General features: G+C 32.9%; 6 protein-coding genes across 7 annotated transcripts; 2 read left to right on the plus strand and 4 right to left on the minus strand.

Annotated features, from left to right (window-relative positions):
• Positions 1-9,862: 9,862 nt before the first annotated feature.
• On the minus strand, positions 9,863-11,335 carry LOC133314065 (probable glutathione S-transferase). Of its 2 annotated transcripts, XM_061515502.1 has the most exons (3): positions 11,084-11,335; positions 10,945-11,002; positions 9,863-10,421 (listed from the first exon to the last, which is right to left on the minus strand). In XM_061515502.1, the coding sequence occupies exons 1-3, from the start codon at positions 11,257-11,259 to the stop codon at positions 10,077-10,079; spliced, it is 579 nt and encodes a 192-aa protein (XP_061371486.1). In that variant the 5' UTR covers positions 11,260-11,335; the 3' UTR covers positions 9,863-10,076. The 2 variants fall into 2 exon arrangements, with proteins under 2 accessions (XP_061371486.1, XP_061371485.1); XM_061515501.1 differs by having other exon boundaries at positions 10,945-11,327.
• Positions 11,336-18,667: 7,332 nt separating this feature from the next.
• Positions 18,668-22,153, minus strand: LOC133314095 (uncharacterized). The gene is made up of 4 exons (XM_061515536.1): positions 19,620-22,153; positions 19,443-19,548; positions 19,151-19,349; positions 18,668-19,059 (listed from the first exon to the last, which is right to left on the minus strand). The coding sequence occupies exons 1-4, from the start codon at positions 22,151-22,153 to the stop codon at positions 18,668-18,670; spliced, it is 3,231 nt and encodes a 1,076-aa protein (XP_061371520.1).
• Positions 22,154-32,389: 10,236 nt separating this feature from the next.
• Positions 32,390-33,388, plus strand: LOC133314096 (peroxidase 31). The gene has a single exon (XM_061515537.1). The coding sequence runs from the start codon at positions 32,390-32,392 to the stop codon at positions 33,386-33,388; it is 999 nt and encodes a 332-aa protein (XP_061371521.1).
• Positions 33,389-45,686: 12,298 nt separating this feature from the next.
• On the minus strand, positions 45,687-48,343 carry LOC133314074 (U-box domain-containing protein 40-like). The gene has a single exon (XM_061515514.1). The coding sequence runs from the start codon at positions 47,868-47,870 to the stop codon at positions 46,137-46,139; it is 1,734 nt and encodes a 577-aa protein (XP_061371498.1). The 5' UTR covers positions 47,871-48,343; the 3' UTR covers positions 45,687-46,136.
• A 10,269-nt stretch (positions 48,344-58,612) lies between these two features.
• LOC133314099 (zinc finger AN1 domain-containing stress-associated protein 12) lies at positions 58,613-61,003 on the plus strand. The gene is made up of 2 exons (XM_061515540.1): positions 58,613-58,798; positions 60,439-61,003. The coding sequence occupies exons 1-2, from the start codon at positions 58,691-58,693 to the stop codon at positions 60,910-60,912; spliced, it is 582 nt and encodes a 193-aa protein (XP_061371524.1). The 5' UTR covers positions 58,613-58,690; the 3' UTR covers positions 60,913-61,003.
• Positions 61,004-62,095: 1,092 nt separating this feature from the next.
• On the minus strand, positions 62,096-67,344 carry LOC133314067 (ferredoxin-thioredoxin reductase catalytic chain, chloroplastic). The gene is made up of 6 exons (XM_061515505.1): positions 67,119-67,344; positions 66,435-66,547; positions 63,549-63,598; positions 63,339-63,410; positions 62,537-62,597; positions 62,096-62,351 (listed from the first exon to the last, which is right to left on the minus strand). The coding sequence occupies exons 1-6, from the start codon at positions 67,210-67,212 to the stop codon at positions 62,307-62,309; spliced, it is 435 nt and encodes a 144-aa protein (XP_061371489.1). The 5' UTR covers positions 67,213-67,344; the 3' UTR covers positions 62,096-62,306.
• Between the last annotated feature and the right edge of the window lie 4,745 nt (positions 67,345-72,089).

Here is a 72,089-nt window from a genome sequence, read left to right on the forward strand (position 1 = left end):
GCTATAGTTCGACCTTAACACCTTCAACAAAATCAACCCATTTCTTTATTTCTTCTGTTAATCTCTCCACACGCTCATACATTGAGTAGTACCGGTCAAATTAATGAGAAAAATTTCATTCTATGAAGAACGATGACCATAAATGCATAAATGGATTAAGATAATTCTCTTTTTCTTTTCCTCTTCATGTTTGATGACTCAGAAAAATGAAGTTATCGACCAAAAAATCTACGCTTAGAACTGAAGGTCCGAAGTTATCGACCAAAAAGTCTACATTTATGCACTACATTATGTAATATCCTTGTTTTTAAGTGTAGACCATATCACTGAGAAGTCATTTTCATTTATAATCATTCCTTTTTTATCATACTTTTAAGGGGCATGTCCGCCCTGGATTCTTTAAAATGAGATACTATGTATGATAAGTTATTTAATTGTTTTATTTATCTTGATTTTTGTAACACGCCGTGTATACTCGAATTGTTATCATGATACGATATTAAGCGCAACTCAATTAAATGTGGAAGCTAACTTTTTACTTTCAATTATGACGTCATTATTATTAACCAAGTTGATTACTTAATTCTTTTTCAAAACATTGCATGTACGTAAATTGCAATAAAAGCTAACTACACTGAATAACCTCATAATATAATTAAGTGTGTATCTAGTCACAGAACTACAACACGTAGATCGAATAATATCCTGATACAATTATACAACTCAAATCTAATTAACATAGTCAAGTCAACGTGGCATGAACAACTCCCATGCTCACCAAATAAATAGCATAATCATCAAGTCTCAAATACCATAGTCATAGCAGAAGAATCAAACATGATCATATAAGGTAACTAAATCATCAAACATATATCAGGCAGCTCGGCTCCGGCTTCCTGCCGCCCGAGGTCTCAACTCCCGAGGTACCTGAACCTGAAAATGTGCCCCAAATGTGGGGTGAGATCTCTAAAAAGAAATCTCAGTAAGACAAGGGGTCTTCAAGGATCTCTCCACCCCAAGCTCACTTACATGTGCAATATAAGTTCAAAAGCAGTATAATAATATAAGTTCCAAAATCTGTGCAATGCAGCATATAATCATGTCTTGTGTGTTAGAATCCTACTGGCCAGAGAACTTGTAGGAATTACATACGTCTACAACCTACAATAGTACAAGACGCTACTTGTACCCACCCACAGAATCACCATCTTGTATGACGCCACATACTCAGGCTTACCGTCTAGGTGAAACAACACATACATATCATAAGACATTTGCACACTACAAGAAAACTGGTATTTGGAGGCTGTTTATTCGAGGCGGTTTCACTTAAACCGCCTCTAATTGATGCATAGAGGCGGTGCTGACAACAGTTTAATTGATTTGAGGCGGTTAACGTGAAACCGCCTCCAAATGTATATTAGAGGCGGTTAAAATAACCGCCTCCATTTACCATTCAGAGACGGTTACATTGAAACCGCTTTTAATTGCTCCCTTTAGAGGCAGTTAAACCATAACCACCTCCAAATGTATATTAAACTCTGTTAAAATAACCGCCCCCATTGTCCATTTAGAGGCGGTTGAGATATAATCGCCTATAAATGTAGCAATTAGAGGCGATTTCAATGTAACCGCCTCTGAATGGTAAATGGAGGCGGTTATTTTAGCCGCCTCTAATATACATTTGGAGGCGGTTGTACGTCAACCGCCTCAAAATATACATTAAAGGTTGTTAAAATAACCACCTCCAAAGCATATTTAGAGGTGGTTCATGATCTATCGGACAGTGATATCCAAAGAGAAAAATCTATTTGTTCAGTCGTTGGATCGTCCTCAAATTTGGTTAGTGTGTTCTTCTCTTGTAATACTTTAATCTAATAGTTCAGATTTTTAAGTTGAATTATCTGGTGTTATATATAAATTTCTAAAGATGACTGTTGCACATTGAAAAAAACCATCTCACCTTCACTTTGAAGTCCCACATTGGATGTCACTTGTTTCTCTTTCTCCATTCCCTTCTATATAACAACCCACACTAACACACACATATACAAAATTTAATAAGTTATTTATATTCAACTAATAACAATTATATTAATTTTTAAGAATAATTTTTTTTAAAAAAAAATTATTTTAACTAATCACTATCGAAAGTTATATTAAAAATAAAAATTTAAAATAAAAATTATATTAACTTTTAAAAGTAACAATTTTAATATTTAAAATTTATATAATTTTAACCATTTGGAGGCGGTTACACGTTATTTGGAGGCAGCTATATAACCGCATCAGATTGTCTTTTGGAGGCGGATTTTGAGGCGAATAAAATAACCCCCTCAGATTATCTTTTGGAGGCGGTTAAAATAACCGCCTCAAAATATGTTTTGAAGGCGGTTAGAATAACCGCCTCAGATTGTCATATAGAGGCGGTTATTCCAACTATTTCTGAAAACTGCCATATTTTGCCTTGCAACGGTGGTAAACGAGGCAGTTTATGAACTGTCGATTTAAGCATTTAGAGGCGGTTTGAACCGTCTCAAAATGCCAATATAACCGCCTCTAAAAACCAATTTTCTTGTAGTGGAACTTAACAATTTAATAATCAATCATCATTTCATAAAAGCACACCATGTATATAAACCATCCTTCCATGAGGTATGGTGAAACCAACAATAGCAAAACCGAGGACACGAAAGCTTACCTCGCAAGCTAACAATCCAAGCCAAAGTTCACACTAGCCCAAGGTCCACAAACAACACTCTCACAGTATGTTTATAACAGAAATAATCATTATTATTCATAGCCTAACGTTTTACTAAGTGTTTAAGGCTTTCCAACTTGTTTTAAGTGATTTTAGACTAATTCTGCAGGAGGTATTCGAATACTCCTTGATGAGTATTCGAATACTCCATTTTTCCATAAAGTATTCGAATACTTTCACTAAGGTATTCGAATACCACATGGTATTCGAATACTTTCACTACAGTATTCGAATACTACTCAGTATACGAATACTACACTGTGCTATCCGAATACTTTTCTTCCCAGAAAGTATCCTGCTACTCCTTCAATGAGTATTGACTACCTGCTGATGAGTATTCGAATACTCCACGAAAATTATTCGAATACTTAGCAGACAAAATGCAGAAACTCGTGCAGCCTCTGCATAATCCCATTTTTAAGGGTCCAAATGCGATTGGGAGCCCAATAACTCCACAAATAGAAGTCCATTGATGTATTTTAAACATAGTTAATCAACCTTTAACTCATATAATCAAAGTTTCCTCATTTAGTGGCTTAACCAAGCTAAAATCATGAATATACAAGGGAGGTGATCATGGTATACCTCAAGCTTCAAAAACTCCGAAAATGGGACAGATTTGGAGCCTCCAACACAGCTCCAAGATTCTGACTTTGTAAAGCTACGAATTTGACACACAAGCTTGGCCCTTTATACTAAAAGGTGACTTCTTGACACCACCAAAGACATGAACATGGCTTCCACAATGAGAACTCACATACACAGCCACAAAACCCCTCAACTCAGAAGCCTAAACTCAGTAATGAGTGGCCTCACACCCTCACAAGGCTTGGTCCTACACACCTAAGCTATTTTGGTGAAGGAAGTATAAAGATGATCACTTTGGAGGGTTCAAGGAAGAAAAAAGTCATGAAATTGTGGAGAAGGAGGGTAGCAGTAGCTGAGTATTCAGAATAACTCACGTAGGCAGCCACAATATGGCCTAGGGTTATGTGCCGTTAAGCATTTATAGTCGTTTAAGTTTTAAACACACTGTATTAGCACTAATAACTACACTTATCATTTTAAACCCAAACCTTAGATTTTGAACCTAGCCATTTTTTTTAGGATTTTTCATATTTTTATTTTATTTTTCGCAGCACTTTGCCAGTATGCATTTTTACATAGCCTGTATCAGTCCTGACGTCAATTCTCATTATTTCGACTCCAAATTTGTTATGCTACTCCTAGATATTATTCTAGTGATATATACATACTTTTCATAATTTTCTGGGATACTTCATCGGTACACACTTATACCGTGAGGCAGAACCGGTATCTACACTTTTCGTCAGAAAAGCAACTTTCAGCATTATTAAGCCCTTATATTAATTATTAAAGTCTTCTCATAATTATTCTAGCTCAATTATGGAATTATTTCCTAATATCCTAATTATATCATTGAAATTCCTAAATTAACGGTGCAGGTTCTTACAATATTCACATTGGTCATGTGTTATTTGGATTGTTTAATGTTTGCTGTTATCACGACTAATTGGTTTTATTTTTGACAATTTTTTTAAAGTTGATGGGCCCATATAATTTATGTTCTAAATTCAATTTGCTTAATTTATATTGGATCTAGATTTCTAATTTTGAATTTGATGCATTTGTGTATTATTGTATATGGTGTGATACCACGAGATTCTAGTCTTTAACAATCCTAAATTAGTACCATGGAAATTAAATGAATATTTGAAAAATTATATATCCTCCTACTCTACAAGTAGGAGTGAGTGCCTTCTACTGCAAGTAGTAGTGAGTGCTTGAAAATCTTTATTGGGAATTTGAAAAATTATATCATCCTACCCTTGAAGTAGTAGTGGTAAAATAATATTAAGCATTTAACAATGCATATTCACCTACTCCTATAGTAGTAGTGAGTGTTTAAAAAATAATCTTATATGGTATTTGACCGCCTATATACTCATGCTCCTGAAATAGCGATGAGTGTTTTGGTAATCCTTATTATTAATTTAAGAATCTTTATTATGTTAGGGAAAATATTGAAAAATCAAAATTTCACATTCTTGATGTGAGTGGAAATAATTATAATTTTAGATTCGTTGGTTTAAAAGTATTGAATGAAGCAAATGTCAAATCTATGAAAAATTATAGTTACTTGAGAGTTTGAGGGCTATGAGCACAAGTAATGATATAACCCTTGAAGGGATGATATAAAATCTAAACATTGGGATTAATCATGAAAAAGAAAGAAGCCAAATGAAAGCGTCTAATGAAATAAATATGGCTAATTAAAATAAGGGCAAGCATGGTGAATATCACACTATTGAAATTAATCCATCCGTTGAAGCTAACAATATATTTGTTGACTATTGCTCTTGAAGTAGCACACACATATTTAAGTTAATGTTTCTTATTATTTTATTTTATAGTGATTTAATTCATTTCTTAATTTTTAATTTTATTTAGGATGATTTAATTGTTGAATATTATTGCGAAACATAATTTATCTTACATTGAGCTTGTTAATTTTGCTAACTTCTTAAAGAAGTTATATTTTATATATCCCATAATGATTGCACATAGGCAATAATTTTTCTAGTCATCATTTTTATATACATATGATATACTTCCTGAAGAACTGTAACTCCTGACCATCATAGACAAGATCTGACCAAATTAAGAATAATTTGAAATAAAATAACAAGAGAAAATATTTTGTCAATTTCCTATATTCAAAATGATTTTGATGCCTCCATATGAAATTACACATATTGATATGGACAAAACCAATGTTAATACAAATTTGGTAGTACGAAATTGATTGAAAGCTCTAGAAGAGCCAATCTATAATTTCCATGGAGGACCAAATTGGCTATAAATAATATCACATTAAGACCACAAATGGTGATAAAATTAACTATTACTACTACAAATGTTGAAGGTAAAGAAATGTGTATCAGAAAGAAAAATTATCTGTTTTTCTTCCGACTTGTTCTACACTAATATTCGCATGATTGAAAAACATGCCTTGGTAAATCAAAAGGATATTAATTATAATAGCTTTATCATTTGGCATAATCGGTTGGACCATCTTGGATCAAATATGATGCGAAAAATTATTCAAAATTCATATGATTATACATTGAAGAACCATAAAATTCTTCAATTTATTGAATTTTCTTGTGTTGCTTGTTCTCAATGAAAATTATACCAGCTAAAGTTGAGATTCAATCTCCTGCATTTTAAAATACATATAAGGTGAAATATACGGGCTCATTTACCCATCATGTGGATATTTCAAATATTATGAATTTAATAGATGCATCCACAAAATGGCACATATATGTTTATTATCATTTCACATCTTGACACTTGTAAGATTGTTTGCTCAAATGATAATATTAAAAATATAATTCCTAGATTATGTAATAAAGACAAATCGTCTTGACAATGCTGGTAAATTTATATATCAGGCTTTTAATAATTATTATATGTCAATAGGAATCACAGTTGAATAGCTTGTTGCTAATGATCATTCCTGAAATGGTTTAACGGGTTAATTATCAAACATCTCCAATTAATAGCTAGATCATTGCTTATGAGAACAAAGCTCTCATTTCAAAATGGAGATATGTTATTTTATATGGTGCATTACTTGTACGCATCATGCCAACAAGTTTTCGTAAAATCTCCCCATTACATTGGCTTTTGTTCAGGAGCCAAATATTTGTGATCCTATAATTTTTAGATGTGCGATTTATGTTTTAATTACTCTACCACAACGCACAAAGATGAATCTCCAAATATATTTGGGAATATATGTTGATATGAATATCCTTATATAATATCTTGAAATATTGACCGGAGATTTGGTTAAATCAATATTTGATTACTATTATCAGTCTTTCCATCACGAGGGGGAGAGAACACAAATTTGGAGAATATAAAACACATTATCATTATCTCATATAGATTCTCGCACAAAACAAATAAATATGAGAAAAAGATATTATACATAACTGCAAGATGATTTAACTGACCAATAAGTCTAATATTCTAACTGTACATTCTCCAATTAACATTGATTAACTACATTTAAAACATGAAAAAATAATTGGGTCCAAGGATAAAAATTCTCATAATGAGGAATGAAGCGAATGATCAAGATAGTCATAATATGCAGACAATTGTTAATCCTAAGGACATAACTTTCATTAAACCTCGAGGGACGTTCAGATACCTAAAAAAATAAAAATGAAGAGATCTCTATTAGTTATGTCATTACATGAAAAAGTTGGAACCATAAAAATATAGTTATCGACAATATTTTCGCAAATAATGAAACAAGATGAAGATCTTGAAGCTAAATTTGTTGATGAATATAAATAAAAAAATAATTGCAGACAATTGTTAATCCTAAGGACATAACTTTCATTAAACCTCAAGGGAGGTTCAAATACCTAAAAATAACAAAAATGAGGAGATCTCTATTAGTTATGTCATTACATGAAAAAGTTGAAACCGTAAAGATATAGTTATCGATAATATTTTCGCAAATAATGAAATAATGAAACAAGATGAAGATCTTGAAGCTAAATTTGTTGATGAATATAAATAGAAAAATAATTGGCCAAAATATAACGCAGTTTAGATTTAAAATTTTTGGACCAATAATTCAAACAGATTAAGGTGTAAAGCAAATGGGTTACAAATGTGCGAAAATGTAATGACAAAAATGAAGTCGTAAGATATAAACACGATTTGTAACACAATAATTTTCGCAAAAGTATGGAGTTTATTATATGAAATATATTCTCTTATAGTGAATACGATTACCTTCAGATATCTTTTTAGTCTGGCAGTACATAAAAAATTGACATGTGTCTAATGTATGTTATTATAGCCTATTTATATGACTCAAAAATATGGAGTTTATTATATGAAATATATTCTCTTATAGTGAATACGATTACCTTCAGATATCTTTTTAGTCTGGAAGTACATAAAAAATTGACATGTGCCTAATATATGTTATTATAGCCTATTTATATCACTCATTCAATCGATAGTAAAATTTATATGAAAATTCCAAAAGTATTCAAAATGGTTGAAGTATATAAAAATTCACGGGAAATTTGTTGAAAAAAGTTTCAAATATCATTATTGAATTAAAGAAATAAATGCGTATGTGGTACAATCGCCTTAGTAGAATATTTATCTATCAATTGATTTATATAGAGAAGATTTTAAAGATATTTTATATGGATAAATAACATCCATTGAGTACCCCAATGGTTGTCAGCTCAATTGACGTAAATAAAATATTCATTTAAACCCCATAAAAAATAATAAAATTTTTCTTAGTGCCATATCATAGTCAATTGAGACAATCTTATTAGCGTATAATAAAGGGTGAATATACAAGGGAGAGTGATGAAATTATTATAGTAAATGTTTGACTTTTGAACCTCATATATTCTTCCTGTTATTCTTACATTTTATCTTTCTTATTTGTAAGTCAATTAGACGGATTTAATTCTTCTTCGATACGAAGATACTTAAATGATGCAGGATATTTATCTGAACCACACAGACAGATTCCAAACAAGATTTTGATCACAATTGGAAGCACAATTATTTCATGGTATTCAACAAATTTGTTCATGAGATAATTTGGCAGACATTGCTTAATTCAAGTTTTAAGAAGTTGATATATAAGACTGAGATTCGTATACTCAAGAGACGTAAAATGATGTTATTATTAGAGAAAATGAAATATGTGTTGCACTCTTTTTTCCTTCATCAATATTTTGTCCCGTTGAATTTTTCTGGTAAGGTTTTTAATGAGGCAGTTTGTGATACATATTATTAAAAATGTGTACTCTTTTTCCTTCACTAGAATTATTTTTCTATAGGATTTTTTTAGTAAAATTTTAAAGAGGTACATTACTTTAAGGTCATCCAAGATGGAGAATTATAAATAATATACTTATCTCGATGTCCGTATCCCAAAGACATTTTCCCAATTGTAACTCAATTATTAATTCCTTTCCATTGTAACTTACAATATATTGAGAGACATGTACAAAAGACAGACATCTACAATGAAAAGTTATCCTTTTTCTTCTTGTCCTAATTTTCTCTCTTTTGTTTCTTCTTATTATCCTTTAGTTTCATACCAAAAAAATTTTTATTGACGATAAATTTAACGTTTTTTAATTTGTAGGAATTCTTAAAAATCACGTCAAGTATTAATGAGGCAGTTTGTAAGGGAACAATTCTTAGGAATTCTTATTATCCTTTAATTTCTAATTTTCTTTTTCTATAAACTAAAAGAAACTAATTCAAAAGAACACATCAAGTATTACATAAGGGAACAAAATCTAACTCCTAGAGGCTCACGAAACAAACAAAAATCTTCCTACTTTGCATGCTCTGTATGAAAAAAAAATAACAATTGGCACAAGATAATATTTAACAACATCAATAAACAATACAATATTCTGAAAAGATATTATTAAAAAATAATATTTTTCCGAAAATAAAGAAATAAAATAATTAATTAATTACTATTTTATATAATAAATTTGATATTTTTAAATTAATAAGTATTACAAAAAATTAATGGACAATAATTATTTATTATTATTATTTATATTTACCCAAATAATTGATTTTTAATTTTTAATTTAATAATAAAATGAGAAAATAAAGATGGAAGGAGAAATAAAATTTAAGATGGAATACGATTCAGGCACCTGACAAAATCGCTCAGCAAGACTTAAAAAGGCCAGATTGAAAACAAATAATAATAATAATAATAATAATAATAATAATAATAATGTGTGGGATAGATTGAAAAGAGGTTTAGAAAAATGGTATATTTTGGTTTGGTGAATTGAAATTGAGGTTAACTTGTTCAATGATGAGGATTCTAAGCCTGCATGCTTAAAGAAACAAAGAGGAAGCATGAGAAATCATCACTTAGGAGAGTAGAATATGTCAAACACAACGGCCAAAGGAAGGTTTATAAATTATTTTTCATTACATGATGTCAAGCATAACATCAGGTCTAGTTTTGGTGATTAGACCAACTGATAATAAAACTACATAATAATGCAGAAAAGACTCGATTACAAGACCAACACACATATCCAAGATACATCTTAATTATTTCAAAACCTACATATTCATGCAACAAAGCATGAAGTTTGGCACATTTAAGTGACCTCGATTACTAAATACCTTATATGAAAGGGGAAGCACACAAATAACGAAAGACAAGTACTTACACTATTATGCCTCCAATCTACTCAATGCCCATCCTCTTTCTTAAGTCCACAATGAAATCATAGACTTTTTCCTGTTCAGGAAGAGACTTGGAAACACTCTCTTTCTGCATGCACCTCTTGGCCCAAGCAATAAACTTGGGGCACTCACTCTCTGTGTTAATGTTGCCAAAGATTTTATAGACTTTGAACCAACTGTAGAATGGAATAACTGCTACATCTACAAAACCAAATTTGTCTCCTCCAAAATAAGCCTTGTCTCCAAGCTGTTCCTCCAAAAATTTAATGGCATCCATGAAGCCCTTCTTGGCACCTTCTAGTTGTTCTCCTTTTGTTGTCCAAAGCTTCCTTCGTACATCATATATCTATTTGACATTTGAGAATAAACACACTCAATTAGACCATAAAATGCAAGAATGAAAAAGGGGAAGGATCACTAACAACTAATACTGACTACTATATATCACAGCTATACTAAAAGAGTTGTTAAAGATAATCCAAATGCTTTTTTTTGTTTGACATAAAAGGCACTTCCAGTCTAATCTCTATCAAACAGGAAATTTTGCTACATATATATAAAGGAGGCAGAGGAATATTATAAGAACAAAAGAACAAAACTTTCAAACAGGAAAAGTAGTTCAACTAATAGTAATGACCAAAGATTGGTTGTGGAGAATCTTGAAAGGAAAAGGTTCTAATAAAAGTAGCTATTCCTATTTCCACTGTACGCATCTCACATTTCCCAATGATATCTAAAGGGTCAGAAATAATATTAGACGGCAACATGGTAGTAACCCAATTACATTATTGTATACTCAAAGCATATCAATAAGAGCAAAGGCAAAGAAATTACAAGTAACAATCACAAAAATTAACACAAAAGGGTACCTTCTTGTCGACCAAATCAGCCCAGAATCTAGCCTGTGCTCTCTGGTAAGGATCAGAAGGCAACAAAGGAGATCTATCATTCCAGACCTCATCAATGTACTGAACAGCAATGAGAGACTCAGAAATGGGCTTGCCATTGTGAATGAGAACCGGGATTTTCTTGTGAACCGGGTTCATTTGTAGGAGCAGAGGACTCTTGTTCATCAAGTCCTCTTCTTTGTTCTCATACTTGATACCCTTTTCAGCAAGTGCAATCCTAACCCTCATCCCAAAAGCACTTGGCCAGAAATCTAGCAGAACCACCTCATCCGCCATTCTTATAGTACAAAAGTATCAAGAAATCACCAGAGCTTGAAGAAATGATTTTCTGTGAGAAGAAAAGGTATAGGCCTGTTCATTTATAGTGGCTTTGGAGTGAATAGTTTTAGAGATCTATTTTTACATTAGATAATTAATATTTCATATAAGACAGTGGAATTCATTATTCAAAAAAAAATATATATTAGATCCTATTATTTTGTTAACGTTACATTAGATAAATATCTTATTAAAAAAATAATTATTTTCCATAATTTTATGGACTTTAGTATGAAATTGTAACTGAATCAATGCAAAAGAAGCGCAATTTTTTTTTGGATACAAAATAAGCGCAACTTTTGTTTAGATGACTATTGTACGTTTTATGTGTACTGGAATGTCGTGGAAACCAAAGAGAATTTATTCGAGTGGTAGTTGATTCCGTTTAAGTAAAATTTTGTTTTCTAATCTTTGTGAATATAAAAAAATTCTTTGGAGCTGTTAGCCGCGGCATCTTCTCGGATTTTTTATTTTTTTTTATTTTTTATTTTTATGGACAGAAAGCTACTGGCCAAGTTCTAGGGCCTTCTAAGTTGAAACGTGATGTCATGGCTTAAGTCAGCCAAGCATTGTTTTCTCTTATTCTTTTGGATTCTAATCTATTATTCAATTCCATGTAGAAATGTGATGTAAGCAATTACATTATGGTACCAACTTCATCTTAATTCATTACCAAATTGAAAACTTTTTTTGGAAAATATTTTATAAATAATTTGGCCAGTTGAAAACATCATACTTCAATTAGTTATGCTTTAAAATCACAAATGATGTTGAGATATATAGTCTTATATTAGTTGTATGTGTAACTAATGTGGAGTTTATAAGGCTTTGGCACTGCCACCCTTTGAGAACCCTTTGAGCTAGCTTTTGGGGTGGTGTATCCCAAGGTTCTTTACATGGTATCAGAGCCTCGCCGCCCCCCCACTTTCTCTTGTGACTTTTCTTAGCACAGGTAGGCTGGGCCTGTTGCATTGTCCACTCTTCAAGCTCAATGAGCTCTCGTCTCGTGTGAGGGGGCGTGTTGAGATACATAATCTCACATTGGTTGTATGTGCAACTAATGTGGAGTTTATAAGGCCTCGGGCACTCCCACCGCACTCCCCCTTTGAGCTAGCTTTTGGAGTGATGTATCCTAAGGTTCTTTACAAATGATTTCAATTCGTCTGGCACAACCGATATAAATTCAAAAATATTAAATCTATTATAAAAAAATTCATTTGAAAATTCGAAATATTTTCGTGATAATCATATTATTTTTTTATGAATAACTATAATATTCAAGTAATTATAGACTGTCATTAACGAAACATAATCATATTAAATATTTGAATTTTTTCTGCAAAAATTTTAAAAAATTATTATAACTGTTATAAATAATAAAATTATTTGGATATCCATAACCCACAAAAATATTATTTCAAATTATAATTCCTCAAAATTATTAATTCCTTTCCATTAAGGTAATGTACAAGACTGTGAGACAGACATACAATAAAAAGTTATATTTTTTTCTTCTTGTCCTAACTTCCTTTCTTTTCTTTCGATTATCTTTCCTTTCTTCTTATTATCTCTTCGTTTGATAAAAAGTTATATTTTTTTTCTTCTTGTCCTAATTTCCTTTCTTTTCTTTCGATTATCTTTCCTTTCGTCTTATTATCTTTTAGTTCATAACGCAGTTTAAATTTAAAATTTTTGGACCAATAATTCAAACAGATGAAGGTGTAAAGCTATTGGGTTACAAATGTGCGAAAATATTATAAGAAAAATAAAGTCGTAAGATATAAAACACAACTTATAACACAATAAATTTTGCAAAAGTCTGGAGTTTATTGTATGAAATATATTTTCTTGTAGTGGATACAATTACTTTTAGATATCTTATTAGTTTGGCAGTACATGAAAAATTGACATGTGTCTAATATATGTTTTTATAGTCTATTTATATGGCTCATTCGATCGACAGTGAAATTTATATGAAAATTTCAAAAGTATTTAAAATGATTGAAGCATATAAAAATTTACGGTAAAATTTGTTGAAAAAAGTTTCAAATATCATTAAATGAATTAAAGAAATAAATACGTATGTGGTACAATCGCCTCAATAGAATATTTATCTATCAATTGATTTATATAGAGAAAATTTTAAAGATATTTTATATGGATAAAGAACATCCATTGAGTATCCAAATAGTTGTGAGCTTAATTGACATAAATAAAATATTCATTTAAACCCCATGAAAAATAATAGAATTTTTCTTAGTGCCATATTTTAGTTCAATCGAGACAATTTTTTTAGGGTATAATAAAGGGTGAATATCCAAGGGAGAGTCATAAAATTATTAAAGTAAATATTTGGATTATCAAAAAAAAAAAAAAATGACTTTTGTACCTCATATCTTCTCCTCTTTATTCTTACATTTTATCTTTCTTATTTGTAAATCAATTAGCATGATTTAATTCTTCTATGATATGAAGATACTTAAATGATGCAAGATATTTGTCTAAATTAACCACACACAAAGGCAGATCCCAAACAAGATTTTGATCACAAGTGGAAGTACAACTATTTGATGACATTCAACAAATTTGTTCAAGAGATAATTTGGCAAACATTGCTTAATTCAAGTTTTGAGAAGTTGATATATAAGACTGAAATTCGTATACTCAGAGATATAAAATGATGTTATTATTAGGGTGAGTAAAATATGTGCTGCGCTATTTTTTCCTTTATCAAGGTTTTGTTCCATTGAGTTTTTCTGGTAAGGCTTTTAACAAGGCAACTTGTGATATATATTATCAAACATGTGTACTCCTTTTCCTTCACTAGGATTTTTTTTTCTATAGGACTTTTTCCTAGTAAGGTTTAACAAGGTACATTACTTTAATGGATATCCAAGAAGGAGAGTTATAAATAATATATATAATTATGTGGATGTTCGTAACCCAAGAGATATTATTCCAAATTGTAACTCCTCAAAATTATTAATTCCTTTCCATTGTAACTTACAATATATTGAGAGATGTACATGTACAAAAGACAGACATATACAATGAAAAGTTATTCTTTTTCTTCTTGTCCTAATTTCCTCTTTTTTCTTTCTTCTTCTTATCCTTTAGTTTCATACCAAAAATTTATTATTGACAATAAATTTAACGCTTTTTAATTTTTAGGAATTCTTAAAAATCACATCACACAAGTGATAAGGTTTTTTTTATAAACTAAAAGAAACTAATTCAAAAGAACACATCAGATATTATATAAGGGAACAAAATCTAATTCCTAGAGGCTCATGAAACAAACAAAAATCTTCCTACTTTGCATGCTCTGTATGAAAAAAAAATTAACAATTGGCACAAGAAAATATTTAACACCATAAATAAAAAATACAATATTCTGAAAAGATATTATTAAAAATTAATATTTTTCTGAAAATAAAGAATTAAAATAATTAATTAATTTCTATTTTATATAATAAATTTGATATTTTTAAATTAATAAGTATTATAAAAAATTAATGGACAATAATTATTTATTATTATTATTATTAGTTATTATTTAACTAAATAATTAATTTTTAATTTAATAATAAAATGAGAAAATAAAGATGGAAGGAAAAATAAAATTTATGTAATAGAAGAAATGAAAAATATTTCTGCACTTACTGCAGATAAGTTATCTGCATCTATTCTCAAAATGACGTTTTTTTGGTATTGAATCTTAAAAAATTATAAAAATAAAGACTATTATAACTCTGAAATAAATTAAAATTATAAAAATATCATTATTTTCGCCCAAAACGACGTCGTATTGAGCTTACTGCAGATAAGTTATCTGCAGTGCAGAAAAAACGAACCCTGTAAGAAAATAAAGATGGAAGGAAAAATAAAATTTAAGATGGAATACGATTCAGGCATGTGACAAAATCGCTCAGCAAGACAGAAAAGGGGAGATTGAAAACAAATAATAATAATAATAATAATAATAATAATAATGTGTGGGATAGATTGAAAAGAGGTTTAGAAAAATGGTATATTTTGGTTTGGTGCATTGAAATTATGGTTAACTTGGCCAATGACGAGGATTCTAAGCCTGCATCACTACAAGAAAAGGAGTAATTTGCGGCGGTGCAATTACCATTTTGACGCGGTTCAAATCGTCGCTAAAAACGTAGGGCGACGATTAACCAACCGTCGCGAAATCAATCGTCGCGAAGGAATCAACGACGGTTGAAACTAACCGCTGGAACAACCGACGCGATCAACATAACGACGGTTAGAAAGGCGGTGTGGCCGCCACATAATGATAGCTGAATTCACTGTGTAATACTATTAGAGGCGGTTTCTAACCGCCTCTAAATAAGTCACGTGTCATTTAGAGTCGGTTATAAACTGCCTCTGTATTTACTTTTGGAGTCGGTTGAACACAGCCCCTAAATAAAGAACCTGTCATTTGGCGTCGGTTTTAAACCGCCTCTATATTTCATTTTGGAGGCGGTTGAACACAGCCCCTAAATAAAGAACCTGTCATTTGGCGTCGGTTTTAAACCGCCTCTATATTTCATTTAAAAATTAATAAATTTTTTGCATATGAAATATTTCAAAAATGCAATTTTTTTAAATTTGAATAATAGTGATTTGTTATTATTTTATTATTGAAATACTTTTTATTTTATAAATTTATTCAAATATTTATTTTGCCATACACAATTTATTAAAATATATCCTAAGTTTTATTACTAGCAATGAAACCATGATGACATGTCGTCCAAATATAATTAAAATTATTAACTCAAAAGGATCATTCATAAAATATAAAATGTTATTTATCATAATGTTCAAAAACATCAAACCTGATGTTTTGCACTATCATCTAAATAAAAAATATAGATTACAAAAAAGTCTAACAAAATATCATCAGATAGTATTGTAGTCTAAACCAAAAGTAAAGATCACAAAAAAGTTCAACAAAATGTATTCCCAATAGAACTATAATCTACACACAAAATAGTAATCCCAAAGTACTGTTGTAGTCTAAACAAAAATTAAAGATCACAAAAATATCCAATAAAAAGTCATTCCAAAGTTTTCAAAATATGTAGAATTTAAATGTCATCCATGAAAAAGTCATTGGGAAGAGTTGCTAATCCTTCATTTTGACCTTGTTGTGCGGATGATATGTTAATATTTGGTGAAGACCTTCTAATACCATTTGAGGATTCCAAACATGAAACCTACAAATTATAAATAAAGACAATATTTTAATGAGAAATAAAAAATTCTTAATCGATAATATTCAAATTGGAACAAATTACAACTGCCATAAATTACAAGTACTGCAAAGGCATTTCAATCAACATAAATGTACATCTTGCAAGCTACATTCATTAAGTATACTTGTATATTACAACTAATAATCACAGAGTAGAGAAGGGCATGAATCTAAAACACTGGCGATAATGTATGCCCTTCTAATAAATTATATAAAGTCATAATACAAGCAGATGGAGCACCAATGCTATAAATGAGTCAGCATGTGTATGTGAGAAATTTAATCCCTTCACTTTGCATTTGAACTACTCCATTCCATGAAAAAATAATTAAAAACTAACTTGAAAATAATTGTAGTAGTAAAGCAAATTAACCACGAGTAACTAGTTAATAATTTAATTATAATATGTGATAATTGTCAATCTTTATGAATTTATAATTACGGTTTTTTTTGTTTGCCTACAGATACATTTATGACAAAATAGTATAAGCAATGTATTATATGATAGAAAGATATAAGACATAAAACATAGCCAATATGAGACAATCTAAGAATGAAATTATAAAACAAAGTTATCTCTATAAAATAGACACAGAAACATCCAAGGAACAAGTCAGTTGGGATGGCGCTAGCAATGATGATGAATAGGTGACAAAAGCAAAGCAACAATAATTGCAAAGAAACAGAACAAAAAATACCACCTTTAGGCATATTCACTAAAAGGGATCCCTCTCTCAAACATTTTCCTTTAATTCGAGTTATGCAAGTCACATTCCTAAGGCCTATTGAGACTTAATGGCTTAAACCAATTTTTTCACCTATATTCACTTAATGAATTTACATAAATAAATTAGGTTCTCATATAAACATATAACTTTGGTGTGTACTAAGAGTTTCACAAAAAAAATTTACAGCTAGAAAATATGCCTATTTAATAATCTTCATCTAGAAAGAGACTATTTTGGGTCTCTTAAATGACAATAGATCGAGTACTGAATGTTTTACCTAAATATAGTGTCTTCCACTACCTAAGTAAATTGCCTTAGAGAAATATTAACATGCTTGATGTCCTTATCGTTAGTTTTAGAAACTTCAAGGAAAAGAAATGTAAAATATGGATTTGAATACTTGAAATAAAATAAAATAATTTACATAACTATAACCAAGCCACCAAATCTGATTGCCAATTATCCTCTTACCAAAATTGCTAGCAAAATCCAATAAGAAATGCTAGCAATATTTTATGCAAAGTATGATAATAAGTTGCAAATGAAATTTTTACTTTAAAAGGGTAAAATTTGCATGAAAACATGAAAAAAATGATATAAGAGAATCTCTTACATGAGACTAAGGAATAATTTCATTCACCATACAGGAAGGTGAGTGTAATCGTCTCCTTGTCTACATTCGATGTCTAAAGTTAGATCAACCCGCCAAACCTGCAAATATTCATACAAAAAAAAAGGCATTCTTAGATAATATAAATGGAATTCAAAATGCAACCAACAGATCCTTAACAAGAATAAAGGATAGGTAAGAGAAACTAAATCAGTTAAAATTATATAAACGTGCATCTGAATCCCAAAAAAAATACTAGAAGCTGCTAAAAGATGTTAAACATGGTTTAAAAATTTGTGATGGTCTGACATCTTGCATCGAAGGACCTGTTGGTTGCAGAAACACATATATATGCTGAATTGGATGGACTTGGTGTCAAAATATGAGCACTGTGCGCTGCTCCACTTTCAAGTATTAGTCCCTGCAGAAATAATAAGGATATTGCCTAGGCCTCATACTGAATCGTGGTTTCCGAGGCATTCCTATAAATCCAAATACTCAATGACAATAAGTAAAAATAGTAAGAACAACTAATCAATTGAATCACATAATGAATTCATAAAACATTGTTGATAACTTACAAAAAGATAGCAATATTATGCATGAATTATCCATAAATAAAATATGAAAAACAAAAATAGCATCAATGAACAATTTATCAAATGTGAGACGAAATTGTATAATACTATTATTACATTGGTTTCAAAATACACATTATCCAATTTAGCCTTCACTAGTCATGTCGTTCAGTATAACACTTTAATCATTGTCATGTTCATTAACGGTCAAAGTGGGATTTTCATCATCTACATCAGGTCTTGCTAACTGAATATGCAAAGCATCATCTGACAAAATTTGTTCCAAGTTTTGGGATGGATATGGCTCAATGGATGGCATAATGTCTTCTTCATCTTCACCCATGTCGTACAAATCTCTTGGTTTCAAATGAATAGGTATACTCCAACCCTTTTCTTTCTCATCATCCACAAAATAAACCATTTGAGCTTCAGATGCTTTAATGTATGGCTCATCATCTTCATTTTCACCTGTATGTATTAGTCTGGTAAAATTAATTGAAGTAAATCCAAGATTATCTTTCTTGATGCCTCTAGGATTAGTGGTATTAGCCCATTGACATTTGAACAAAGTAACTGAAAAAGCAATTGTAATTGATCTCTATAATGTCCATCAGTTTCCCATAGTATAGGACATCTCCAAACCTCATTTGACTATCACTATTACTTGAATAACTTATAGTTCCAAATGTACCAAATACCCCACTATTTTGTGTTTTCAAGCCTCGATCTCGTGTCAAGGTTCGAAATTTGTACCCGTTCACGTTGTATGCACTGAACCTTCTAGCTTGACTGATTGGACCTTGACCAAGAAAAAGCATAATATCTTTATCTGATTCACTCAGTATGTCAACATCTCTAACAATCTACATATGAAAATAGTTAATTAAGATGTTATCACAACATAGACTTTAGTTAATATATGCATTATTCACGGATATAGTGAGAAATGTACTCACTCGTTTAGAGAACCATTCAACAAACTCTCTATGAACCTTCTTATCAATATGAGTAGGATTCCGTGTACGGGGTCTGAGCTGCCTCCGCACCTCAGTTCGAAATTCCCTGCACAAGATTATGAAATTAACCCATAGCTTCGAAGTAATTGCAATGATTGAAGTGTGATAATTACTTACTGGAGATATGGATCAACTGCCGGACAATTAATTAGGACATGTCTATGTGCTTGCAATATTTCTGTTGGTGTGAGGTTGAAATATGAAGAACCCCCAACCGGCTTCCCTACTTGGGGAAACAATTCATGTACTCGTGTTTTTGGCAATTCTTGATTTGGGGCATCATCAACACGACTTGGACGATTAAATCTAGTCTCAATATCATCTAGGTACCGTGAACAAAATGTCAGAATCTCTTGCATTAAGTAACCTTCTGCTATAGACCCTTCCGGTCTCGCCTTGTTCTTTACATAGGACTTCAATTGTCCTAAGTATCGCTCTATTGGATACATCCACCGATAATGGACAGGGCCTCCAAGCTTAGCTTCATCAACAAGGTGAACGGTTAAGTGAACCATGACTGTGAAGAATGAAGGGGGAAATAACATCTCCATATGGCATAAAGTGAGAACAATTTCATTTTGGAGTCTTTCTAAAGTTGTGACACTCAACACCTTACTACATATTTGTTTATAGAATGAGCACAATTCAATTAAAATCCTTGACACTTGTTCAGGCAATGCAGTGCGCATGGCCAATGGTAGCAGTTGATGCATCAATATATGACAATCATGACTTTTTAGCATCCCATTGAATCGAAGAGGCTCCACATCAATGCAACGAGAAATGTTGCTTGCAAAACCATCTGGCACGCTAATATTCTTTAACGTACATAAAAATGCCTTCTTGCCTTGATTGGTCATTGTGTACATTGCTGGAGGATATCTGCCATTTGCATCTGGCCAAAGGTCAGGCTTACAATCCCATTCTTTAAGGTCTTTTCGAGCATTCATGTGATCTTTGGACTTTGCACTATCATTTAGCAAGGTATATATAATGTTGTCACACACATTCTTTTCAATATGCATGACGTCAAGATTGTGACGCAACAAGTTGTGCTCCCAATATGGAAGCTCAAAAAATATGCTTTTCTTTCTCCATTGTTGAGTCCCGACCTGAGCAACACGTCCACTACCACGTCTTTTCCTTTTTCCTCCAATCTTTGGTTTCCGACCGAAAGTCACATGAACATTTTGAACTTGTTGAAGAATATCAGTACCAGATAATATTTTAGGTGACTCACGGAGCTCTTGCTTCCCATTAAAGTAAAGCCTATTCAACCTAAACTTGTTTCTTCGATCAAGAAAACGCCGATGACCCATAAAACACCATTTTTGACTATAAGGAAGTCGACAAGGTATAAAATCAAAGTTGCATACTGGACAAGCTAATCCAGTGTAGGTGTTCCACCCAGACAAAGTTCCAAGGCCAGGAAAGTCACTAATAGTCCACATTAATGCCGCATGTAGTTTGAACATCTCTCGGGTAAATGAATCATATGCATCCACACCATCGTGCCATAATTCCTTCAACTCTTTGATTAAAGGTTGTAGGTAAACATCAATGTCATTTCCAGGCATTCGCTTACCAGGTATGATTGTTGACATAATAAAAGAAGTTGACTTCATACACACCCAAGGAGGGGTGTTGTATGGAACCAATACAATTGGCCAGATGCTATAATTAGAACTCATGTTACCAAATGGATTAAAACCATCAGTAGCTAATCCAAGACGTACATTGCGTGGGTCTGATGCAAATTCAGTATTGATTGAATCAAACCTCTTCCATGCTTTAGAATCCCTTGGATGCCTCATAATTTCGTCATTGTTATCATCCATGGTGTGCCATCTCATATCTTCAGCAGTCTTGGATGATAAAAACAACCTCTGTAATCGTGGCTTCAATGGAAAGTAACGAACAACTTTTGCAGGCACCTTATTCTTACTCTTCCCACCATCAGATTGTAAAACTTGACCACCCACATCCGTTGATTTCCATCTGGACATCTTGCAAACTTTGCAACTTTGCATATTTTCATCATCCATACCCCAATAAAGCATACAGTTATTTGGACAAGCATGTATCTTTTCATAATCCAAACCCAACTTTGAAATAGTTTTCTTTGCCTCGTAGAATGAAGTTGGCAACTTTGCATTTTCAAATGCATCTTGTAGTAGCTCCAATATCATTGTAACAGCCTTGTTAGTCATCCCACAATAGCATTTGATGTGATACAACTTCAGCATAAAAGAAAGTTTTGAATATTTCTTACATCCTTCGTACAAAGGTTGTTCTCCATCTTTTGCTAATTCAAAGAAATCTTTATCTTCATTTGATGTGGTTCCACCATCTTGGGCAATGTCTTCATTTGTGTGAAAGTTGTGCTCATTCTCATGGTGAATATCAACTCCAAATGCATCATTTATCATGTTTTGTATCGGATCTTCATCAACCAAGTTGTCTTGTTCCACATTTGCAAAATGTGTGGCATTGACATTACTATTTTCCTCCATCCTTGACTCACCATGGTAGAACCAAAAAGTGTATCCTTCAGGGAATTGTTTGCAATCACCATACCCACCAATAAAAACACAGCTTTTTCCAACTTTAACGTTTGATTCTGAGCTGAGCTCGTGTAATTGATTAGCCATAACCAAAACAATAAAAATAAAAAATCGAACTTTACTTTTTTGTAACTCAGCATGTCAAAGTTGTTTGTGCTCAAAGTTTCTGTCTTTGTTGAAGTGCCGCGTGTATATCATTTTTTTGTTCGTGGTTTGTTTTTTGGGTCACTGGGTTGGGTGAAGTTTTTTGTTTTTGTTTTGCTGTATCTAATGGTAAGTGATAGTTACCCGAAGATGATGTCAGATGTGGCGATTCGATCGATGTTGAAGAAGCCTGATTACAACAAGGATTTGGGGGTTCTGGGGCAGCAGCAAGAGGCGAGTGAGAGGGAGAGAGAACTCGCGAGGTTGCGAAGTGGGTCGGCGCCTCCCACCGTTGAAGGGTCATTGGCGGCGGTTGGAACTTTGTTCGATGGCGGCGATCTGGTTGCCGGTTTTGGTTGCGGGAGGGGTTTTGGGAGTGAGGAGGAATCATAAAACCATCTACAAGAGGCAACGTGGAAGATGAGATAAGTTTGTTAAGACTCCCGTCGGCTTTCTCTGCGCCCTACCAAGAAGAGTCGTCATTTGAATGCTAGGTATGAACTATACCCAACGCGCGCACACATATACACCCATGTTCACACACACACACACACACACACACAAACACACACACACTTATGCCTACACATGCACACACATCTGCACACCCACGTGTGTGCGCACTCTAGCACACATACACGGATCAGTGGGTAATCCAGAAAAATTAGTTATGTCTGCACATTTATTTGTGCCTACACTTGCAGACACATGCACAAGTGTGGGTTCGCCATACGCGCAAACATACACACACCCCTACTCACACACAACTATAAATGCCCAAGTGCACATCCACACACACATGGGCAATGCACACCCACACTTACAACACAATTTTAGTAATGACCATTATTTTGGGGTGAGATTGCATAAGTTAGGGATGGATTATGAAAAGTATAGTAAATATTTTTTTTATATTACACATGACTTTGAAACTTGCCACATATTATATCATTTTGTGTTAATTTTTATGAATTTAAATTCATTGTAATTATAATGATTTTATTAAAATTACGTTTTATCCCTTTTTTTGTAAACACATTTTATCCTTTTTTATCTATTAATTAAAATCTTTTTTTAAGACTTATTTTTTCAAAAGAAAGCATTTCAAAGTTTTTATATTTCTTTATAAAATACAAATTTTTATTAGTTGAAAAAAAATAAAAAAGATATAATATCAAAAGATATATAATTCAAATACAAAAATTATTTAAAAATTACTTTAATTTAAAATTAGTATATATATATATATATATATTACCTTTTCTATAATTTTTAATATACTTGTTATTGTGTCTAGCTTATGCCAACCTCCTTCTTGGCACTATACATGTGTAGTTATCCTTCACAAAATATGTCCACCTCTATTGTAATCTCCTTATTACATGAATAATCGTGAATTAACATGTCTTGTACACGTGAAATGATATGAACAAACTCCCGAAATAGATATCCATGAACAATTATTACTCAATATAATTACATCATTGCCTTTCTGGATTTTGTCCTAGCAATTAAGTATTGATCATTCTAATTTCCCCGACCCATATAGTAATTAGAGCAAGTATTATATAAATTATGTAACTAATATTCAATATCAGTGTTATATATATATGTCCATTATAGTAATGACCTTTTGGCGATAGACATACTCAACAAAATTAGGGCAATGTATAATGTGTTCGAATACAACTAAGTGCCATTATGCGCAAAGAATGTTCGCAAACAACAATATTCATGTTGGTTGAAGAACGTCGTCTTGTTTTACACTCTGCGTCGGTTGTAACCGACTTTAAATAAAACATTCTGCGTCGGTTGAAAAACGCCGTCTTGTTTTGTATTCTGCGTCGGTTGAAACCGACTTTAAATAAAAAATTATGCGTCGGTTGATAAACGCTGTCTTGTTTGTATTCTGCGTTGGTTTGAACCGACTTTAAATACAACATTCTGCGTCGGTTGATAAACGCCGTCTTGTTTGTATTCTGCGTCGGTTTGAACCGACTTTAAATACAACATTCTGCGTCGGTTGATAACCGTCTCTAATTTCCGTCGTAGAATTATCATATTCAACAAGGGTTCAGTTGACCGTCGACGTAACCGTCGTTGTAACTTATTCTATGACGGTTGGAGGCCAACCGTCGCAAAACATCCGTCGCAAAACACATATTTTCTTGTAGTGTTTGTGGCATAGAGGACTTGGTCATCCTTCTCGACATTATCTTTCACTGCTTCCTTTTATTTCAAGCTCGAATAATGCTGGTTTTTGTGATGTATGTTTTAGAGCTAAACAGGCTCGTAGTCCATTTCCAATAAATAAAAAACGCAGCTTGCATACTTTTGATTTAATTCACTGTGGTCTCTGGGGTCCTTATGCTACTGTATCCTTCACTGGTGCTAAATATTGTTTGACTATTGTGGATGATTACAGTCGAAATGTATGGGTATTTTTAGTGCAAAATAAAGGAGAAACATATTCACATTTTCGATTTTTTCTTAACATGGTTTCCACTCAGTTTCAAACATCAGTAAAAAACATTCAAACAGATAATGGAAGTGAATTTATGTCATCTATGATGCAAACTTTATTGGCAGATTTTGGTATTCTTCATAAGCAATCATGTACCTACACACCCCAACAAAATGGACGTGTGGAAAGAAAGCATCGTCACATTCTTAATGTAGCTCGTGCACTACGATTTGATGGTAATTTGTCTCTTCATTTTTGGAGTGATTGCATTCTCAACGCTGCTCATCTCATAAATCGAACTCCCACAAAACTCCTTGGTGGCAAAACTCCTTTTGAAGTTCTTCATGGAAAAGCCCCATCATATGATCACTTGCGAGTTATTGGATGTCTATGTTATGCTATTGTAGTGCCTAAACCATCAGACAAATTTGCTGCTAGATCGAAACGCTACATTCTCCTTGGTTATCCGTTCAATAAGAAGGGTTGGAAGCTTTTTGATTTGGAATCAAATGAGGTATTTATTTCTCGCGATGTTAATTTTCATGAGGATAAATTTCCTTTTGCTCTACACAACATGCTTTCTTCTTCTCAAACTGGTATACCGCATGCAAATTCGGAAATTTATGAACCACCATGTGCCAATTTACCCGAACCAGTTTCTGACGTGGTGAGTTCGACTTCATCAGCTTCCGACGCGGTAGTTGCATCTCCTGCAGCTTCTGACGCGGTGACTTCAGCTTCCGACGCGGTAGTGGTATCCCCAGCAGTTTTCGAAGCGCTGAATATGCCTTCCTCTTTCGAGAATACTGATGCTAATTCTTCTCATTTGTCTCCTATTATTACCTCTCACGATAGGGGGAGCTCTCCATCTGCCATGTTGCCAGTTGTTGCACCGAATCAACGTGCGCGAAGATAGCATAAAGCTCCTGCCTATCTTAGTGACTATCAATGCAATTCCACGACTACACCCTCTTCTACCAACATCACTCCTTCAGTCGCCTCAGGTAAACCGTATCCTATAGATCAATTTTTGTCTAACAATAAATTTTCTATGCAACATCAGAGATTTATTGCAGCTGTTAGTGCACATATTGAACCTACTACATTCAAGGAGGCCATGCAAAATAAAATGTGGCAAGAAGCTATGCAACTCGAAATTGATGCATTGGAAGCAAATAAAACTTGGGTTATTACTAACTTGCCTCCTGGAAAGAAAGTTATTCCTTGCAAATGGGTGTTCCGCATAAAATACAAATCTGATGGCTCCATTGAACGTTATAAAGCACGTTTAGTCATTGCTGGCAATAATCAGATTGAAGGAGAAGACTATACAGAAACATTCGCACCTGTAGCAAAAATTGTTAGTGTGCGTACCTTTTTATCTGTGGTTGTTGCAAAGGGTTGGGAGTTACATCAACTTGATGTTCAAAATGTTTTTCTTCATGGTGATCTCAATGAAGAAGTCTACATGAGATTCCCTCCAGGATTCACTAATAGCTCTCCAGGTCAGGCTTGTAAACTTCAAAAATCCCTCTACGATTTAAAGCAATCACCTAGAAACTGGTCTGCCAAGCTTCGCCTCTCACTTATTTCCTTTGGTTTTCAACAATCCAAAGCTGATTATAAACTTTTTACATATTCTACTGGTGATAAATTTGTTGCAGTTTTGGTTTATGTGGAAGATATTATTTTAGCAAGTAATGATTCTGCTATTTGTCTTCAAGTAAAATTACATCTCCACACTTGGTTTAAAATCAAGGATCTTGGTAAGCTGAAATATTTCCTCGGTATTGAACTTGCAAGAAGCTCTACTAGTTTATTTTTATTCCAGCGAAAATTTGCGCTTGATATTCTTAAAGAATGTGGTTTACTTGGTTGTAAACCAGTCGATTTTCCTATGGAGCAGAATGTCAAGTTAGCACTAGATGATGGTCCTGCTTTTTCAGATCCTACACGATATAGAAGACTTGTAGGGAGGTTAATATATCTTACTATCACCCGTCCTGAGCTCAGCTATGCGGTCCATTCTTTATCTCAATTCATGCAGCATCCGAAGCAAGCTCATTATAATGCAGTCATCCCAGTACTTCGTTATATTAAAAGAAATCCAGGACAAGGGATTCTTCTTCAATCAGATTGTGACCTTCAACTTAAAGCCTTTTGTGATTCAGATTGGGCAACCTGCCCTATTACAAGACGGTCTGTCACAGGTTATTTTGTTATGCTTGGCAATTCTCCTATTTCCTGGAAAACTAAGAAACAACATACTGTTTCTCGATCTTCCGCTGAGGCTGAATACCGATCAATGGCAAGTACTACAGCTGAGCTTCTATGGCTTAAATCTTTTCTTCAATCTCTTGGTGTTCATCATACTCAATCCATGAAATTATTTTGTGATAGTCAATCTGCTCTTCACATAGCTTCAAATCCAGTTTTCCATGAGCGCACCAAACACATTGAGCTAGACTGCCATTTTGTTCGTGAGCATCTCATGTCAAAAATAATTTCTACAGCTTATATCAAGACCTCCTTATAACCAGCTGACATTCTTACTAAGGCTCTTGTTAAAAAGCAGTTTGAATTTTTAATGTCCAAGTTGGGCATCTCCTCCCTCCATGATCCAACTTGAGGGGGAGTATTGCTCTACAAAAAAATAGGTAACTTGAGGGGGAGTATTGCTCTACAAAAAAATAGGTAACTTGTGGAGGTTATTTTGTGGAGGTTAATGAAACCTTCAATAATTATGTGCATTCTGGCATTTTAAAAGAATGCTACACGATATTTTCAAATTTTATAACTTCGTGGAGGGCTTTGACCCCCAAAAATATTTATAATTTTAAAGTTTTTGTAAATTTTCTACAAAACCACGCTCTCATCTCTCTCAATCTTTTTATTCTCCAGTATCTGCTAAACCATTTTCACTGCATCTATTTAGTACATGAGGAAGCCAAAATCGATTGCATTAACGCCTCAAGCTCATTGTCTTTCTTGGATTTTTAGGATTTTCCTATTCCCTCTCCCTTCACTAACCATCTCTAGGGTTTCGCTTCGTCGAGCAACGTGAACGGTTTCTCATCTCTCCAAGGTATGTGACTTTTCTTCTTTCAAACTCCGATGGTGGTGCAACGATGTTTATTAGTTGCAGGATTGCTTGGGCAGTAGCGAATTTCAGAATTAGGATGTTGGAGATTGAGTTGTTGCGCTCGTCAAATTGGATTGGGGAAATTGGAGAATGATTTCAATTTATCCTTTGTTTTAGAACATATGGGTTTTAGTTTGTAGAAATTGGAGAATTAGGAAAAATTCCTTGTGGCAATTTAAGTGAAACTTCCTCTCTACTTTTTTCTCTAGTAGGAGGGTATAATGTCCTCTATTTCTGTTTGACTTCTTCATTACTCATGCACATACTTTACATTATTGATTGGGGCGATATAACCAATGAGAATGGCAAATTCTATTGTGCAAGAGCACCAGTTCGTTGCATGCTGCAGCAACATGCATGACATATTTCGTGCCTCAAATGTTGATCTCAATCAAATACAAAATTTTTGTTGGCATGTAATTGTAAATTTTGTCAGATTCTGATTCAATTTAATGATCTTAAAACTTTATTTGAGGGTAACTTATTCAACAATTAGAATATCTGTTTTAAACTGAATTTGAAATTTGTGGTACTGTTGGCGCTGCACCCATGATTTATGTAGTGTTTTTGTAATGCGACCTTTAAATTTTTACCTTTAAATATTACGAGAGGTCAGCTCTGAGCTTGCTGCTGTGGCAAAAGATACCGATTTGGTGGGAGAATCATTCTGTTTATTTTATAAAATTACTGTGGATTTGAGAAAATCCAAGACAAGCATATTCTAATTAAGCTTTCTTTGTTTGGCAGATAATTTTGGAAGGGATGGGTAGAGCTCTTCATACCAACCTTAATGCTCAGTTTCATTGTGATGCTTTGAAAGTAAGGTTACTTGGTTTATGCTATGCAGATATTGTTGTGTTTCAGTGTGTAGTTACTATATCATTGTGTTTCAGTGTATATTCACTGATCTAACTTGGAAAGAATAATAATTTTATTAAACATTAACCTGCTGCCACTGTAATACAAATTAGAAAATCAGGTATTCACGGCAATGGTAAGTTTGTAGCATAAACATAGTTAGCAAAAACGAACCAGAGTGGTTATAGGCATAAAATCCTAAAAAAAAAGTAAAATAAATTGTATTGATGCTTTTCGTTTTCTTTTTTCTTTTAAGGTAACACAAGTAAAGCTAGTGGCAAACTATTAATAATGGTTAATAAAATAATTAAGCTATTTGGTTTTTTGTATATGGAATAAAAGATTCTAATGTATTTGATATCTTTCGGCGGATATGAAATTTAGCAATTATTAACTGGTGAATGTCACACACCCCTATAGAGCTGTTGTAATGTGAATTGCTTTTAGTTTCTAGTCCTACTTAGCATTCGCTATGCATAAATCAATTTGTATTCTGTAGCGGGAATCTTGATTTGCTTTCAATTAATTAATCTGTTTTTGGCATACATTTAGTTTTCTTGTTTCCTGTTTTAGCACTAAAGCTTATGCATTTTGAGTTACTTACTGTGATCTTTCAATTTGTATTTTGAATCATCCAGTGACAGGTGCAGCAGTAACACCCCCAACTTCAGTTGGTGGTGACTTCGCAGTTGGGCTCGAACAACTTTCTTCAATGTCTAAGGATCAGAATGTTTCTGCTTTACAACAATACGCGGGGGGGGGGGGGGGGCAAGTCTACAATATATTTTGGGGTTGCTTACACAGATGTAGTCTGAAAGATGGAACACTCAACTGGGAAATGTTGCAGTTCAAGTCCAAATTTTCTTGTCAAGTTTTGCTCGACAGAGTATGTTATATTTTAGTTAGAAGGAAACACTGTTGCCAATTCTCAATTAGGCACACTAAAGTTAACTCCCCATTTCTACCCTTCATGGAGTAAATTCTTATTCATTTTTTAATATATATATATATATATATATATATGTGTGTGTGTGTGTGTGTGTGCCTAGGTTGGGGAATTCTATGAAGCTATTGGAATAGATGCGTGTATTCTTGTCTGTGCAATAATAAACATGTACAAATGCCATTCTATGAATAATGCTTGTGTTTGGATTGCTTTTCTAGGTTGAGCTTTTGTTAATGGTTTCTGAAAGCTTCATTAATATTTTGAGGGTTCATGTTTGTTGATGTCATAATTATTTCAAATTTATTTTTTAATTTGAATATTCACTGTTTGGTTTTATTTAAATTCTGAGATTAAATTTGTTTTAACTATTTATCGAGTAATCCAAGGCCAAGTTTATTGATATCATAATTATTTTAAATTTATTTTTTATTTTAAATTCATTTTTTCTTATTTTACAGAAAAATTGATTTTTTTTTTAAATTTTCAACAAATTTGTGGGGGTCTTAAACCTCCAGAAACTGAATCATTTGTGGGGGTCTAGAGCCTCCAAAAAATATTTTAACAAATTGTGGCATTGCACATAAAACCTCCACAAAATATGTTGTGGCGTAGGTAAAACTGGGGGTTGTTGAAGATGCCACAAATATACTTTGTGGAGGTCAAAGACCCCCACAATATGAAAATATGACCCCCCACAAAATGCCTGAATTTTTGTAATGTTGGGATAAGATTGTATAGATTAATTTGTTATTCTTTTGTTTGTTAGCTGATATGAGTTGTTAGCTAATATTCTTGATAAGTGTAAATCTTTTGTATTATTTTTAGGATAGTTTAAATATTCTGATAAGATTTTAGTTAGGTTGTTTTGGTTTTCCTTTGTATCATGGCTTTATTTCAACAAGCCTTTAGCTGTTCAATAAATCAAGTCACATATTTCAAATATTCTTGTTAAGTCCAAGAACACTCCCTTGATCCGTTTTAGAAATTATTCATTCTTTGTTTGATTATGAGCAATTACATTGGTGAAAATCTCTAGCTATATAATAGTTAGATTTAAATTTAGTAATGAAAATTAGATTTACCATTTGCTCTTCTCTCTCTTCTTGGAGAGTTTAAAAATTTGACTATTCTAATAAGGAGAGGATCCGTTTACAAATTTTTTTTACAAATTATATAAAGTCTGACCAGTCATACACTCTTGATCGAAATATGACCGAACAAACATAATTTAATTTGTAAAAATTTATAAACAAAAAATTTATAAATATAATATTATCTTACTATTAATTATCATTGTGACTTCTAAATAATAAAGAAGTGCTTTCTTTCTAAACTTTTAGCCAGTGGGATGAGGCACTTTAACCACGCTCCACTCTATTCTCTTTTAAATGGTCAATCATAGTCTAAGAGCATTCATTGAGTTTTACTACATAGTATTCTGAAGACATTATTAGTCAAAGAACATTTAATATCTTTTATTAAAATCTTTTAATTACTTAAATAATAAGAATTAGATTATATTGATAAAATTTTTTTTACAAACAACACTATATTAACCGGTAATACTTTACTCAAAAATATCTTACCGGTCAACAGACATAGTATAATTTATATATAAAAAATTTGTAAATATAATCTTCCCACAAAAATAAATATCAAACGTCTTTGTGTTCTTAATTCAATAAATGCTTATTTTGTTCCTGGATAGCGTTTGGTAGAGGAGAGAATTTTTTTTAGTCGGAAATTTTAATTTTCAAAAATATGATTTGTACATTCAATTTGTGATAATATCCATAAATTTAAAATTTAGAAAAATTCAGTTTCTCAAAAATTCTTCATTTTACCGCGTACCAAACAGCCCCAAATTAAGTGAATTATTCAAGGGGTTAAGTTGTCTTAGCATTTTTTTCTCTTTCATCCATTGAACTTGCATCCAAAATTTTACTACAGGAATGAGTTTTTTACCCCTCAAAACAATAATGTTGGTGGAACATTTATTACACTCCCCAACTATTAAATAAAAAATAAATATTCATATAAGGGAAACACACACACACAAAAATTAATATAGACTCCGCAACTTACCTAACCATGAATCATATATTTTTTATACTGGCCGGCTTTAATTATCTTTTTAAGAGGACTGAATCTTTCAAATATTTTTACAAACTTCAACTTTTTACGTGGAAATCAAATTCAAATTTTCTCTCAATTTACTCCGGTCGTGTTGCCACACCAATTCGGTTTGAGCAAAATCATTTCAGTTAATAATATTTTATAAGGGTTATATCTATCTACTTTTACATAAGATAACTACATTTCCTACACATAAAAGTTAGGTGGGTCCCATTTCTTTTTTTTTCTCTCCTTTTATCTATGGATTCCACTTGCAATCTTGTTTCTACAACATAAGATAAACATTTTTCTACGACATAAGAAAATTATTTTCAATTTTATAATTATCATTTTCTAATATTTTATTTTATTTAGAATTTCATTCGCCAGCTAAAAAATAATTGCCGTAGATGTCGCCAATTCATTTGTAGTAATGATGCCAGCCCATAGAGGGGTGTGTGTCCCCACTCCATCACGCATCCCGTGATTTATGCTACTGAGAGTGGCGCGTGTCCATCACTCTCTCTTCCACCATCTTAATACTACTACTAGTTAGTGTTAGTCACTTTACCTTGTTCTCATTTTCTCATTTTTTTTCTCTTCACTCTCTCTTTTAACACTCTCTTCTTCAATCTTCAACCCAAAACAAAAACAATGGCATCCTCGTCCAACATCCTCAACAACATGTTCTTGTTCACAACACTATCATTATTATTCTTCTTTAGAACATCATATGCAAAACTCACCTTAGATTACTACAAGGACACGTGTCCACAGTTCAGCACCATCATCCAAGACACCGTCACAAACAAGCAGATCGCGAGCCCAACCACCGCCGCCGCCACCATCCGCCTCTTCCTCCACGACTGCCTCCTCCCCAACGGCTGCGACGCCTCCATCCTCCTCTCCTCAACACCCTTCAACAAGGCGGAGCGCGACGCCGACATCAACCTCTCCCTCCCCGGCGACGCCTTCGACCTCGTCGTTAGAGCCAAAACCGCCCTCGAACTCGCTTGTCCCAACACCGTCTCTTGCGCCGACATCATCTCCGCCGCCACACGCGACCTCCTCACCATGCTCGGCGGCCCTTACTATTCCGTCTTCCTCGGCCGCCGCGACGGCCGCGTTTCCCTTTCCTCCGCCGTCGACGGCCACCTCCCTAAACCCGCGATGCCCATGTCTCAGATCGTCGAGATCTTCACCAAACGTGGCTTCTCCGTCGAGGAAATGGTGGCTCTCAGTGGCGCACACACCGTTGGGTTCTCTCATTGCACTGAATTCACCTCCGACATTTACAACAACACTTCCTCTTCTTCTTCTTCTTCTCAATACAACCCTCGTTTTGTTGAAGGGTTGCGAAAGGCTTGTGCTGATTACCAAAAGAACCCAACTTTGTCGGTTTTCAATGATATTATGACACCCAACAAGTTCGATAATGTTTACTTCCAGAACCTTCCAAAGGGTTTGGGGGTTTTGAAATCGGATCATGGGTTGTTTAGTGACCCCACAACGAAACCCTTTGTGGAAAATTTCGCTGCGGATCAGAACAGGTTCTTTATGGTGTTCTCTCAGGCAATGCGGAAGCTTAGTCTTTTGGGAGTGCAGACTGGGAGGAAAGGAGAGATCAGACGAAGGTGTGATCAGATTAATTGATGGGGTTTCAGAAATTTGTGATTTTTTGTTTTTGGGGTTATAAAAATTTTCATTCTTTTCTCTTGTTGTCATAATCTGATATAAGTAAGATTTATAATTATACCTCTTGTCTCTGCATGAATTTTATGTTCTTAAGATCAATTATACATACATGGTTTTATTATGTGAGTTATTAGTAATGGGGGCATTGGCCTTTTGTATTGTTATCGGAATAGATGAGTAGAGTCTCATTTTCGAGTGTTATATTGTAAAATTTAATAAAAGCTCTAATTTTTCTGTTATGCCTTTTTTTTTTAAAGGATATTAGAAGCTGGTGCTTGTGTTGATTTCGGTGAGCATTTGATTGATGATAGATTACAGATAGAATTGTTAAGTTAGATCTTGTAATAAACTAATGACAATGTGAATGCGCGTGATCAAGTTATGGTCTGTGGTTAAATAATGAAAAAAAAAAAATAACAAGGGAGGAGAATTTACCAAGACAATATTAAAATGCAGGAGATGCCTTTTGATTTTGAAAAAATACATTTTGTCTCTTCTGGGTGTCTTGGAAGCAGCTGGTTTCAAGGCAAATGCATGTGCATACCCCTATTTTATTATGAACATGCAGTTGTCGCAATGTTGTTTTGTTAGGCCCCATGCTCTTAAACGAAAATTGAAAGGAGGCGGATATAATGCAGGGTAAGGTGATTTAATGTTTTTTTTAATTTTATTTAGGGTTTAATCATGATGTGGTGTTACTTAAATACTTTGTTTTGACTTATGATTTGGTATTTGACTATTTGTTCGATTCGGCACAACTGCTAAAAATTGAAAAACTTGAACTGAAACATGCTTTGTGTCATATGATGAAGGTTATAGTTGATACCAACCAGGCTGGATAAACTCATGATAATCGTTAACGTGGGACCTGGTACGATGGTATCTTTTGCAAACTCCACGGGCAGGTTGCTATCAATTCTAAGGACTTTTGACATCTTTATTGACTATTATGACCACAAAGAAAAACTTTTTTTTATTGTTAATGCCGAAGCATCTTTGTGATGTGGCTTGATTTTGATACAAGGGAAGATTAGTCGACATAGTAAGTAAGCTCTTCGATCTAGCGGGAAAAAAATGAAGGTTTGAATTTTAGGAAAGTGATTATTGTAGAGTATTGTAAATCTTCATATTTATACAATCAAATAAAAGATAGTTTCACGAACGGTTCAAAATAAGCTAAACTTTTAAAGCTGAACTCATAAATTTACAAATCTAATTTGGGGTCTCAATTAAGTTTTTTTTTTTTGGTTTAAAAAATGATATGAAAAACATCTATCCTTTTAAAGGATATAAGTTTATATCCTTTTAGATCCTAATTATTGATTTTCGTCCATCAACGGTTACAATTTATTAGGTCAAATTTATTATTAATTAATTAATAATTTTACTTCAATAAATTATAACCGTTGATGGACGGAAATCAACGGTTAGGATCTAAAAGGATGTAAACTTATATCCTTTAAAAGGATAGATATTATTTCCATATATATATATATATATATATATATATATATTTTGTTACATTAAAAAATGATATTGATTCACGCGGTTTGGTTTGGGTTCCAGATTATCAGGCTGTGCGTCTCCTCTCTCAAAATAAAATAAATGAAATCTTACAAATGCTGTTAAAGTGAGATTTTTCTTCTCCTAAAACATTTAAAGATTATTTTTAAAAAACTATTTAACACCCAACTGTCCTTTTTTATTTCATTTATTGGGGGGTGTTACGAACTGCCGCTTGGTTGTTATTATAAAGTTCATGACCCCAAAAAATAATGCAATTTTCCTCTTTTTTGGTGAAGTGAATCACTGAGTTGTTTTAATTACATTATTTCTTATCTGTTTATTTTAAAAGCAAGGTGGCCCATTTTACTAGGAAGATATGAGATGTATATATATAATAATATTTTGGGGCGGTATGCCACGATTAATTCTTAGCTTGTGTGCAATATTACTATTAAGTTGGGTAAAGTAATTTGTTTATTTTTCCTGGAGTGAATATCAATTGGTTGGTCTGCGGGCGAAACCTCAAAGCTATATTTGCACAGAATTTGATGCTGCTTAGTTACTCTTATCAGTCCATCCTTAGTTTGTGTGATCTGTTTGCGCAATGAGAAAATTTGACAACGTTAACGTAAGGTAGAAAAATGTGTTAACTTTCCTTAAGGAGAGAACATGGAAGGAATACGTGCTAGATTTCAGTAGATTTTTTATTTTAGGTGTATTATGATATTCGCTTGTTAAGAGTAGTTCAACTCATTGTTATTAAAACTGGACCGGACTAGCCGGTCCAATCGATTGATGGGTTAATGGATCGGTTCTACAATTGAAATTATATCAATGGGTTGATGGACACTCTAGCACTTACTAGTAGGTTACAATCATTTGTGTGGTGATATAAAGAGATACATCGTGAAAAAGAGAGAGCGAACAAAAAAAATAAAGATGTGAATCTCATTTTTTTGTAAGAGTAAAATGATAAAGTTATATCATTTAAAAAGACAAACACATTTCTCATTTATTATATAATTTAATATAGGGTTTGGCGTTTGTCATTTTGAATGACATAACTTATGTCATTTTAGAAGAGAGATAGACACAGAAAAACAGAAATCACGAGAGAGAGAAAGTGAGTGATTTTTTTTAATTTAAAATTTTAATTTTCTGTGTCTGTATCTCTATTTAAATGACATAACTTTCTGTGATTTGAAATGACAAACACTTTTTCCTTTAATATAAATTCATATTAACTGGTTGAAACAATAACCGAGCGGTTAAATCATTAATCCATTGACCTACAATTTCGATCTGAATCGAATTTAATAACATTGATTCTATTTCAAAATAAGTGATGTGATTCTTTTATTCGTTTAGCATCAGTTGATCAATTCTAGAGTTTCTTTTCTTTTCTTTTCCTTTCTTCTTTAAACATAACATCGTAAATGTTTGAACATATAATCACTTTTTGAACTATCCAAATCCCTTATTATTAACTTATCATTGAATTACTTTAATTGTTACCATTAGTATCTTCAAAAAAAAAATCTTGAAATTACTTATATTGAATCAAATGATTCGGCTTTAAAATTAAAACTGGGGTGCTCATGCCTGATTGTGTATATATTTGACATGTCTTATTTTTAATTTCTTTTCTCCTTATAAGGGTGTCAAATATATTTTTTCAAAAGTTCTTATGAGATGGTTATATTTATCACCATTTTGCGTTTACCACTTTTATTATCTATTTAGTTATCATTAGATCAACTTGAAATCAACGGTTAAAAAAGAAAAAAAATTAACTGTCGTTAATTTTAAGTTGATCCAACGATAATCAAATAGGTAGTAAGAGTGATAAGACTAAAATAATAGTAAGTATAACATTTCCCAAGTTCTTATTATAATTTTTATAATGAATAAAAAAAATTAAAAGCTCCCACGATAATTTTTTTTAAGGTGTATGTTATCTTTTTAGAGTTTTTATATTTATTTTTCAGTTTTATCCTTATTCTAAACTTGTATTTACAAATTTTACTCTTTATCTTAATAATTTATCCTAATAACAAATCAATTCATATCAACTCTTTTAAAATCTCGAGAATAATTTTATATAATCACTAAATAACTTTTAATTTTATTTTATTTATTTTTTTATTTTTTCTTAAAAGTAACTCTTAACTTAAAAAAACGTGTTAAACGAGCTCCTAGCTAAGTTTAACATAATCAAATACCAAATAATGACCAAATCCGGATGGAAATGACATGAGATTAAAATAAATGTACAAAATTTAAAACACTATACATAATTTATAAGGAGCAAGCTAAAAGAGATGCTTTAGAATTTATATTTTTAAAACAACTATATCAATATAAAAAATATTATTACGTTCCATAACAAAATATCATGTAAATGAAGGGAAAAAAGATTAAAATATTACTATTTTAATAAATAATTACGAATAAGTTACTGTTTCGAACCTATATACAAATCTATTGCACTCATTCACGCCCAGATTAGGCATGACTATTCACGCCTAAGTTGGGCGTGACTCGTCTGGTGTTGACACGTGGCACAAAAAATTAATAGTTTAACCGTAAAACTTTATAAGGCCATAACTTTTGACTCGTTGTATCCGAATGGGGTAATTCTTTTTTTGATTCCACTTAACCTTTTGAGATCTACGCAATGACATCTCATTTGATATATTTTATCTCTCACAAACACAATTCAAATTTGCAACAATGATATTATAAAGATGGCACTAAAGTGGATTAACTCATCTATAAATAAGGATACTTAATATCATATTAAATGTTTCAAAAAAAATAGTGTACAAGGTTATTTATTTAATTATTAAAATATATACAAATTTATATAATATTCTACCAAGTGTTTAGAATATTTATTTAATTATTTTATTTATTAATACAGATTTTTTAAATTGATTTTTGAGTTTAAATCACAAATTAAATCTTTATTTTGTTTTTCTTATTAATAATAATTTTTTAAATTTTTTTGGTAATACACTATATAATACAATTATTGTAAATTTAAATTGTGTTTGTGAGAGATAAAATATATCAAATGAGATGTCATTGCGTAAATTTTAAAAAGTTATGTGGAATCAAAAAAAAAATTACCTCGTTCGGATACCCGAGTCAAAAGTTATGGCTTTCTAAAGTTTTACCATTCGTAAGTTGACTTTTTTTACCATGTGTCAACACCAGATGATTCATGCCTAAATTAGGCGTGAATGCCTTGAGTGTCACACCTAATTTGGACGTGAATAGTTACGACTAATTTAAGCGTGAATAAGTGCAATAGATCCGTAAATAGTTTCGAAACAACTATGTATTCATAATTATTTATTAAAATAATAATATTTTATTTTTTTTGCGAGTAAATGAATTATAAACTTTTAATTTATGTAAATTGAGCTGAATTGGGTCAATCCAAAGCATGGTTTGTACCCAACCCTAAAATAAAATAAATTTATTTTTAATAACATGGACCCATTCTAATTAGTTTTGGGGCAAATTGGGTCTTGAGCACCCTTGCTTAGAATATCACCTTCTTCTTTTTTTGTGCAGACATATTTTTTGAATTTATAAGTCATTAATGAAGGATCACCAAAACAAATCTAACTTAGTTGATGTTATTCAGTTTTACCCGTTATCAAATTATCAATCTTTGAACAATACGAAATTGGTATATTGAATTGTCTAATTTTGGGTAATAACTAGTTTGCAAAATGTAAACGCAGGAAGGACTAATTCGTTTATGACTGTAATTTCGGTATGACGTTCATTTTGACAATATTTGTAACTATTCATTGGAATGTCAACGCAGACTAAATTTTTTCAAAATATCATAACTCTGTTACAGCACATAATGAGTTACGTCTGGATACATGGTTTGCTGTTTCAGGCTACTAGGGGTGAAACTGGGCCGGGCTGGCTCATAGGGGCCTACGGCTTGACCTACGTCAGGCCAAACCTGACTTAGTATATTTCGTAAAATATGTCGAACTTGGGCTTTGAGAAAGTTTGTTTAATAAAAAGGCCGTAGGCCCACTTTCACAAGGCCTGGCCTATAAGCTTACAAGCCAGCCTATATTGTATTATTTATTTTAAAAAAAATAGAATACTATTGTTAACCAAGGAAAAAAATTCGTGATAAAAATAAGATATACTTGGGACAAGTATGCCTTGACGAAAAACAAAAGATATAAATTTAATCAATTGTAATTATTTATAACTTAATTATATTCGATTATATTTAAATAGAAATCTAACTTTGTTTCTTATATAGGAGGAACCAACATCTCAACATGTTAAATTGTGTATATGAATATATTAAAATATTTTTGGTAGAGGTTATACTTACTACAAGCATCATGATGTGTTTGTTGGATCCATGGAATTATTTTAATTTACATAGTATGGATTTGTTTGTTGGATCTGATGAAATATATATTATTTAGTTTGAGCATTTTGCTTTTAAAAATGACTTAAATACAAATTGTATGAGTTTTGTTGTGATTCATGATTCTGTTTGGATGTTGAAATTATGATTTTTGGTTTAGCAACAGAATTTTAGTATTTTGTAAGTTGATGGTTCTGTTTGAAAGTTAAAAATTAACAGGCTAATGGGTTAGGTCAGACCATTTATTTTTTTTATAAACAGACCAAGTCAGACTAATAGTTAGACTCAAAATAGGCTTGGACCAGGCCAAATTAAAATTTTTTACACAATGTAGAGAGTTATGTGCATGAGTGAAACATGTTACGTAACATGGAAAGTTATCTGCAGTCTATGTATAACCCCTTCTCCACCCCTCATTCACTCTAAATATTCTGTCTCTAAAGATTTTCTGTTTTTAAAAGAATTTTTCTCAAGGTTCTTTTTCTCTCAACATAAGGTTACTATTTATATTTTTTTATTTAAATAGTATTGTTTTATATTAGTATAAGAAACCATAGGATAGGAAACATGTTTAATTTTTATTATATAAATTAGGATAGGTAAAGTCTAGTATAGATAAAATCTTATTTTGTTAATATAGGGATTAAAGCCTAGGATAGATGATATAATTTTTATGTTTTTTAAATGAATTAGTATAGCTAAAATAGAGGATAATTGATATTTTTAATTTATCTTTTTAAATTAAAATCATGAATAAGATTTTAATATTGGTTTGAAAATTTTTATTTTATATATTTTATTTTAATATAATTTATTTTAGGACTTGAAACCATAGAATAGATAATATATTTTTTTGTTATTTTTGTTAGTGTAGGGATTAAACCCTAGGATAAATTATATATTTTATGTTTGTTAAACGATTTAGTATAGCTAAACTATAGGATAATTGATATTTTAAATTTTAAATTTTAAATTAAAATTATAAAAAGGATTTTAACATTGAGTTGAATATTTTTGACTTATTATTTTATTTCAATGTAATTAATTTTAGCACTGTAAATCCTATGATAGATAACACATTTTTGTTAAATTAATTAGTATAGATGGATTATATTTATTTGAAGACTTGAAACCCAGGACAGTTGACATATTTATGTTTTTTACTATATTAATATATATAAATAACATGTTTTTTTTTTCTATCCTATGGTTTCTTATACTAATATGTAAAAAAAAAATTAAATAAAAAAATATAAATATTTTCTTTTTTTTTCTATCCTATGGTTTCTTATACTAATATGTAAAAAAAAAATTAAATAAAAAAATATAAATACTAACCTTGTGTTGAGAAAGAAAAAATCTTGAGAAAAATCCTTTTAGAGAGAGAATATTGGGAGTGAAAGAGGGCTTTTTGACCTTAGTAGTCTCATTTTCATAAGGTTTCACCTGAATGATTTCTTGGTCAAACATATTACCTATATAATGCATAACGACGCGGTACTGTGGGAATCACTTTAGGACGTGACACTTTAGCAACCGCGTCCTTTGCAATTGTTCCTGACCACTGGAACGTGATACCCTGACAATCACGTCCTATTCCCAAGACGCGGTACACTTTCAGCCGCGTGTCTGTGGGTCCCATCCTAAAAAGAATTCAACAGGAAGCGGTAGTGTATAAGTCGCGTTCCAGGTTACAAGTCAAGTCGGAGTCAAGCAGATATATATATTTCACCTAAAATTTAGACATATTGATATATTCACGATAAAAGAGTTCAAAAAATCCAATAAAAGCAACAAGTTATTTTTGTACAAAATGGTTTTTATAGTTGCTAGCAATTTATTCTTTACTGGTTAGAAGACTAACTCTCAAACCAGAGAATATTTAATTTAGAAATTTACTAACAATAAAATTATAATTATTATAATTTTAAGGTGTTGGATGAAGGTCTTTATAATAGTTTATATTATTCACTTACACACTCATTCATACAAAAGCCCTTTGGGCTTGAAGTATGAATTTTGCATAGATTCTATTTTTTTTGTTTACCTTAATATAAATCATTACAAAAACTCTCACTCATCACGTTAAAATTTTGGATTAAATTGTTTCTTTCACATATTGAAAATTGGGAAAGCAGACCAAACACGAAACAGGGGTATAAGATTGGGTACTATTGGATTTATTGGATTTTATGTACTCTTTTACAATGAATATATCAATATGCCTAAATTTTAGGTGAAACATATATATCTGCTTGGCTCCGACTTGACTTATAACTTGGGACGCGGCTTATACACTATCGCTTCCTGTTGAATTCTTTTTGGGATGGGACCCACTGACACGCGGCTGAGAGTGTACCGTGTCTTGGGAATAGGACGTGATTGCTAGGGTATCACATTCCAGTGGTCTTGGGAATAGGACGTGATTGCCAGGGTATCACGTTCCAGTGGTCAGGAACAAATGCAAAGCACGCGGTTGCTAAAGTGTCACGTCCTAAAGTGATTCCCACAGTACCGCGTCGTTATGCATTATATAGATAATATGTTTGACCAAGAAATTACTCCGGTGAAACCTTATGAAAATGAGACTACTAAGGTCAAAAAGCCGTGAAAGAGGGATAGAGAGGGGGGTATACATAGACTGCACATAACTATCCACGCTGCGCAGCGTGTTTCATCACATGATGACGCGTGCCACTGATGCATATAACTCTCTGTATTGTGCAGCGTATTTCATCACCTGATGACACATGACACGCATGCATGGACTGGTTGGACACGAGTCAAAAAGTTATCCCTAACTCGCTGGACAATTTGGAGAGTTATGCCACGTGGACAGCTTTTTTAGAGAGCGAGGTCTGTAACTAGGGGTGTTAACGGGTCGAGCCGAGCAGAGTTTTGGTCTTAAAAGGCTAAGCCTGTGTTTAAATGTGTCAGACCAAGCCTGTTACCTGTTATAAATATTATTATCAGTCTGTGGCCTGACTTATTTACAAAATGTAAAAGCCTGGTTTTTTTAAAAAAATAAAATAACAAAAATTTATCCAAACAGAATATACAATCAACAACATTAGTAATTCCATAAATATCATAAATTCAATATATATCCAAACAGCATAATATAGAACAAAATCATTCAAAAAGTCTATTTAACCAATAAAATGGGATGAAATAGATTGAGAAGAAAGATAGGCTATTACAAGTAATATAAAAAATAAAAAATAATATATTAGGCCAGCTTGAGAGGCCATAAGGCTGAGCTTTTGAATTAGAGCCTGAAGCCTTTTTATTAAACGAGCTTTTCTACAAGTTCAAGCCTGGTGCCAACAACCAATTTTAGACATGTAAGCTCAGGCCTTCACGAGCCGAGCCAAATACCCCTAGCTCGTTTAACACCCCTATCTGTAACGCTGACGTGGCCTAACTCGCTGCACTGTGCAGAGAGTATGGTGGCCTCAAATAGCGTGCCACGTGTCCAAACGTAACTCACTATGCATTGTAGCAAGTTAGGTGACATGACATTTAGACAAAATTTGATTCTGGGATAAAATTCCAATGAATAATTAAGAATATTGTGACAAAATGATCGTTGTCCCATGTAATTTCTGCTTCCAATCAATAACTTATATTAAAAGCAAAAGTTATTTTAAAGGTTGTTCTCAGAACCCTTGCTTTTCATAGTTGTTGCCATTTCAGATAATTCAATTAAGAGAAATTATAGGAAGTAACCATCACCGTTCTGTAACTAGTTAAATATAAACACTGTAATTATGACATTGTTAAGGCCAACCATAATACTACTTGTTGGTACTAGTTTATGTATGACCTTGTAGAACACATGTTTGAAGTGAAAGGAATTTACGCGGGAAGGGAGTAAGAGCAGAACAAGTGTAGCAATGCAAGGCAATTCATGTTCCGAGTCATGTGACTCTTTCTGAGCATAATTCTGGGACATAAGTCCCCTCAAGATTAATATTGCTGGCAATTCTAAATTGAGTAATTAACGTTAATTATATCCATACATGACGATCAAAGAACCAAATTTTGGTCACATGAAATAATTGGGCTTTTTGACCCTTATGCCCCTTAATTAATAATTAATTACCAAATTGCCCCTCATTCAAAACTATTTCGAAAATTTACCCTTCCCAACAAACATAACACCAATCTGCCCCTGTTTGACCGTTGACCGCGAAGCCTACCCGGGTACACCATTACCTACCCGGGTAAATTTTGAAACTTTTTATCTACCCGAGTATGTAGGGGTGTACCCGGGTAGAGTTCTTGAATCTGGGAAAATGTTTGAATTATTTACCCGGGTACGGAGCAGTGTACCCGGGTAAACATCGACGGTAGGGTTTTAAAATACCCCAGCAGCCCCATTTCGAAAACCCACAAAAGGGGTACCCGAGTAGAGCTGCTGGAGGAGTGTCATCTTGAGCGATTTCAGGCAGAATCTTGCACTAATTCGTCTTGTTTGTGATCATCATTCGCGGACCTTGCAACCTCTCTGCCTTCTACCGATTGAAATCGATCAAAGGTGAATTTTTTTTTCAGTTTTTTCAATTATGTTATGATTTCTGTTCTGATTCATTGTATTTTCGTTTATATCATTTGATTCTGTCCGAATTATTTTATCAATTTGTCTAACCCTAACCCTAACCCTGAATCTAACCCTAACCCTAACCCTAACCCTAACCCTAACATGTATCTAATTTCTGATTTTGGTTATTTTTTCAGTTTAATAGTGTGACACAATGACCTCTCGACGCGTTTCAAAGCTGCCAGTGACCCATTCCGAGAGAAGAACCAAGAGTCGTCACGATGGGTCGTCATCCTCTCAGCCCCAGGCTGCTTCGAGTCAGGCTCCGGACTTGACGTTCGGATATTTGTTTGAGGATGACATTCCTTCACACGAGAAGTTCGTGAAGTTTTTCATGACCCGGAAGATCTGCGAACCGAAATCACTGGATTCGGCATTCTTCAACCTAGAGCGTTTTGACATCGTGCCGCTTCTTGAGCAGACACATTTACTTCACCTGGCGGAGATGCGGTGCCCATACTCGGAGGTTATGGTAAGAGCCTTCTACCAGAACCTTGGCTACTCGCAAGGCGAGCTGACTTCCCGTGTCTGCGGGATTGATATCATCATGACTGCTCCTATCTGGACGGAGCTACTGGGGTTCGATTTTGATGGTGTCACAGGAGCAGCACTATATGATGGAGACAGCCATCATATATTTGGAGATTATAACCGGGAGACCATTGTTACAGAGACTAGGAGGGCAGACGCTGAGCCCGGTCATTTTGCTCATTATCCTGTTAGCAACTTGTCAGTTTCTGCTCGCATTCTTCATTATGTGGTGACACATATTATTTTCCAGCGCCCGCATAATCACTCAAAGGTGCTGGAAGGGGACTTTGTCATCCTGTGGGCCCTCCTTCACAGTCAGCAGGTGAACTGGAGGCATTACATATGCATACTGATGTGGAAGGCAGCCAAGTCAAAGAAGGCTGAATTGCCTTTTGCATTTCTGGTGCAGAAGATTCTGCATAGATTTGGAGTGCCTATGGCAACAGAGATTTTCATCGTTTTTGTTTTTCCTTCAAATCGGACACCGTTCGGACCTTCAAAATGCCTCCCATTGTAGTAAACAACTATAGGAACCATGTTTGGACTTGAACTCATCTTTCACACAAAAATTAGATCTAGGTTTTGGGTTTGGAGGTTGGTTCAGATTTTTTAGCACAAAATGGGAGTGTGGAGATGTAATCTCAATGTCCCCCCAAGATTCAGCTTTCTGAAATGATGAGATGAAATATGTGTGATGTTTCGGATTAGAGAGGGTAAGAGAGAAAGATTTGGGGTTTCAAAAACCCTATACCTCGCAACAATGGCCGAAACCCATACATATTGGGGTTTCTGGACGCGATTTACCCGGGTACACTGCTACGTACCCGGGTAAATAATTCAAACATTTTCCCAGATTCAAGAACTCTACCCGGGTACACCCCTACATACTCGGGTAGATAAAAAGTTTCAAAATTTACCCGGGTAGGTAATGGTGTACCCGGGTAGGCTTCGCGGTCAACGGTCAAACAGGGGCAGATTGGTGTTATGTTTGTTGGGAAGGGTAAATTTTCGAAATAGTTTTGAATGAGGGGCAATTTGGTAATTAATTATTAATTAAGGGGCATAAGGGTCAAAAAGCCGAAATAATTGCCAGTTTGCCTATTCAGCTAATCTAGTTGGAATAAGTTGGGAATAAAAAAGAAAAGTAGTATAATGTGAACTCAAATTATCTTCAGATACCAAAGTTAGTGAGTGCCAAAAGAGAGAAAAAGAAAAGGCAAAACCAAAAAAGGGAACATAACCAGCTCTATACACCAATGAGTCTGTAAATGAAAGGGAATAAAGTGGTAGCATAAGCATATACACCATCACACCCTCAGCACTTTCTGCAACAAAAATCTTCAACTTTATAGTCATTCTCTTTCGATTATTCCATCAACAAGGTCATCACCCTTCTTCATTTCCCCTGCTACATAAATCTAATCAACAATTAATTCTCACAACCACATTTCAGCTGAAAATCCACTGTTATTTTCATCCCTCTAAACCCACAAAAAGATTAAAAAAAAAAAAAGTATTTCCAATTTCCAATTCCAAAATAAAAAACAAAGCAGCATGAGAACCAAGTGAATTTCTACCAAGCATTGTGTAGAAAGACAAAAACTACTAATTACAGTAAAAAGGAAATTTTTTTTAACTATACTCAAAACTCAGACCGAGTTAGAAGTGGACTCGTCCAACCCACTACTGAGTCGACCCCGAGTTCGATGACCCAACCCCGAGTCAAGTAGCTCCTCCCAATCCACATCCTCCTCTTCTTTATCCTTACCTCTCATCATCTCCAATATCCTTCTCACCTTCTCCTTAGCCCTCTCACTCCCCATCTTCTCCACCTTTTGCATCACTTCCACCACTCCGGCCGCCTTAGCCACCGCCTTAAACCTCAACCCGCCGTGACTCAGTGCATACATAACCGCCACACAACTCTCCCGAGTCGACCCGGACCCCAACTCGGTCCTACTCAACAGCCCCACCAAGCATTCAACCGCACCCGCATCCAACATTGCAGCCCGCCCATCCGACCCGTGACCCAAATTACCCAATATTAACAGGATCCGACCCGTCATATGACCCGACTTAACCATGCCCAAAAGAACAGGAACCGACCCGAGTTTAACCATCTTGGCCCGGTTGCTCTGCACCAAAGACAAATGATAAAGCGCCAAGGCCGAGTCATGGCGAGTTCGCTCGCTCTCGGATCGGAGCATGTGAATCAACGGCGAAAGAGCACCGAGAACTCCAATGGCGGTTTTGTTGTCGTCGTCGAGTGCCAAACTGAAGAGTGCACCGGAAGCGTGTTCCTGTGCCTCAGAGGATCCACACTTCAAAACATCGATCAACGGTGGAACGATCCCTGACCGCACGATCTTCACCTTGTTCATCTTCTCCAACGAGAGGTTGACCACTGAAGCGAGAGCGTTGACCTGAACGTTGGTGTACTTTGACACAATTAGGGAACGTAGAGAAGAGAGTAACTTGGTTGTGCAAAGTTGAACCCTTCTTTCTTCTTTTGTTCTTGTTATTTTTCTCAGCGAAACCAGTGCTTCTTCGATTATGAAAACTTGTGGGTTTCTTAGTTTTGCCATGATTTCTTCTTCTTCAGGTGTAATTGTTGTTGTTGTTGTTGAAGGTTCGATTTCTGAGGAAGAAGGTGAAGGTGAAGAAGAGGAGCAGCAACTGGGTCGAGTTGAGAGTTGAAGAGGTGGGGTTGAAGCTGAGGTTGAAGCTGTGGCTATGGATTCCTCGGATGAACTCGAATACAAGTGTGTTTGTCGAATAGGGACTTCGGTTTCTGCATGGTTGAAGAATTCCAATGGTGGGTTTTCCTTCACTCCTTCAATCATCAACTTTTTCTCCGAAGCCTCGACGGCACCTACGTTTGTGTCTGGTTTCTTCGAAACCATTAAGGTTCGTACGAGGTTCTCTGCAGAGGTGGTCGGATTGTGTGGGAGTGAAAAGGTTGTGGTCTGGCACCATTTGAGAATGGAGGATTTGAGGGCGAGGTTGGGGATCACGGTGGAGAAATCGGGCATGGTTCCATCGGAGAGTTGAGGTGTAAAGTTGAGATTTTTGCAGGCTTGAACGGAGGAACGGTCGAAGGAGTGGCCTGAGGAAACGATCACGGGGTCTTCCATGAGAGAACCTGAAATGGGGCAGAGGAACTCTTCAGGGGGGTTTTGGGTTTTGTTGGGTTTTGAAGATGGTGGTGGTGGTGACCTTTGATGGTGGAAGAAGATCTTCTTCCATCTCAGCCTTGGAGGAGTACCGTTGATTGGTTCTGAAAATTTCTCTGATTCTTTCGCTCCTTTGTGTGAAAACCATAATTTCTTGGGTGTGTTATGGTGAACCATGAGCTGCTTCACACTCTGCTGCTGAATCTCCATTTAATGAATGGCTTAACTTGTGTGTGTGTGACTCTCAATAAAGTTGGTCTTTGCTGTGTTCAAGTGTGAAGAAGAAGTTGAGAGTGGAGGATAAAGATTCCATTTTTTTGAACTTTTGAAAATAAGAGATTAGAGGGGATTTCATGAGAGCACCAACAACATCGGGTTTTTTGTTGTTGTTGTTGTTGTTGTTGTGATTTTGAAGTTTTATGAGATTCCTAAAATCAAGGGAAAGTTTGGTTTTTGCGGAAGAGATATGGATGAGGCGAGGGGTATGTACATGTTAGTGTTTTAGTTTAGGTGATAATTTGGGTCTATTGGGTACTGAAGTGAGAAGAGAGAAGAAAAAAAAAAAGGGGGAAAGAGAATGGTTTTGTGACGAAAATGATGATTTGGTGTTGCAGTTGCAGGAAAGGGTTTTGATTCCTTTGCTTTCTGAAAATCAATGCCAATTGGAAAAGGAAAAGTTGAGGTGAGTGATAATGTTCCGAAAGAAACAAACCAGGAAGGGATTGAGCATTACATTAGTCACCATAACCAATCATGGTTAATAATGTTTGTAATTCCTTTTTCTCTCCCTAAACTCGCCCTGCTTATCAAAATTTCTCTCTCAATTTCACAATGGGGTTTGGGATATATTTAGTAAAATTTATATAAGTTAAATTTTTAACATATTCTAATTTTTTTTCTAAATCCCAAAATAACATTATTTTAGCATTGTTAAAGATAATCTTATCTAAAAAAAAAAGTATTTGATTAGTTAATGTTTTATATTTTAATTAACTTATTACAGTTTTGAAATTGCTGGAAATAATTTTATAAAAAAATAAATAGTTGAGAAGTTTATATTTTAAATTTAAATTAACTTATCATGAAGCTTGAGGAGATACGATGTTATTAAACACGCATTAAACACTTGAGATTAAATTTGGATTAACTAAAATTATTTTACAAATCTTTAAATACTAGTTATTATAGTATTAAACTTTGAATGACCGCAGAAAAGGGAAAAAACAGCAAGAAAGATAGTAAATTAAAATTGGATCTTAAACATTTTGTGTTAAATGTAATTTGATATTTTAACTTGTATAACTTTCTGGTAGAATATTTTAAACTAATTAAAATATTTATCTGGTCAGAATGTCCGTTTCTGTATATTATTTACTCGTCAGTATGCATAATTCTTAATTAAGAAATTGCTTATGAGTTATAACTAAAAAAATCTAATACATTATATAGTTATTATATATCAAATATAATGGTATCAAAATATCTATGAATTACTAAAAATTTGAAACGCTAAATCTGCCAGAAAAAATATAAAATAGAATTTTAAATTACAATTACGACTGTTACATGTTGATATGATCAATTATGATTGATAAAATCCACAATAACGACACGATTCGTTATAGCGACAAATATTGTGACCATCAACAGAGTAAAAAATGCTTTGATATTTTTACTTTTATGTATGGCTGCACAATGCAAAGACAGCGTGGAAAATAAAGATAATTTTATTTCTTATATATATAAAAATGTGTGAGTCCTACGTGGGGGTAATGTGAGAAAAAAAGAAAGAAAAAAACACATGAATTTCATACATTTTTATGTATATACAAGAGATGATATAATATGAAAAACTTTAATCCTTTAGTTTTGATATAAAAAAAAAAACACCAAAACAAATGTGGCTTCCATCTGGCTTTGTTTCTTTCTCAAATTTTCTTGATGGTCTAATCTTTTTATTTTGGTCCAGCATTTGATGCAAACTTCTAGAACAGAAGCGTCCAAGCTCATGAGTGCGACACATTTATTCCATCTCTTACCTATAGAACATTGAACCTTTGAATGTTACCAGCTTTATTATGTTTGAGCAACTTTGGCCTTTTACAAAATTTTGAACATTCAAAGCAATTGCCTCCATCATTTATAATGCCAATAACCAGAATTGTCATAAATATACTTTGCTGTTTGCATTGAGTTATAAATGTTATGAATATAATAGGATCATGATTAATGAGCATGTTTCTATACTCAGATATACTAAAGGGAAGAGAATCCCAAAAGGGAAACTCATGCATTTATGTTATGGAAGAACCCCTATTTTTCCTTGTTCAATGTGGCAGAAGCATTGAATAAATTTTGGCTAAATAGGTATTATACTCTGGGGAGGAAGCTCTAGCAACAGAGGCACTTTCTGTGAGGAAAATGCCACATTTGTTTTTAGGCAACCCCGCAATCAACACCAAAAGTTAAAAGAAAAGGTTGTTTTTCTCTGTCTTCCCTAGACCCCACTTCTTCACTTTGCAACTGTATTTTATTTTTATTTTTGTGCATGTTGCTTTGCATGGAGAATGTTGTTTTTTCCAACTAAGTTACACATTTTCGTATAACTATTGCAATCTTAATAGCTAAGTCTCTGTAGCACTAAGCACACTATTATGGACCTTTATGAGTGTTCTAGGCTGTGCATATCTCGAAATCCCTTTGCTAAAAGTAATTGATTCCTTTTGTGTTTTCCTGGCCCACCCCATTCCCCTCCTGAGATCATATCGATGTTTACTTTCTCTTTAAATTATATTATATTTTTGCCAAAATTTCAACATGATAACAGTTTTGCATTCTTCCGTAAGTGGATTCATAGTTGTGTTCCACATTACCTTAAGCTTCTGTCTTACTTCACATTCACAATCAACAAGGCTACACAAAAAGACTTAATTATCGGGTGGATCCACACAGCGCGTCAAAAACCAAATAGTCCATCTTGCACTTAGAATAAATGTTCCATGAGTCCAAGGTCGGAGAAACTAATGTCTACCTTTTGTGTGTGTGTGTGGGTCTTTTGTGATTTTACAAATAATTATATAAAATTTAAAATGTTTTATTTCAATTTATTTTGATTCCATGGGAAGTCTAATACTTAATTTGAGGAAGGATAGGTTAAGCTAAAATTAAGAAGAAAAAAATTGCCCTATGAGATTCAATTCAGAGATCAAGCATTTTCCTTGTATTCTGAAATTTTTTATATAATCTAATTTGATCAATTTTGTTGTTGGCTTGCATTATTGCCAATGGTTTGTGCTATACCGTTTCTAGAATGTGGAGTTATTGTTGGCAAACAATACGGGCTTTAGTAGAAGTCAACAAATTTGAACTTGCTAAACATGCTGCGCCTTGAACTTTAGATGAATAAAAAGAAAGCTCTACTTTCCATATTTTCACTTTGTTATACCCCTTTTAGTAATAGTCAACAATGTACCTTGTATTATTTTATATGTCTTTGCCGTAGAGAATTGGGATCCAATAGGGGTATAGGTAGGGGTGTCAATATGGGTTGACACGACACGAATTCGACACGACACGAATTCGACACGACACGAATACATCAACACGAACACGATACGAATTTTCATTCGTGTCAAAATCTTCAACACTGACACGACATGAATTTTTTGCGGGTTGACACGACACGACACGAATAACACGCAAAATAGGGGACAAAACGGTAATTGACAAAAAAATTTAAAAAAATAGATCGAAAATAAATAAAAAATAAAAAATTAATAATAAAAAAATAAAAAATTAATAATTAAAAATAATACGGGTCGACACGAACACGAATTCATAAACACGAACACGACACGAATTTTTTGCGTGTCATTTTTTCCAACACGAACACGACACGAATTTTTTTACGGGTCAACCCGAACACGAATTTTCGTGTCGTGTCGCGAGTCGACCCGCGTGTCAAAACCCATATTGACATCCTTAGGTATAGCTAGAGATATGCTCATAAAGAATGTCATTTGCATTAGCAAACTATGTGCGGAAGTTCAAGCCTACTTTTGTTGTACATTGAAATAGGAAGCATTAGGTGGGTCGATTGTTTGATTCCCGTGACATTTTCTCTTTTCTTCTTGCATAAATTGATCCAAGGTTTTTAATGTGCAGCTTGGTTAGGAGAATTCTGTTACATTGCTCAATAAACCAGGATAGAGATACTAGTGTAGATAAGGGCAAAATGTCTATCATTTAAAAGGATAGTCCTTTTAGATGAATATAGTGTGTGTTTTTTTAAATTTTAAATTATAAATATTTTTTTTTTCATTTTCTTTCTCCCATATTTTTTATTTTTATTTTTTTAAAAAGGATATAAATGTGTATTCTTTAAAAAAACACACATTTTTTCCGATAGATAAATATGAACTGACTTATGATGAATTATGTCGTGTATACAGTAAAGAAATGAGGATACATGATGGGTGTGGGGTGTGAGAGAGTTTCAGGGAGTTAATGAGATAAAAAATTATGTGCAATGTAGATATTGAAGAAGCATGAGGTGTGTGATTAGGATGTGGGGTTAGTGCCAAAAGTAATTATTTAAAAAGAGTAAAAAGATATTTTGTAATAATAATATGTGTTAGATATGACTCATACTTTATATTCTGATAATAATTTTTATTGGCAGAATTGTAGAAAAAGCCAAGGGGATCATGCTCTTCGGTGAGCGAACAGGGTCTCGGGTAGCCACCTTGTTAAGGGTGTGGGGGCAGTACTCTGGAATCGAGTAGGTCTTATATTGTTGTGAGCTTCATATTTATTTTATTTTATTTAATTTTTAGTACTTTTGGTTTGCAATCATAAATAGCTAATGTTGTTTAGAGTTTTTAAATCTATTTATATTCGTCTTGTAAATTGAGTATTTTGTAACAAGTGTGGTGAGAAGAATACAGTTAAGATTGACGGACTTAGCTCATATTGGATGAATAAGAATAAATCTGTCTCCACTTTTTGTTCTAGTATCTCTTCTTAATTTGCCATTATGTGTGTGTAATCGTTCGGTGCCAACATCATTTTGTCTCGACAATTACATAAGTTAAGCTATGTATTTTTCTGTTGCAGAATGATCCAAAGTGAGTTAATTTCCCTCGCCTGTGCCTACACTGTTATTTGTAATTTTGTTGTTTTATGTTTCCTAATGATAATTAAAAAAAAAAAAAAAAAAATCCCATTGTTCTCGCATAATAACCTTGTTTTGGTTATTATGAATAGTTATAATGCCACTTGCATCTAATTCGTTAAGCTCTGATTTACCCACATCCAGTTGCAATACTTACTTATGCTCATTATGAAACCAGATCGCTAGAGAGTCTCCACTTGTTTATTTACTTTCGATAAATCCTCAAATATTGCCCCATTTTGAAGAGAAGCCTTGACATAACCATTGGTATTATCTCCACGTAATCCAGATGTTAGAGGTTATAATTATGTAATTAGTCTATTGGAAATGCAAAATAATGGATCCAACAGTATCGAACTGTACTAATCGAATAATAATCTGTAGGTATATAAAAAAAATTCAAAATAAGATTGACCAATAAAAATTCACTAATGCAAAGGGAAGGAATTTTATATCAAGTGTTCATCTTCTTCTCTTCTAGCAAGGTGGATGATGATATAAAATAATCCAGGGAAGGAAAAGACATAGAAAACGACTAGTCGATGGAATATAAACACGGCAGCGGGAGAACCAAAGACCAATTCCTTTTCAAAAGGAGACTTCGTTTGTCGCTTGAATTATTATTAAATCTTCTTCGTCCCTGAAGTTTATAAAACTTGCCATCATATTAATCCACACTGTTATAAAGGGTTTTTTTCCTTCCAATTTGATCATATTTTTACTAAGAAGATTTCTACCGCAAATTATAAAAATTACCATGCTTCCAAAATTATTTTTTTTTACCGTATTTTAAAAACTTTACTTTCTCCTTATATGATGAATTTTATTATAATAGTTTTTTTTTTCAAACCCCAAAATAATATTATTTTGGGTTATAGGTGATAACTCTCGTGTCACACGAGAAACGTTAATTATTTTTATTATCCCCAAAATCTGAATACAATTCATCTAAAAACAGAAGAGAAAAAAAAAAAAAAAACATCCACATTATGGCTTGTGGATACGGTTCCTTCAACTTTTAAACAATCCTCAGGCCAGTAACTCTTTTTAAATTATTTAACTTTTTTTTATAATCGGACAAGATTTTAAGAGCAAACACGATTAAAAAAAAAAACTCGTTTTCTATTAAAAATGAAAAATGAAACTTAAACACGTCAGACTAGTGTAGAATACTAGCCATTATTAATGAAGTAAGAGCATCACATTTAGGGCATGTTTGTTGCATAGTATATGATAAAGCTTGATAGTATAAGATCTAGTAGTATAAGATTTGATTAAATTTTAATATTATCCAGCGTTTAGTAGGGGTGTTCAACAACCAATCCAAACCGATTCAAACCACGATAACCGAACCGAAAAACCAATAACCGAATAAACCGAAAACCGAAAAACCAAAAACCGAAAAAAAATCGCGAATTTTAATTGGATTGGATCAGTTTTTGGATGGGTTGATGAAAACTGATCCAATCCAAACCGATCCAATATATTTTCTCCTCTACCTATGTGGGTCTTTCTTCAATCATAGCCCAAAAATTTCTAAACCCAAGACTCATTAACCCATTAACTAAACCTAAGAAAAAATCTAGTCACATCTCATCAACTAAATTTTATCTTTTGTATTTCAAAAAAAAAGTCAATATATATAAAAGATGTTATTTGCACAATAATTTTGAAATAAATTTTAGGATTTCAAAAAACCGAAAACCGATCCAATCCAAACCGAAAAAAATTGGATTGGATCAGATCGGATTTGGAAAAAAATCCAAACCGAATGGATGATTATATATGCTCAAACCGAAGGGATTGGATTGGATGATTTTTACTTCCAAAATCGATCCAATCCAGACCGCGAACATCCCTAGCGTTTGGTATCATATTGTATAAGATAATATCCTCCAATATTTTAAAAATTAATATATTAAAAAAAATTATTTTAATATATAAAAATTGAAATGATATATTAGTTCTTGAGAATTGTACTTGTAATCAATATTAATACATCAATCCCTTATCAAGCCTAATCCACCCCTCCTAGGCCATATTAAGTTATACATCATTTTGATGTCTAAAGGGGTCATGTTGTATAAGCTTATACTATACGATGGTCACACCAAACAATTGAAAATGTCATAACGTATAATATAAGCTTATACTATCAGGCCTTATACATCACATCAAACAGGCCCTAAGCCTGGGATCTACTAGCCAGTGTATATTACTAAGGTGTATACCAAATACCTTTGTCATTATTAATGAACTAAGCTTGGGACATGATCTTATTATGGAGAAGAATTTTGGTGGTTCTGGATCATCATTAATTAAGTGGTCCAAACTAATTAAAATGAGATAACTATTGAAGAAAAAAGAGAGAGGAGAAATAAAAAATAAACTTTTGTCCAAGTGTTACTCACTAAATGAAAAGACCACGTGGGCGTGGACCACCAAACTTTTTTCCCTTATTATGACCCATTACATAAGAATTCTTTTGAAAAATACTAAAGAAAAAACATAATGAACATCAAGAATTGCAAATAATGCCTTTCTTGCCAAAATTCCATCTCAAACTTGACGTTGATACTGGAAAAATGGCAAAACTTGGATAGGCTTAGCAATTGGCAGATTTTTTCTCAATCTGATCTCTCTCTACATTTTTAAGGAAATAAAACTTGGACTTGTACTGGTAGAAAATATTAAAACAAGTACCTTATTAGCCAATCTCACACTTATAAATATTTTAAATTAAATTCCTATAATAATTAATCATGATATTAAAATTAATCAATCATATCATATAAATTAAAAATACTTTTAGGGTAAGTTTTAGACCAAGTAAACGTGATCACAGTTTTAAAAAAATGTACCACTTAAAAATATTTTTGGTACATAGATGTTAGAAATATTCAAAGTGTAAGTTGTAGTGAAGTCCCACGTCAGTTAAACATGAATCAACTAAGGACCATATAAGTGTAAAAGACCTATAAACTTATAGCTTTAAATTTTTGGTTGAGATGTAATGTTAGCCACTTATAGTGGTTTGTCGTTTACTACGTTGACCAAGTGAGATGTGGTGTCAGCCTACTTATAGTAATTTGTCACGCCCGTTGGTGGAGAAATCCTTTACAAAGGGTTTTACGCTCCCTCGTACCATTCTCAACAATAGATACAACTTATTATGTATTGATATACAAGTTTAAAAAATCATTTATCTATACCATAGTGTTACCTTTTGATTACTCCTAAAATAATATTAGTCTTTAAAATGAAAAGGATATATTAATAAAACATCCATATAATCCTTCCCTTTAAATAAATAACTCTTTAGATAATTAAATAAAAAGTTCAATATTTTCAATATTTAAGCACTATAACAAACACTATTTTTTAAAATACAAAATTAAAAATTGTAAATTGAATGACACTGTCAAGCTGTGATACACCGACACGTTATTTTTTTGAAAAAATGCGTGTCAGACACGTGTCGGACACCGACACGCTCCGACACGTTCCGACACGCGTCCGACACGAAGTCAATATTTTGGGACACGTTGACTATGTGGACACACGACTTTGACCGTGTCCGACGCGGTCAAAGGATAAAAACGTAAAATTTTTGAATTTTTTAAAAAATTAAAATCTGTGGACTAAGGAGAAGAAGCTCTGCACTTTCATCATCCATCATTAATCTCTCCAACGACACATCATTGTTCTTTCTGATCGATGATGAAGACGACGGTGACGTTGTGGCACCGCTCCTCATACACCTTCGCCCTCTTCAAAACATCAAATAACGAAGAGTCGCATGGCACCACCACCATCATCAACCTTCAAACTGAACGAAGGAACAGAAGAAATGAAAGAAAGAAAACCACAAAACGAAGGAAGAAAACTAAGTCAGTATATTTTTTTTATTAGCCTTATCCTCATCGACTGGATGTAAGAAACGCAAAGCTCGAGGAAATGTAATCAAAAGGTCTACAAAGTAGCTGCACATACCTAGTTATATGTGCAACAACCATTTAGTCCCAAAACATAATTTACAAACTATACAAACTAAATATCCGAAAAACAATGTGACATTGATTTTAAGTTTCAAGGGATAAAAATTTGTCTTTTGATTTATATTATAAAATTCAAATATTAAATTAATTATATGACTTATTATGAATTGCAACATGTATTAAATATAAATTATATTATGTATATTAAAAATATTATTAATATCAAAACGTGTCCTAACGTGTCGAAATCTAACATTTTTTAAAATTAACGTGTCGACGTGTCGTCGTGTCCCATGTCGCGTGTCGGTGTCGGTGCATCATTGCTGTCAAGATGCTAATAAAATTACACCAAATGAAATAAGAATAATTTATTTTCATCGAAAACAAAACGTTTTCAAACTCATTTTCCACCGTATATTTCTAAACAAAGAGGCTCTGTAAGGGCCTGCTCAGCCAATAAAAAAGTTGAAATAATGAGTTGTATGAGCCCATTTTAACACTCTTCACGCCATATTTTGAGAATATTTCAATATCATCAATACCCATGTTTGGATTACTAAAATCTCGAGAAGGTTGATACCAAAATATATATTAAAGTATTTCTACTATATATACTTGAATACCAAAGTATTTGATACCAAATACTACATTTAGAAAAAAATTCTGACTTATTTTTAGCTTATTTTTTTACTAATTAATGTTTATGATTATTCTTTATATTCCTATTTTATTTATTTTTATTTTCGCATTAGTATAAAATAATATTCATTATAAGGATTTTCAATATCCATCATTCTAAGGCAATTTTACACTTACGAATAAAAAACCCATTTTGTTTATTTTATTTCCTAATTTCTGACTATAGATAATTTTTAATTTTCAAGTCATGCAACAGGGATATAGTCATTTTAAGAAAAATAAATATTGAATAAGATTTCATCGTCATAATTTTCACTCAATTTATATAGTTTATTTTTTAGATATGAGTTCCTGTTATTTTTTACCATTTAAGATTTTTTTTTTATACAATAGTGATACTGAAATTCGAATCTATAACCTCATGCAAATTACCAACACACCTCACAACAAGATCAATTTTAATAGCTTTAAAATTGGAATATGTTATTTTATCTATTTTTTTTTGTCTATTTTTACATACAATTTTCTAATATCAATAGATCAGAATTTAGATTCTGATCTAATGGTGTTAGAGAGTGGTAAACAAATGTTGATAAAAAAAAATAGATAGAATAACTTATTATTTTAAGATTTCAACATTTAAGAACTAACCTCTTAATAAGTAGAAACTATGAATATAATTCTTTATAAATTGTAAAGACCAATAATTTAATAATTTTTTATAAATATTAAAAATTAAATAATTAAAAATGAAATATTTAAAAATATAAATATTAAATTTTCAAGTAATGAAAGCTAAAATTTAAATAGTTGAAAACAAAAAAATTAAAAATAATGCTAAAAAAAATTATAAGAATAAAAAGTTAAATGAATTTCTACAAAAAATAAAAAAGAAAAAAAAATAAAAAGTATAGTAACTAAAATTTTATTTGAAAAAAAAAAAACCCAAGAAAGGCCGAAAACAAAATATCAATTATCCTGTTAAGAAAAAAAAAAAATCTAACCGCGTATCCTGCCAATGGCACTAGAATCTTCTGTTGAAATATGTGACGCGTAGCACCTGTCTTAGGCCCCAAGCCATTACCAAACCTATAAATATACGCTTCCTTTTATTCTCTTCAATCCTTGTTTTATTTCAATTAACATTCATAAAGAAACAAACCTTATTCATCGATTTTCATTCTTTCACAAGTCACAAAAACCTCTTCAATATCAAATCCATGGCATCAGGGGGAACAGAAGCTTTCCCAGATTTGGGTAAACACTGTCAACAACATGATTGCAACCAGCTAGATTTCCTTCCTTTCGCATGCGACGGTTGCAAACTGGTAATTTCATCTTTTCTCAACACTTTCCTACGTTTTCCTTCTTTTATTCCTATGATTCTCCATCACCTTATAATTAACCTGGAAAAAAAAATTGTTTCTTCTATGCGTTAAATTTCACACATGATCAAAATTCAATTATAGTTATTAACTTGTATTCTTTAATTATCAACGCAACAACTTTCCTTAAAAAAATTGTTAATTCATTAACAAAACAATTGTTTTTTCCGTTACAAACAAAGAATGAATCCTCTTATGTTAAATTTTTAATGATATTATAATCTGAAAATTTTGTGTACCTCTCTTTAGTCATCAAACAAGTGAAAATTTATGTATGGTGAATGCATGGTGTAGAATTAAAATACTATTAGAAAATAATATAAATCATTAAAATTACCATAACTTAATAACTTAAGATTAATATTTTGAGTTAGAGTGATTCTTTATATAGTATCAAAGTTTCTTTGATCACAAAGTTACGAGTTCAATCTTCGCTGCCCCCAATGTGTGGAATTAAATAAGCATAAGATAAATAAATAAAAAATAAAAATTGGGCCTACACAATATCCATACTTCAAAACCACACTTCAAAACTAACAAACTATTGCATGAGGAGATGTGTTAGAAAATAAGGCTCTTTCACCCATTAGGGGTTTTTATTCCTTTAATTTACCAATTTGGTATATGGTTCAAGGTATTTACGAACGGAGGTCATTTAGTGACGCGATGGAGACCCAGCGTCACTGAGTGCCGCTACCAACCCCCCGCGTCACTCACAACTTTTTCTTTTTTTTTTACTTTTTTCTATTGAGTGCCGCCCTCCCTCCCCTGAGGCACTCACAGAATTGTGCCAAGTGACACAATCTGGTTACTACTGTTACCGTAAAACTTCAGAAAGCCATAACTTTTGACTCGGGTATTCAAATCAAATGATTTTCTTTTTTTGATTTCACATAACTTTTCGAGATCTACCCAATGACACCTCATTTGATATATTTTACCTTTCATTAATATAGTTCAAATTTGCAACACTAATTACACTTTTTACAGATTTGAATTATGTTTGTGAGAAATAAAATATGTTAAATGAGATGTCATTGCGTAGATCTCGAAAAGTTATGTGAAATCAAAAAAAAAATCATCTGATTTGGATACCCGAGTTAAAAGTTATGACTTTCCGAAGTTTTACGGTAATAGGAGTAACCAGATTGTACCACTTGGCACAATTCTGTGAGTGCCCCGGGGGAGGGGGGGCGGCACTCAATAGGAAAAAGTAAAAAAAAAAAGTATGATTGGCGTGGGGGGTTGGTAGCGGCACTCAGTGACGCTGTGTCCCTCTCACGTCACTAAATGATCCTCGTTCGTAAATACTTTGAACCAAATACTAAATTGATAAATTAAAAGTACAAAAAATCTCAATTGGTCAAATAGCCTAGAAAATAATATAAACTATTAAATTGGCTACTTAGTTAGACAACAGGATTTGACCTGCCTAAAGGATAGTGGATTTAAATCTTGAGACTTTCAATTCATGAAAAAGGGTGGAGTGACAGAAACTCAAAATCGTTTATTAGGACTTCACATGCACCATTTGATATCTATAAAAAAAATAGTATAAGGGATTAACGTGTGTGCAATTGCAGGTGTTCTGTGTGGAACACAGATCCTACAAGTCCCATGCGTGCCCGAAATCCGACCACAACAGCAGAAAAGTGGTTGTTTGCGAAACATGTTCCATGTCCATTGAGACCACAGGCCATGTGGGACAAGATGAGGAGGCAATCTTGAAGAGGCATTACAACTCTGGAAACTGTGACCCCAACAAGAAGAAGAAACCCATTTGCCCCGTTAAGCGCTGCAAGCAGATTTTGACGTTTTCTAATAACAGTACTTGTAAAACTTGCAATGTTAAGGTGTGTCTCAAGCACCGTTTCCCTGCTGATCATGCTTGTAGGAAAGGAGTTTCACCCTCCTTCTCATCTTCTGCTGTTACTGATGGAAGGGGGAACAATCGGTTCTTGGCTGCTGCTCTGGCTTCAAAGAAAGAACAAGACTGTGGCAAGAGTGCTGGTCCTCGTTCTACTACTACTAGTTCTCCTTCTGTTAAGGCTTGTTAAATTGATAATTGCTTAGCGTGTGAATTGTGTAATTCTTGAGTTGTTATTGATGGCAATGGATGATAATTGCAATTTGAATGTTGAAATTGAGTCTGGGGTATGCAACTATCTCAAAAATTTGGTAGGGAAATTTGTGCCGTCATTATAATCCTACTGATTTGACCGAATTAATTAATGAATTGATTTTATTGATTTGACCGGATTAATTAATTACTTGATGAGCTGGTAGAGAAATCTAAACAAAAAAATTAAAAACTTACATTACATCCATAAACTACGATATAGGAATCTATTGTTGTGGAGTTTGTTTTTATTTAAAGCAGATATTGCATTTCTAGCATGCAAATTGTGGTAGCACACATCAATCTTTCCATATAAAATAAGGGTAAAACATTTCTCCAACTAACGGAGGTAAATTATTTACGATTAGCACAAAATGACGTCATTTTGTGACTTGTTTTTGTAATTCTAATTTATTACAGAGTTATATTAGTCTTTATCATTATAATTTTTAATCTTACAATCCAAAACGATGTCGTTTTGGACTCACTGAAGATAATTTTATCTCCAGTGATTTGAGAAATACATTTCTCATAAAATAAACGCATCAATAGGTCAACCCTAACAATATGCACCTTTCATTTTTTTTTGAAAATATTCTAATCGGTTCATTGCTTCGCAACTAATCCGATTCGGCACGGGTCCAGGATTAAGATTTTAAACCTCTACCAAAGGTATTACTGGGGAAATATTGCATATCGGAAATATAACAATATGCGCCTTTCTTTATGGACACAAATGTACAAATAAGATTTCTTTTCCATACTATTAAGAATTCTCTCCTATTTTTTTTGGGTTTAAAATGTCTCATGTTATAGAAGATAAAATTATCTTCTATATACACATAAAAGTGCACGAAACTTGTTTTTTTCCTCCTCTTTATATGGTAAATACATGAACCCTACATATTTTTATGTGTCCAGGAGATAAAATTATTTCTTATAACATGAAAAACATCAAATCCTCTTCTTTTTTTTTGTCCATCTGTACACTATACTAGATCAATATTCAGAACTTATCGGTTATGAAGAACCAATTAAGATAAAAAAATGAAAAATGAATAATATTGATTTATTTATGTGATAAACATGCGAAACTAATTAAAATAGAGCTGCATTTCAGGGTCAGCATAAAACAAAAATGGAGATGAAATGAATGAGATTTGTAATACAGTAAGGGTTAGAGGCTATTCAGAAAGAGCAAAGTAAAAAGAATTACATGTGATTTTCGGTAATTACAAATATATTACCTACATATATTATTACACTCTTCTTTTCATTTGTCTCTCCAAACATACAGACTGTAACAAGTACCTTAATACACAATAGTCTATGTTACATATTTGCTGTTGCTTCTTTAATTTCATCCAAGGTGATAGCCTGCAAGGCAAGAAAATGTTGCATTTAACTTTAAAAGAAATAATTGTACTCTTAACAAAATATGTATGTGCCAAGTCAAGGAGCACAACAACAGTTCTTGCAGGTTGCAGCCAACACGGCATACACAACCAGCTGCAACCATGAGGACCAAAATCAAAATTCGAAAAATTGAATTAAGGAATTACCTGCTCCTTGCCAGCAAAATCGTTGTCAGGAGTGAGAAAGAGCATGCAGTGGCACTCCTTCCTATCAAACAAAACCACAATTAGAAAACACAATATCCAGGTGGGACTGAACTTAAAAGTTTCATAATTTTTTTTTTTTAAAAAAAAAACCACATTTCTTCACAAACAACAAATGCAAAAAATATAAGGGCTTTTATAGCACAAATACTCCAGTAGAGATCAGATCACTAGTATTACTCAAAACAGCTAAAGTTACTCACTGCCTCTGACCAAAATATATACTAACTTCAGGTTTCAAACCTGATAACAAGAGTGTCTCTACAAAGTTTTTGGCCTGAGTTTATTATGACCTACCTCTTGAACAAATAGGTATTAACAAGATAATAAGATCATGGCTAAAAATGTTCTATTCGATAAAATTGTTTTATATGTAAATATGTAATTATAACTCTATAAAATGTAAAAACAAAATACAGAAGGAGATTAAACATGAATTTCGTACTCGAAAAAGTCATTAAAACATTCTCCAAGAACATAAGGGCCTACTGGTTGTCATTACGTATTCTCTGAAGGGTAAAGACAAGTAGCTAGCTTCTTATTTTGTAACCAATGTATAACATCTGTCAAGAATGATATATAAGCTGTTCTCTAAACATTATCAATACAATACTAAATATAACGGATTTAAACAAACACATGCTTGTAATAAAACTTATCCTTGCAAAAGAAGTAGCTTCAAACTTGATAACTTAAGATCATACAAGGCACATATGTTCCAAGTAGTTATAAAGATAATGCTTACCTCTCTCTCATTGGAACACATGGGCAATTCCAAAATCCCTGCGCAGCCTCAGCAGCTTTATCGTCGTAATGCCTAAAATACAATAATTTTGGGCTTAGAAAGTTAGAAAACATAAGAACTCGATCAAATTACGTACGCAGCTACACTGCCAGAACTATAGTATGAAGAAAAAATTATGGTTCACAACAAGTTGAAAGAACAAGTATGTACCGGCAAGGGCACAGCGGTGCACCCAACGTATCTTTATGGTCAGCCAAGCCCTGTTCCAAAATAGAAATAATAGAAGAAACATTAATTACACAAGAAAATGACTACTTTCAATATTAGTATAATAGGGGAATGGATTCTCTCATGATAAAATCTTACATGACAAGACCATGTCATGTGAAATTTTACTGTCTTTCCCTTTCTTAATATTCTTTTTTAAACCCTAACCAGTGAGGGCAGAGATAAAGACAATCCTTATACCCAGGCTTACCCTTGTATATTTGCAAAAAAACTGTTTCACAAATTCGAACATATGACCTTTCAATCACAAAGGAATAGTTTTACCACTGCTTCAGCTAGCTCCCTCCCTTTCTAAATAAATATTCAAAAAATTTAATAGGACCCCAGCTATGTAATGTTTGTAAAGAGATTTTAAAATAAAAGAATCTGTTTCCGTATTATGCACATATGGACACACATGTATGTTTATTTTCATCTGTCCTTTCCTGAATTGGAGTATGTGGTATTACTGGAAGAGAATATTGCCTCATCAGACTACAATCTGGAAAACTGATTTTTAGACTTCGTATAATTTCATTCCAACATGCCAGTCTAGGTGATTCAAATAATTTTCCTTATTTGCTGTTTTCAGGAGGCCTTAATATGACGCCTATCAAAATCTACTGCAAAACTCTCAGAACTAGTTTTCAATTACGTAGATTCTAGCTTAGAAATGGGGTAAACTGTAACAAATCAGGCTAGATAACTTATTTAGCTGTCTATACCTAACATTCCACGTTTAAATCCATGTGACCTACAGCTTACCCAAAAAAAAAAAAAAAAAATCCATGTGACCTACTAGTTCCGACTGTGTTTTTAGTCATTTCCCTTCCAAGGATTCTGCCCAACACATGATCTGTTGAGCAACTAGAAACAAATAAAAGTTGCATTTTCCATATTAAAAGGATGAAAATAAAATTTAAAAAGGTGCTCTAAAACCAAAAAAACATTTATGACAAGGGGTGTGAATTTGATAATGTTTAAAAAGAACTATTGTGACTGTGAGCAGATACTTTTTTGGATTTATACTAAATATAAAGTTTTGGTTGGCTAATCTCTTTCAGAAACTATGCTAATATAATGACATCTTACTAATTTGATATTAATAAATATAATATTGATAATAACTAAATTGAACACTGTATTTGCAATTTGATATTTATGTTAATATCCAAGGCACTTTTAGGAAGTTTTTAATCAAACAAGGAGGTGCTTTATATATAAAATGCTTTTGACATGTAGTTACTAAACTTGAGATTTTGTAAGGTCAAAGAGAAAACCTCGGTGCACAAGGCTCCCCAGCTTTGCGAGTATAGGAAATAGCTTAGTTGAAAAAATGTAAGGGAAAGACTGCGTACAATCAACTGTAACCCTTGCCCTCGCAAAGTCAGGGAGTCTTGTGCCCCAGAGTTCGTGCTTTGCCTTTACAAAATATCAAGTTTAGTAACTACAAGTCAAAAGCATTTCATATATAAAGCAACTTATTGTTTGGTTAAAAACATCCTAAAAGTGCTTTGGATATTAATATAAATATCAAATTGCAAATACAATGTTCAATTTTGTTATTATCATTATTATATTTATTAATATCAAATCACTAAGATGTCAAGCTATTATCATAGTATCTGAAAGAAATTAGCCAACCAAAATCTTAGAAAAGATAAAAGGAAAAAACAACTTGTAGACCCAAAAATATAAAACCACCCTAGAAAATCTTGATTGAAAACAGGCAACTAAGAGTACCTAAGAGAAATAAGGTGAGGTTGATTTTCTGAAACTGAATAATCACCCCAAAGGTTTAAGATTAAGCTATAAAATCAACTAATCTCTATCCTTTGATGCATTCCTCTTCTTTCTCTCAACAAATTCTTCTTTTAACCAAAAGAAAAAAATAATTATCTCTGCAGTCTGCACGAAATTTAATAAGCATGTAGCTTACCATTATCCATTCAAAAGTATACATTTGGATACTATTAAAAGATCCCAAAAGACCCATGAAAGCATACTACACCAGAAAAGCCTAGTCTTTGGTTTACCAAACAAGCTAAGATGGACACCTCCCAGCATTTTCAGAAGTAATGTAGGTATCCATAACCTCTACATTCACAAATGTTTCAAATTGGATGGGTTGTGTGTGTTGGGGGGCACCTACTTATGGATCCTGATAGCTGAACAAGAAAAACTAGCAGTCATTACCAACTTCTTGCTTCTCAAACAATCTAAGATGATGGCCTCCTAGTATTGTCAACAAATGAAATTTAAAAACCATAACCCCTACAGAAGTTCCCCAGCTCTCAAATTAAGAAGGTGGCAGGCAGAGTAAAAATATACAGTCATTTGATAAGAATATCATACTAAATATAAATAAATGAATTGCCTAATGGAAGGAACGCATTCCAGAACGATTCAGAGCATGAAATATGAATTCAACAGTCAATCTTATATAATGCAGGTAGCACCTAGCATAGATCTATATGTACACTGCACTGATACACTACTAAAACAGGTATAGATCTCACAAAGAAGGGTTAAATTCAAGTAGAGAAAAACCCTTTATAAATTTCTAATAGTTATTTTTTAATTTACATTGAAATGCAACGATGCCAAACACAACAAATCTCCATGACTCTCACTTTTTAGAAAACAGCAAAACTTCCTGACATCGCAGGACTTACTGCACCAAGATTCATATCATCAACTAAAAGAGTATGAAATGAACTATGAGTTTTTTATTTGGCAATGGCATCTACTCAAACAAGAAGGGAAAATGTCTAAAAAAATAAAATTCATATTACAAGAGAACTTATATGCCAAAGATAGAGAATGTACCTTGATAACAACAGAAGTGACTCCCTTGTCAACACAAAAGTATGTTCCTGACTTACGGGCATATTGCTCTGAAAACTTCCTCATGATTTCAACAGATTTATCTGATGGTTCCACTGAAAGAACCAGCAAATTATTTCACCAAAATTAAAAGCAAAACCAATACAAAATTTTGGCCACAGAAAACTGAGTCAACGAAAAAAAATGGGCTAATAGATTCCGGAACAAAATTATTGTGTATGTATGTGTAAAAGAAGACTAAACCTCCAAACTCTACACGCATGCAATGCATATTTAAGCTAACAAACATTCATATTACCATTTCGAAGTTCTGTCAAAAGCCAAAAAGCTTTCAAATTTGACAAACACAGAGCTTTGCATCAAATCCCAATTCACAAGGAAAAAAATTAATTTCGGAACATAAGAAAAAACTCAGAATTCCAGAACTCGTTCAGAGAGCATTTCCACAAACAGCTTCCGGATGAAGATGTGATGAAACTATAAACACAATCACAAACACAAAGAGAACCACGAGCAAAACTTGCTTAATATTTAGAGCACTTATTCAAAATATGCAATAATAACCAATTGGGGTGTGGAGAATTGCAATCAGAATCAATTGGAGAATTAAAAAAAAAAAAAAAAAAAATAGTATGAGAAAACTAAGAGCAATAGAATGAACTTTACCTTGGGCTCGAACGACGGGGAGATTACGGTTGCGCCGGAAAGGGGAAGCGATGGAAGGAACGGCGACGGAAAAGGAGGAAGCTTGGGAGGTCATTGCCAATGATTTTCTTCTGCAACAAAAAGGGTATGGTTTCTGTGTGGTTCTTATGTTCGTGTGAAAGAGACCAAAAAATACTACGTTGTCCTCTGCGTTTTATATGTTTTATTTATGTTCTGTGGTCGTTGGTTGTTGATTTTGTGTGAAAAATAGTATAAGATTGGGATTATGAAATAACAAAAAGTTGGGGTGTGTGGAAGCCACTCATTTGAAAAATATCTAGTTGCTTGGTTATTATTATCACGTAACTTAAAAGAATCTTCCACGAGTATTGAGTTTTGAGTATTGATCTTGAAGTGTCAAGTACCAACCATCATTCTTTGGACTCTTGGCCCTCTTCCATCTACTTATCCAAACTCACCATGATTTGGATGACTAGCAAGTTTGAATGCCATGTGCTATTAGATGATTTGAATGTCACGTGGGATTCATATATATATCGTTGGAATGTATTTCATAATTTGGACTTTTGCATTTTCGTGTTATATTAAGCTTGTCATGTGGGATCATAAGAATCATAACCACGGAGTATGTTACAAAGTTCAAATTTATGCATTTACATTTTATATTTTATATATGAGTTTAATATTTTTTTATGCTGTAGAAGATAAATTTTATCTTCTATATGTACATAAAGCAATTTTATTAAACTCAGCCCAATTATTGACGCAGTCGAGATACTAGATTACTGGGTCACTGGTTCAACAAGTGGATTACTGGTTTAACTGCATGACCCGATAAATATATGTAAATCTGTAATTTATATTAAAAAACTAAAAATATACTCAAATACATGTAAAAAAATATCAATTTCAAATATTTTAATATGAAAAATAATAAATTACAAATCATTGTCCAACAAAAGATCAATCAAATATATAATACTTGTGATACTGGTGCTTTGGTTCAGTAGACGACATCACTAACTATAAATGAAATCAAAATTTCCTGCAAATTGCATAATCAAAATAATATTAGTGTTGTAGGTACATAACGTATCTAAGTCAATAAGGAAAATGAACACTCAAATATTTCAAAAGAAAATAAATTATTTGTGTGTGAGAGTGAAAAAAAGAAGGACATCAATTGATGAGAACGAACAAATTTTTTATTTTTTTTATGAACCGAGTCAAGTCATTGGTTGAATCGATCGGGTCGCCGATTTTTAGAAAAACTGATCGGATCCCATTGAGTCACACTGGTTTCATTACATGGCCGATCTAATATCTAAACCGGATAGGTTATATGACCGGTTCACCAATTTCTAGGTTGACCCGGCGGGGTCGATTGAATTTTTATAACATTGCATAAAAGTGTGAGAGGTCCATATTTTTTCATTCTCTCTCTTCTCCTCACATTAGCACACATGGGCCTCATATATTTTTGTGTTTGTGTAGAAGAGATTTTTATTTCCTATAACATGAGAGACAATAATTAAACTCATGTGAAGAGAATAGAGAAAAAAAAATATGAACACCATATATTTTTACGTGTATGTAAGAGATAAATATATTGGGAAGCCAAAGGAAAAATAAATAAATGAATAAAATGACGATTATACACCATTTCTTACATTTTTTCCATTTTATAAAAAAAAGATACGAAGTTAATTGATATATATACTTTTGTTGTTTCTGTTATCAGTAGTATACAAGTTGCATAACAAAGATAATATGTAAATATAGACTTTGCGGTCACTATAACTAGACATGCAAGCAAGTTAAATCTGGCTACTTTTTTTGGTATATAAAATTTTAGTCTAACCTAATTTTTATTTTTATTTTGGTTTGATGTTTGTCCTTTTTAAATGACATAAAGTTATGTCATTTTAGGTGAAAGAAAGACACAAATAATAAAAATCATGGGGAAAGTATTTTTTAACTTAAATTTTAAATAAAAAAATATTAGTTTGTGTTTTTCTTTCATTCAAAATAACATAACTCTATATCCTTTAAAAATAAATATTTTTCCTTTTTTTATAGGCTTATGTGACATTGTTAAAAGTTTGAACTGGCATGAAAACTTACTTAAAAGACTAATTGGCATTAAAGCATTTAAACATGCCAACATGTAATTATAATATCTTAATAAACTTAATTAGATCAGGTGGGTCCAAGTTTTGAAAATTAAAGTCGGTATATTTTTTAAACAAAATCAAGTGACATTTCGGATTAGCTTGATGAAGAAGTTACATAATATCTTAAGACTTAATTTTTTTTAAAATAAATATAAATCAAAAGACTAATTAAATGTAATTAATACCATATTAATAATATTTTTGTGTTGATATACATTTTTTGAAAATATATATTGTATAAAAATCCTTATTTTCATATGATTAAATAATATAATTTTTTTTAAAATTAAATAATATAATTTAAATGGTTGAAATTACATTCTTATCATAATTAATTCATGCTTTTAGCTGAGACCATTAATTAGCCGAAGTAAATTAGCATTATATGTTGTCTACGAAAAAAAAAATTAGCATTATACGAACTACATGCAATGTAAATGTATTATCCTTTCAATATTTTTTTTAAAAAAAAACCTCTTTGAGTTTCTTATTTCTAATTTTTTTTTTTTTTTACTTTAACATGCACAACATTGAATTTGGTATATTTTATTTAAATTTTGACATGAGTCCGTCCCATAATTGTCATGGCCCAACAAGATATAGGGCTGGGACTGGATAAAAATTGGCATGTCCAAAATATTAGAGTGGATCTTAGGTAGGTTAAGCCAATGAGCACCCGAAGGCTCAATTAATAAGATAAACAGATCTAGTAGTTAAAACGGTTTTGGGTTCGATTTATATGATTACTTGAGTTGATTATATGGACGGTAAAAATTTTCATATCAAATTTTAATAAAATTTGTATTTTCAGGAATTCAAACTTGAAATTATTGAATAAGTTGAAATAATCTCTTACCAGTTGATCCATAATATTTTGTAGTATCACTCTTAATACATTGTGTTAGAGTTATTTATAAAGATATTTTACTCGGTAAATATTCGGAGGGAGGAAAACAAGAAATACAATTCAGAAAAAAAACACTTTATTTAAAGTTATTAAAGTTCATATAAATTGGAGCAAAGAAGTATAAATTAAAAGAATATAAAAATTATAAATAAATTCAATAGTTGAAAATATTTAATTAAATTATATATATAAGTATATTCTTGAGATAAATTTAGTACTATATTCAGCCAACAGAAAATAAATTTAATGACTAAATTTTGAGTTATGCTTTATCTGTGTTTTTTTTAGTACAGTATGCTTTTTATCTTCTTTACAAATCATCTTTTGTGTTCTTTTTTTTTTTTGAAACTAGGAAAATACAACAACAGAAAAACTAACTACGCAACAATATGGGTACAGTAATGTCCATACTATCATTTAATGCCAAACTCCTGCAACCATCCGCAGGTAGTTTAAACCCGTGTGTGTATCCATCCCAATCAGTAACATCCACAAGGGTACACCATTATCTTCTCTACGTGTGTCTATGAGATTTCCACTTTCCATCACTTCGCTATGAGGTCCGTGATTCTGTGAACCAAGGAATAAAAAGGATTGGACTTATCACAACAACCCTTGGTTATTAGCTGCTGAGTTACCCAGAGAGTCTCCTTCCAAAATCACTATTTCCTTGTTCTCTTAATTACTTAAAATAGAATTATTAAATGAAAAAAATTCATACTTGATATTCAAAATGTTCAAAATTAATACTTGATATTCAAAATGTTCAAAACTAATTAATATGTGTTTAATTAATTGAGAGGTGATAAGTCAGCTAACTTTTTTTTGAAAGATAAAGGAAATAAAAAACACAGCAAAAGGCTTAAGTACAGAACCTAGCCCAACGAACACCTACAGTGTCGCTGTATAAACTTTGAAGACAGCCAGGAGGAGGGTCATCAAAGACTTGCACATCCCATGGAAAGCTATACGCATGTGAAGCTAAGAAATCAGCTACTTTGTTTCCTTCACGATGGACATGAGAAATCTGGACCTGCCAGCATCTTTGCAACATTCCTCTAATACGTTGCACCAAGCTCGACGAAGGGTGATCCTGATGACACCCATTAGAAATAATATGTTGGGCTGAGAGGGAATCTCCTTCCAGCCACACTTTTCTAAATCCTTTTTCCCAAGCTAAACGCAAACCTTCCAAACAAGCCCATAATTCTGCATGCAAAACAGTACCTGGCCCCAAATTCTTGCAGAAACCGATAATCCAAGCTCCGGACGGGTCACGAATAACACCACCACATCCTGATCTGTTCCCATTACCAGCTCTAGCCCCATCAACATTAAGTTTAACCCATCCTAACGGAGGATAAGACCAAGCTATCATCTTCTCTACACTTTTTCTCGATTGAAGACCTGCTGCATGGAGAGTGGTAGCTGTATGCTTGACACAATTGCTATACCCCAAGGCTGAGTGGGCAATTGTGTAAGCATTATTGATTTTTCCTTCAAAAACCCAAGTGTTTCTGCTCCTCCAAATGCTCCACGCTAATATCCCAAAAGTCAAAGGCCAATCATCGTCCATTGCCAAGCTTCTACAATTTTTTAAGTTAGAGAAGATCCAGTCATGCAGATTAAGCGAGAAGAATACCTGCCAACTGGTTTGATGAACCACCAACCTCCAAACCTCTTTTGACTGAGGGCAATCCCGGATAGCGTGGAGATTAGTTTCACAAGAGATATTACATCTAGGGCAAACACCTGAAGAGGTCATGTGACGTTGAAGCCTCCGACTATTAGTCAACAACTTTTCTCCAACCAACAACCAAAGGAACATACGTATTCGTTCCGGTCCCATCCACCTCCAGATATTGTCCCATTGATAAGCTAGATTATATT

The sequence above is a fragment of the Gastrolobium bilobum genome, unplaced genomic scaffold (genome assembly GCF_033153095.1).
Source record: "Gastrolobium bilobum isolate Gb01-03AN ecotype WA unplaced genomic scaffold, APGP_CSIRO_Gbil_v1 utg2368, whole genome shotgun sequence".
In the NCBI taxonomy this organism is placed as follows: domain Eukaryota; kingdom Viridiplantae; phylum Streptophyta; class Magnoliopsida; order Fabales; family Fabaceae; genus Gastrolobium; species Gastrolobium bilobum.

Coding starts and splice junctions, on each gene's coding strand:
- LOC133314099 (XM_061515540.1), top strand. CDS start 58,691: ATGGCATCAGGGGGAACAGAAGCTTTCCCAGATTTGGGTAAACACTGT. Junction 58,799..60,438: donor CATGCGACGGTTGCAAACTG/GTAATTTCATCT, acceptor GTGCAATTGCAG/GTGTTCTGTGTGGAACACAG.
- LOC133314096 (XM_061515537.1), top strand. CDS start 32,390: ATGGCATCCTCGTCCAACATCCTCAACAACATGTTCTTGTTCACAACA.
- LOC133314095 (XM_061515536.1), bottom strand. CDS start 22,153: ATGGCTAATCAATTACACGAGCTCAGCTCAGAATCAAACGTTAAAGTT. Junction 19,350..19,442: donor TTGAATGGTTCTCTAAACGA/GTGAGTACATTT, acceptor TTTCATATGTAG/ATTGTTAGAGATGTTGACAT. Junction 19,060..19,150: donor TGGAACTATAAGTTATTCAA/GTAATAGTGATA, acceptor TTGCTTTTTCAG/TTACTTTGTTCAAATGTCAA.
- LOC133314065 (XM_061515501.1), bottom strand. CDS start 11,259: ATGGCGGATGAGGTGGTTCTGCTAGATTTCTGGCCAAGTGCTTTTGGG. Junction 10,422..10,944: donor CTGATTTGGTCGACAAGAAG/GTACCCTTTTGT, acceptor AATGTCAAATAG/ATATATGATGTACGAAGGAA.
- LOC133314067 (XM_061515505.1), bottom strand. CDS start 67,212: ATGACCTCCCAAGCTTCCTCCTTTTCCGTCGCCGTTCCTTCCATCGCT. Junction 66,548..67,118: donor CCCCGTCGTTCGAGCCCAAG/GTAAAGTTCATT, acceptor TGGTTCTTTCAG/TGGAACCATCAGATAAATCT. Junction 63,599..66,434: donor TCACTTCTGTTGTTATCAAG/GTACATTCTCTA, acceptor ATTTTGGAACAG/GGCTTGGCTGACCATAAAGA.
- LOC133314074 (XM_061515514.1), bottom strand. CDS start 47,870: ATGGAGATTCAGCAGCAGAGTGTGAAGCAGCTCATGGTTCACCATAAC.